At 36.2% G+C, this 72089-nt stretch overlaps 2 protein-coding genes and 1 non-coding gene across 4 annotated transcripts in view; 1 reads left to right on the top strand and 2 right to left on the bottom strand.

Moving 5' to 3' along the window:
• LOC110878227 overlaps positions 1-3246 on the bottom strand; it is a 5670-nt gene extending 2424 nt beyond the window's left edge. The window contains exons 1-2 of the transcript XR_004866990.1: positions 3078-3246; positions 2810-2897 (exon numbers count right to left, since the gene is read on the bottom strand). This is a non-coding gene — a transcript (uncharacterized LOC110878227). The remainder of the gene's footprint in view (positions 1-2809; positions 2898-3077) is intronic.
• A 1912-nt stretch (positions 3247-5158) lies between these two features.
• On the top strand, positions 5159-12216 carry LOC110878226 (endo-1,4-beta-xylanase 3). 2 transcript variants are annotated; one of them, XM_022126495.2, is made up of 9 exons: positions 5159-5337; positions 5409-5471; positions 5595-5678; positions 6530-6867; positions 7108-7249; positions 7671-8029; positions 8460-8637; positions 8723-9262; positions 10968-12216. In XM_022126495.2, the coding sequence occupies exons 1-9, from the start codon at positions 5272-5274 to the stop codon at positions 12081-12083; spliced, it is 2886 nt and encodes a 961-aa protein (XP_021982187.1). In that variant the 5' UTR covers positions 5159-5271; the 3' UTR covers positions 12084-12216. The 2 variants fall into 2 exon arrangements, with proteins under 2 accessions (XP_021982187.1, XP_021982188.1); XM_022126496.2 differs by having other exon boundaries at positions 5162-5337; positions 7677-8029.
• A 49181-nt stretch (positions 12217-61397) lies between these two features.
• On the bottom strand, positions 61398-65405 carry LOC110878225 (homeobox-leucine zipper protein HAT9). Its single transcript, XM_022126494.2, has 3 exons — positions 64798-65405; positions 64616-64695; positions 61398-61843 (listed from the first exon to the last, which is right to left on the bottom strand). Exons 1-3 carry the CDS (start codon positions 65230-65232, stop codon positions 61552-61554), a joined length of 807 nt encoding a protein of 268 aa, XP_021982186.1. The 5' UTR covers positions 65233-65405; the 3' UTR covers positions 61398-61551.
• Positions 65406-72089: the final 6684 nt, after the last annotated feature.

The following is a 72089-nucleotide window of genomic DNA, read 5'->3' as shown; positions in this document are numbered from 1 at the left end:
TTCTCATGGTACTTTCAACTTAAAGCACCAGCTACTACATTAGCTTTTACTGCATGATACTGGATATCACAATCATAATCACTAAGGATTTCCATCCATCGTTTTTGCCTCATGTTTAATTCTTTTTGCCCGAAAACATATCTTGAACTCTTATGATCGGTGAAGACAATAAACTTACTACCGTAGAGATAGTGTCTCCAAATCTTAAAGGCAAAAATTAACGCTCTTAACTCTAGATCATGGGTTGTATAATTCTCTTTATGCTTCTTAAGTTGTCTAGAGGCATAAGCAATTATCTTTTGACGTTGCATCAACACACATCCAAATCCTAATTTAGATGCATCACAATAGACTATAAAGTCTTCAGTTCCTTCTGGCAAAGCAAGTATTGGTGCGTTCGTTAGTCTTTGCTTCAAAACTTTTAATGCTTCCTCTTGTTTTAGTCCCCATTCAAACTTAACTGACTTGCAAGTTAGTTTGTTTAATGGAATAACTATTCTAGAGAAATCTTGAATAAAACGTCTATAATATCCTGCCAATCCAAAAAAACTTCTTACTTCTGTTGGTAATTCAGGGACTTTCCATTTGGTAATAGCTTCAATCTTTGTAGGATCTACATGAATTCCTTCATGATTAACTAAGTGTCCAAGAAATTGCACTTCTTCCAACCAGAATTTACATTTTGAGAATTTAGCATAAAACTTCTCTTTTCTCAACAATGTCAGACGTATGTATAAATGTTCCGCATGCTCTTCCTTACTTTTGGAGTAAATTAGTATATCATCTATAAAAACAATTATGAATTTATCCAGGTATGGTTTACATATCCTGTTCATCTTGTCCATAAATGCGGCTGGGGCATTGGTTAAACCAAATGGCATGACTGTAAATTCATAATAATTGTACCTTGTTCTGAAATCAGTTTTAGGAATGTCCTCTTCTTGTACTTTTAGCTGATGATATCCTGAGCGTAAGTCGATCTTAGAAAAGAATCGGGCTCCTTGAAATTGATCGAATAGATCATCGATTCTCGGTAGTGGGTACCGATTTTAATCGTAACCTTATTCAACTCTCTGTAATCAATGAACATACGCATCGATCCATCTTTCTTCTTGATAAATAACACCGGTGCTCCCCATGGCGATGAACTAAGTTGTATAAAACCTTTTTCCAATAATTCGTCTAACTGTTTCTTTAATTCCTGCATCTCCGTCGGTGCTAGACGACAGGGAGCTTTGGCAATCGGTGACGTTCCAGGTAACAAGTGGATTCTAAATTCAACCTCACGATCTGGCGGTAATCTAGGTAACTCCTCTGGAAAGACCTCTGAGAATTTAGATACTACGGGGATATCTTTAATTCTTTTCCTTTAGTTTTAATGATTATAAAAATCATATACATAATTTCTCCTTTTCTTGCGTAGCTTGCAGCTTTCATCACAGAGATGAATTTCGTTGACCTTGTCGGCTTGTCTCCCTTAATTGTGATCCTTTCGCCAGTTGGCTTACATACTTCTACAAACTTTTGATCATACAAAATTCGTCCATGATTGGCTACCAACCAATCCATTCCTAATACAATATCGCATCCGGCTAGATTCAGTGGTAAGAGGTTAGCAGTAAATTTATGACTTAAAATTTCTATCTTTCCTTCCCAAAGGATTTCGCTTATTTTGATAGAATTTCCATTTGCCGTCTCCACCAGACAGTCTTGGTGAAGTTTAGTTAGTGGTTGATTGAGAAGTTTGTAGAAAGAAGTATTTATAAAACTTTGGTTTGCATCAGAGTCAAATAATACTTTACCATAAACACCATTAACTAAAAACGTACCGGCAATCACATCAAGGATCATCTTAGCTTCTTCGGTTGTTAGTACGAATGCTCTGGCATTCTTCTTGGGTCATTCTATTGCCTTTGCTTTGTTGTTGGCTGCTGGAGGTAGTTTTCGACAGTTTTAGCGGATGTGACCTGCCTCTCCAAAGTTGTAGCATATTCTGGCATTAGCTTTCTTCTTACAGTCTTCTTCCTTATGTCCTGGTATCTTGTAGAAGTTGCAGGACACAACACACTTCCCTGAGTGCTTCTTTCTACAGAGTTTACAGAAAGATGAAGAAGATGAACCTGTTCCTTTCCAACGATAGGAATTACCATAACGTAGTTCCTGGGTAATCCTTTAGGCTAGATTCTTTTTCTTGTTTTCTTCTTGTGTACGTACCAATCCATCTGTTAGAGTTTTAGCCAGCTCCACTGCTTCTTTTATTGTTTGTGGCCTAGCTGCCTTGACTATATCTCTGATTTCACTAATTAATCCACAGATATAACGGAAGATTGATATTGGTTCTGGTGAAGCTAGTGTTGGTACTATCCTCGCATATTCCAAGAATATGGTAGTATATTCCCTGCAATTTACCCCAATCATTCTATGATTTAGGAATTTATTAGCAATTTGTTTCGTTTCATGAGGAGGACAGAACTTCCTTTCAACTATTTCCTTAAAGTTGTTTCATTCCATATTGTAAACCCTGTCACTTCCTCTAGATTGTAGAATGGTAATGGCTCCTTCGTTACCTGAGAACTTCCTTTCAACTATCTCCTTTGTTTTTCTACCATATTTTACAGTTTTTTTTGTTTATCTATATTTGGGTGGTTTCATTTTTGTTCAATTAAAGTCATATGGGCTTTGAATTTGATTTCATTTTTGTTTTGTTGGTTTGACCGTAAATTCAATTCCAATCTTTCCAGATTAACAATTTAACACTACACAATCTTAATTATCACAAAAATATATAAGTTGCAGGAAAAAAAAATACCTGACAAAGACGAGTTATAAGCTTGATATCTTCCAGAATCACATTTGTCAAAAACAAAGACTACATGTTTATCTAAATCTCTAGTTATCTGCCGATTACAAATAAATAGATAAGTTATCTAAATGAGCAATTGGCAAATACAGGAACTATTACAATTTTTAAAAACAAAAACTACTATGAATTTGTGATTGGCAACGATCAGACTCGTCAAAACTATAGATCAGAAAACTAAGTAGTGGTAATGAAAATGAAAAGAAAGATTACTTACAATTATTGTTGAAGCTTATTTTCCCCTCTTTCAATTTGAGACCTAATTTTTTATATGTTCCTGCCAATCCCCATTCGGCCATTCTCCGCCCTAACCTACGATGTATACGGCTGCAATTTGTCCTTTGAAGTTTGACCTTTCATAACCTATTCTCTCTATCTCCTTCTCATAGCAGATAAGGCCCATACCCATATAATATATAATTTTTTTAAATATGGAGGCTCTATAAATTTGATGGCCCAAGGCCCAAGCCTCAAAATACTTGGTCTTGGGCCGGCCCTGCGTAAGGCATATGCCTTGTGGTCCGTAACAGGACCTTAAGAAGCCAAAGTAATTTTCAATACCTTACGGACCGTAAGGCAAATGCCTTGCGGTCCGTAAGGGACCTTCAGAAGCCAAAATTTGGCATTTTGTCACAAATGACCTCTCCACTTCCAAGCTTCCACGTTTTTACATATTTGATCCCTCTCGTCCAACTTATCGGGAATATTTGAGAGTTGATTGGACACGTGTTACCATATTATTCGCCATGAATTTCCAAGGTGTTACATCCTCACTCCTTAAAAGAAATCTTATCCTTGAGATTTATTCAAATAGATAGGGGTACTTTTGTCTCATATTTGCTTCAACCTCCCCTGAATTTCTAAGGTGTTACAGCCCTACTCACATTTCACATGAACAACCAACACCTCTAAGCGCTGATGTACGTACCATCAATTTTATATATATAGGGAGCCGCTAGAATGAGAACCACCTCGATTTGTAAGAACCGCGAGAACTACACCCCACGGAGCGCCGTTCGCCATGATTTTTTTTTTACAAGTAGATGTGTGTATTATAAACACAGCCGTAAAAAATCATGGCGAACGGCGCTCCGTGGGGTGTAGTTTTTTACACCACAAGTTTGGTGAAAAAAAAAGAAAAAAGAAAAAAAATTAAAAAACACCAAACTTGTGGTGTAAAAAACTACACCTCACGGAGCGCCGTTCGCCATGATTTTTTACGGATGTGTTTATAATACACACATCTACTTGTAAAAAAAAATCATGGCGAACGGCGCTCCGTGGGGTGTAGTTCTCGCGGTTCTTACAACTCGGGGTGGTTCTCATTCTAGCAGCCCCCTATATATATATAATACAAATATATCCCCATTGATGAATACTTTCGAGACAATTTATGAAGGAAACACTACTATATCGTTCCTTTTTAGTTTCTGCACGATTTAAAGGTCAAGACAAAATAAAGTAGAAAATAATAAAAACCGGATGAAAAATATGAATTTTTCAAGAAGCACCCCTGTGCACAACAAAGACAACTATGCCTCTTGCCTCAACTCGCCTTTTGGAAGCAACATAATAAATTGGTGGGCAAGAAAGAAAAAACGGCTAGCACACCCGTGCATAGGCATGCACGATCGTGCCCCACAAAAGACAAACCAGACAAGACAAAAGTTAGAGACCAGAAGTACAACCGTTGCTGCCCCTTTAGGGGCAGCCTCACCATGCACGACTGTGCATGGTAAGGCACGCCCGTGCTAATCTATTCCTGGAAGATCTCGAAGCTTCCAACCGATTCAAGGACACACACCGGCCGGCCTACCTACCTAAGTGAGTTTTAGACGTGAAAGCGAAACTGGCTACGTTGCATTTACGTACCGTTTTTTTTCTTCATATTTCACGCGTCCCACAACATAATTTAACATGGTAAATTAAATATATGATCTTAGACACAGTCCTAGCAGCCTGCCAACATACGATTCACTGGAGCCGAAGAAATAAAGAAAACACACCAATAAACACCCCGAATCCCGTGCATCAGAACGCCATTGCTCACCTAATCTTTAATCTTTTCAATTGCAAATTGTAATAGTTTAACGTGTAAACCAAGTCTTGAATTTAATCAAAGTAAAGCAATCCAACAAAAAGTAAAAGAAAACCCCAAAAAAATCAAATCTTCTATTTCAATTCAAGCATACAATAAAGTTAGCTATGGTTCACCCTCATATCTCTAGCTGTAAGATAAAGGGAACCCATCAACAATTTTATTAAGTTTCATTTTTCAGTAATTATTGTTTCAAATTACTCATAAACCACGCTTTGTAACGAAATTAGGTTAATAGGGATTTTAAAAGTCTTTTCAGTTTGATTGGTTATTAAGATTTCAGTAACGTACACTGAAAAATCGTTGTGTATAAATGGCAAAACGATCAGCATGTTTGTTCACCATCCTTAGACGTCACAAGAATCCCAACAGATCAAAGGTAATAACTGTTTATCAGTTTTTGGTTCTGATTCGTACGTTGTTTGACTTTTGTTTGGTTTTGAACGAAAGAAACGTGAAGAAGTAATGGAGAACCCATCACTGATCAATGGAAGCGATTATTTTCACTTTCTGGTGTGTGTTTTACTTCTCTATATTTATTGCTTTTAAGCATTGTCTTTAGAATTAGAGGGTTTGTAATCATGGCTTTGGTTAATATAAATGGTTTGACGAATGTTTCTTTGTTTTAAACAAAAGAAACTGAAAGAAGATACGCAGAAGCCATCAATGGAGGTCCCAACCCCACCAATGATCCATGGCATCGACGGTTTTCAGTCTCAGGTTCGTGTTTTGTTTTAAGCATCGTTAAATGAAATATTAGAAGGCACAAAATCGTCTTGATTATGGTGGGAATCGAACGATTTTTGTTGGTCGGGGTAGGATATGGTTGGCTTAGTTTTTACATTCGAAACGGGTCATATTTACTACTATGTACTATTTACATTTCAATTAGCCTTTTTATTTATTTTAGCGGTGCGGTTTCATATAATTGAGTTATGTAACAAAGCAATACATTGAGGTAGTGTTTGGTATGCGGGAATAAGAGGCGTATATTCTCTATGTTGAATTTGAAATTTGGAATTTAAAGTTTGCATATTCTCATAGGGTAAGGATAGTGTAAAAAGGGTCTAAAGTGTGAGAAGTGTGAAAAGTGTATTATAACATTATATATAATACTATATAACACCATATAAATACCGTATAACAATATGTAACACCATATAATACCATATAACACTATGTAACACTATATAACATTGTATAACAAATATAACACTATACATCTATCATAGACATGCAATCAGACAACCTATAGTGTTATATTTGTTATATAATGATATATAGTGTTACATAGTGTTATATGGAATTATATGGTGTTACATATCGTTATGCGGTGTTTTATGGTGTTATATATTATTATATATAGTATTATAATACACTTCTCACACTTTTTTACAGAATCCTCTACCTATTCTCATAATCAATTAATAAAGATTTTCCATGTAACAAGGTTGACTTGAAAAGTCAAACTGTGTCATCTTATATGTATAAAAGGGTCCCACAAAATACGAATATTAAATGTTAAAAACAAGTCTTTACTTATGTTTTGGTATATGTTGCTTCCATCACAGAAACCAAATGACTTGAGTCGTGAAAAGAGTAACATCATAGAAAACCATAATTTCTCAAACGGTTTGGACTCGTGGCATGCAAACTGCTGTGATGCCTTTTTATCGGTCCAAGAAACAAGACCAAAATCATGCAAGCATCATGCTGTTGTTACAAACAGAAGCCAAAACTGGCAAGGCTTAGAACAAGACATCACTCACAAGATTTCCTCTGGTTCTACTTACACGGTTTGTGCTCGTGTTGGAGTTTCCGGGACCAAACTTCAAGGCAACGCTGAAGTCATTGCGACCCTCAAACGCGAATACCAACACTCGGGCACCAAATATTATAACATCGCAAGGTGTGTCATTTTTTATGTCCTTTTTGTTCTTTTTGATGCTTATTGGTTAGACGAGTTGGGGGACAGGTCTTCTAACACGCGAATGCCAACACTCGACCCCCCAAACTTTTCGCTTAGTAGTGGAGAGTATAATAGTTTTCGTATAGAATTTTTGGGTATACGTTTTTGACCCCCTGGTCGGAAATCTCAAGTTTCGCTACTGCATCTAACCAGGTCAAAACATACACCTTGTTGTTGCAGGACCACTGTTTCCAAGGGAAAATGGGAGAACTTAGAAGGTACATTCGTGTTGAGGGATAAGCCTGATCGTGTGGTGATTTACTTGGAAGGGCCAAATCCTGGAGTTAACATTCTCATCGAATCGGTTTTAGTCTTCACTCATGTAAGTCAACCAGAATCAAAACAATTTTTCATCATAATGTTTCAATGAGTATATTTGTGTTTTTAATTTGAAATCCCTCGGTAGAGTTGGCAATACCTCCTCATTTTCTTAAATAAAAAGGGGTCAATTAAGTTGTATTTTGCTATCTAAGGGTCAAATCCTGAAAACCAATATATATAATAACTTTAAAGATAATGTCAAGTCACATGTGTCACCCCCTAGATAGTGTGATTTATTCATTTAACAAATAATTATGAACTTTATGATGTTATTCAATACACTAAATATTTACACAAATAAATAACTTCAGTAGTATTGACCTTTAAAATCCCGTTTGATATCCTATCTGTCTATTTTGTCACCTTTTTTTTTCGAGTATTAACCTATGAGTTATTTCGATTTCATATTATTGTCATTCAAGTTACAGGATAAAATCTTACCATGTGTATATACTGCTGACGACAACATCATACTGAACCCTGATTTTGAGGATGGAGTTAACAACTGGTCCGGACGAGGGTGCAAGATTGCTGTACATGCCTCCATGGGAGATGGCAAAATCATTCCTAAATCCGGGAAGTTCTTCGCATCGACATCAGAACGTACCCAAAGTTGGAACGGGATTCAACAAGATATTAGCGGAAAACTTCAACGAAAACTTGTGTATGAAGTCACCGCATTCGTTAGAATCTTTGGCAACAATGTTACTAGCTCGACTGTTAGAGCCACATTGTGGGTTCAGACCCCTGATTCCCGTGAACATTACATCGGCATTGCTAAGTTAGTTTCTTTTCATAATCTCTATTAACTATTCATTGTTTAGGCTTTGTAGTTTAAAAATTTTATGGCTCAAATATAACAATAATAATAATAATAATAATAATAATAATAATAATAATAATAATAATAATATATTATTATTATTATTATTATTATATTGTTGTTGTTGTTTACGACTTTTACTTTGACCCAGTTGAGATAAAACATTACCCGAACTATTAGAACTTTTGGGTTGGTTCATAAAGCAAAGTTCGCAATAGCAAACGCCCTTTAGCGACACTTTTCCGACAAAACTGATTTTATTATCTAGGAAACTTTTTACCACAAACCAACAACATTTTTTCTACGCATTTGTAATTTCCTTCACATTACCTCCACCATATTTTCCAAAGCGTTTTCGACACTTATGCCTGTTTGTTTGGCACGGAAGCACGCAAGCAACGGATTCCGATTGGGTACAATTGCAAGGAAAGTTTCTTTTAAACGGGTTGCAGTCGAAGGTGGTGGTATATCTCGAAGGCCCGTCTCCAGGCACTGATATTCTTGTTGATGGCTTCATCGTTAAGCATGCCGAGAAAACACCTCCGTCACCACCTCCCGTCATTGAGGTTCTTAACTAAACTTAATTTAAATAAATATCCTCTTCACATTTTATTCCCGATTAATTCATTTGTTTTAATAATCTTAACGCAGAATCCGGATTATGGAGTTAACATCATCACGAATAGTAATCTTAGCGATGGAACAAACGGGTGGTTCCCACTCGGTAACTGTTCATTAAATGTGGTGACTGGTTCGCCTCATATACTCCCACCGGCTGCACGAGACACCCTGGGGCCACACGAGCCGTTAAGCGGTCGTTGTATACACACGACCAACCGGACCCAGACCTGGATGGGTCCGGCGCAGATGATCACGGACAAAGTGAAGCTATTTGTAACCTACCAAATATCAGCATGGGTTCGGCTTGGTCCTGGAGCCAGTGGTCCACAGAACATAAATGTGGCTCTTGGGGTTGACAGCCAGTGGGTGAATGGTGGTCAAGTGGAGATCAGTGATTCTAACCAGTGGCATGAAATTTGTGGGTCATTTAGAATTGAAAAGCAACCGGCGAAAGTGATGGTTTATATTCAAGGACCAGCGCCTGGAGTCAGTTTCAAGCTGGCTGGACTTCAGATCTTTGCTGTGGATCGTCAGGCCAGATTTAGGCACTTACGGCGACAAACCGATAAGGTAAAACTAAAAGTATAGTCTAAATATCTAACAAACGTTTACATCAAAAGTTCATAAATTTATTAAAAGAGTAAACTGCAAAAAATGGTTCATGAGGTTTGGTCACTTTTGCATAGTCCAAAATTCAAATCTTTAGAATATGGGTCCCTTTGGTTTCTAATTTATTGCCATTTTCATCCAAAAGCAAAATCTGGTTAGATTTTTCAGTTAACATCCAGCTTTTTTTTATCTTTTTCCTCTCCTTTAATGAAGGGCAAAATGGTCAGATTTTTTAATTTGTTATAATAAAACGTTAAAAGTTATTTTTGCTCTTCATTAAAAGGGAGGAAAAAGACAAAAAAAATTGAATATTAATCGAAAAATCTGACTAAATTTTGATTTTGGATGAAAATGCAATAAAATTGAAATCATATGGAACTAGATTCAAAAGGTTTAAGTTTTGAATTAAAGTGAAAAAAGTAAACAAAACTCAAACTATTTTGGCAGTTTACTCTTATTAAAATTTTCATCCACTCATTTTCTTTTAAAACGGAAAATCTCCATTTTAATAATTTGTTAAGGTTGAGCTTTTTTAAAATACACTTTGTGAATTTCTTAAAAAAATAGCTTGTAACCCATTTGAACAGCATGTTAATTAAAAAAACGTTAAAGTGAAAAGTTTCTATTGGTTATATCACTTTTACCCTTTTAGCTTAAAAAAAGAATTTTTTAACATCCGAGCCCCCAACGTATTCTTTTCTAACCCTTTTGGCCCCTAACACTAACCTCATCCATTAAATGTTATTTTTAACATCTGAGCCCCCAACGTTTTCTTTTTTAACCTTTTTGGCCCTAACACTAACCCCATGCATTAAATGTTAGGGGCCAAGAGGGTTAGAAAAAAAGACGTTAGGTGCAAAAAAGGTTAGAAAAAAAAGACGGGGGTTTAGATGTTAAAAAAAATATTGTTTGGGCTAGACGTTGGGGGTCAAACAGGTTTTACGAAACTTAATATAAAATTAACTGATATACAAGAAGTTTTTAAGATATAACTTTTTATTATTTGATGTATAAAATTAGATTTATTCAATTCGTACAATACACGAGGTTTTTTAAGGATATATATATTTTTTGTTATTTAGTACAGAAAATTACATTTGTTCAAACCGTGTAATACGCATATTTTTAAAGATGCATTTTTTTATTATTTGGTATATAAAATTATATTTATTCAACCTGTGTAATAAATGAGGTCTTTAAAGATGTATTATTCTTATTATTTGGTAAACAATATTATATTTATTCAACTCGCAGTACACGTGTTTTAAAGATATAATTTTTTTATTTGGTATATAAAATTACATTTATTCAACCCGTACAATGTTGTTCTTATAGATATAACTTTTTATTATTTAATATATAAAATTATATTTATTCAACCCGTGCAATAAAGAAGGTTTTTAAAGATATATAATGTTTTATTATTTAGTATATAAAATTTATTTATTCAACCCGTGTAATACACGGGGTTATAACCTAGTCTATTTATATTTAAAGCTAGAAAAATTGATAAAATAGTAATCATTATCACTAAAAAATGTTTACATGATCTGACTACATAGCATTCACTGTTGTGCTACTAAGCGAAGTCAACCAAAAAAAAAACCAAAAAGTCGCCAACCTTAACTTGCTTACATATGTTTTTTTTCCTTGGATTGTACTACAGATTCGTAAACAAGATGTAACCCTGAAATTTCCGACCCCGGACTCAAGCAGTATGTACCCAACGATGGTAATAGTGAAACAAATTCAAAACAGTTTCCCGATCGGAACATGCATAAGCCGAACAAACATTGATAACGAAGACTTCGTCGCTTTTTTCGTTAAAAATTTCAACTGGGCCGTGTTTGGAAACGAGCTCAAATGGTACTGGACCGAGTCGCAAAAAGGGAACTTGAACTACCAAGACGCCGATGATCTTTTAAAACTATGTGACGATAACAACATCTCGGCTCGAGGGCATTGTATCTTTTGGGATGTTGATAACACGGTTCAAGATTGGGTCAAGAACCTTAACAAAACCGACCTAGGCGCAGCCGTCCAGAACCGGTTGACTAGCTTACTTAACCGATACAAAGGTAAGTTCAAGCATTATGACGTGAACAATGAAATGCTTCACGGCTCCTTCTACCCAAGCCGGTTGGGCCAAGATATACGAGCCAACATGTTCAAAACCGCGAACCAGTTGGACCCATCAGCCACGTTGTTTGTGAATGATTACCATGTTGAAGACGGGTGTGACACGAGATCCACACCCGAGAAATACATATCACAGATTCTTGATTTGCAACAACAAGGTGCACCAGTTGGTGGGATTGGGATACAAGGGCATATCGATAGTCCGGTGGGTCCAGTCGTTTGTTCGGCTCTTGACAAACTAGGATGTCTCGGACTCCCTATCTGGTTCACCGAGCTTGATGTGTCATCTATAAACGAGTACATTCGAGCAGATGATTTGGAGGTTATGTTTCGTGAAGCTTTTGCTCATCCCGCGGTTGAAGGGATTATGATTTGGGGGTTTTGGGAGTTGTTTATGAGTCGCGAAAACTCACATTTGGTTGATGCTGAAAGTGAGATTAACGTAGCCGGGAATCGGCTTCTTGAGCTCAAAAAAGAATGGTTGTCACATAGTCATGGACATGTTGATGATAAGGGCGAATTTTGTTTTCGCGGGTTTCCTGGGACTTACGAGGTTATTGTCGTTACAGATGGCAAGAAAACGGTCAAGAAATTTGTGGTCGAGAAAGGTGATGTTCCGTTGGTGGTGCCCATAAATCCTTAAGCGATTCCATTGTTGTTTAAAAGAAGTGTTTTCGTTTTTCATTGTATGTGTTTGTGTAAGGTGGTGGCTGAATAAAGGAAATGAATTGGAATAGTAGTTACATTTATGTAACTGTTTGAAACAAATATTTTAATGAGTGTCTTATATTTTCTTGTATACTCATACAATGGATATATGCATATTTGCATTCTAAACAAAAACCCTATGTAGGTTGCATTTGGGTTAATTCAAGTCGGTGTAATCGGTAATCACGTTTCCAAATGGGCTGCTAAAATGAGTTTTTTTTTTTTTTTTTTATCTTTTTTATTTTGGGCTACTAGCTAACGGGTTGCTAATACTGGGAGTACTAAAATAAATACTATCTAACTAATGATTATGGGCGACTAATCAGACCGATCATTAAGTTTTTAAATCGGTATGAAGGTGTTTATTTTATCATTCAATAACATTTACATAATTTTAAAATTATATATTTAACCGATGATCAAGTGTTTATTTTATCAAAAAATCTTATATCATTTTTTGATAATATTTTTCAGTAATCATATATAATACATCAAAATTAGTCAGCCTAACGTTATCCAACCCATTGCGGCCTGTTATTAGTCAAACAAAGATGTCCCCCTAAAATAAAGTTACAAAATGACTGAACATTAACAAGCATAGAAAACAAAAAAGATTATTGCCAATTTTTACAAACACAAAAATCTCTTGGTCGTTCGATCACATTACGAAAATTTGATGGATAGTTTTGATCACACGCTTCAGTGTGTTCCATTTTCCACCATTATACTTGCACATTGCATATATATCAAATCTCTGGCCTCTTTTGAAACTTTCGGTTCCACGGGGAATTTAAAACACATCCTTCAAGTCATGATCTTGCAACATGTCATCCTTGGATAATAAAAAAAGAGATAACCAATAAGGATTTCATACATGATTACCCTAAGTAACCACCGGTTGCCTAAAGATCCAGGGCCATGCATTGACAGGCGAGATTCTTGTCGGTTCTCGAAGCTTCTACAATTTGTCTTTAGCTAAGAACGAACGTGCTAGGTGTGCACGACCGTGCCTCCGCATATCTTGGACTTTTGTTGACCATTCTTGGGTTGACTTGTTGACTTTGTGCTTCTTGGTGTTGTGCACGGCCGTACCCATAGCCGGTACAGCTGTGCCTATCTGGCGACTTGCTGATTTCTTTAGAATGTTGGATTTTTTCTGCATTTCTGCTTGTTTTTTCACTTCTTTCATCCCGAGAGCTTAGAAACCTGCATTTGTCAAGCAGAAACGATTTAGGCAACATTTGCAATTAAAAAGTCATAAAAGTACTTGAAATTATGAGGTAATTATGCACTAAAAATATGTATAATTGATGGCACATCATAACCCCACACTTAAACATTGCTTGTCCTCAAGCAATTAAGCAAGTAAGTTTTCGAAAAATAGTAGGTGATCCCGATGTCTTGGACATTGCCTACCTCCAATGAATTACAAATTACTAATACGTTTGAGGTAATGATAAATCATGGCATGCCTACTAAAATTGGTTATACTTAGTCTTACACACGTCACAATGTTCACTCAACCCTTGACTATGTTTGGGGGTGAGTTTTTATGGGTGTAACACTCAACTCAATCCGAATGCATGCATGAGTCAAATGTTTGTATGCAAATCATATCTACACCAATTACTTAGCAAATGTGCATGAATCAAGAGGGCTTATTTGGGTGATATGATAGAGTATATGGTGGTTAATGGATGGCGAGTGAGTGAGATATGATCAATACTTTTCATAGAACACTAGGTAATGATCCTTTTGAAGTGGTTGAAATAATGCTAGTGACTCTTTTAAGGTCAGATCGTCAAGACCATTTCAAAACTCATTTTGCCTAATTTCCTTCAATGGTAGATACTTCAACCATCCTCTCTGAACCGTTTTGCGAGTTTTGGCCTAATAGCATCCAATAAGACTAGCTTCGTACCTACTTCTTGTAAGAGTCGTTTCTTTTTGGTGACACCCTTTGGGGAATTATGACTTTAAACAAGATAGTGGTAGGTAGTGGAACAATTTTGCGACCGTGTGGTTTGTAGATAAGTTACGCCACAACCACTTGAAATTCCTGGAACGAACTTCACAAAGGTCAAGTAGTGAAGAAGGGGATCACCTCGGCAAGTCATAGTGGTCACATATGGTTTGCTAGAAGTGTGTCGATTCTCCCAAGTGAAGTGGTCCTTAGAGTGATATCCTTTATCCTGTGAATAAGCAAAAGTTTGTTTTATCACAAGTTGGCTATCACTTGTGCGAAGTAGTGGATGCGGTATTTGTTCTTTGAGCTCATCTATCGCGCATATGATGTGTTGATCCCGAAGTTTGGTTTTTCATATGATGATGCCTTTGATTTAGCAAGAACTTCATTCAGGTCAACCCATCCTTCCTTTTCCCCCATACATGATGCACCTACCAACTCATTCATGCCCTTAAGTTCTTCACACGAAATTTCAACCATATGCCCCTCTTGAATTTCATTTACCTTGAATGATGCTTGGTGACCTATAAAAACTACTTTATTAAGGTTGACTTGTTCTTCATACTGTTTTTGCTAGCTTTAGACAGGAGAGTCCGTTTGTCAAAAACATCTTTTGGTCTAATTATCATCTCCCCAAATTTGGAACCACCACTTGATTGGTGTTGGTTTCTTGAAACTTCTCATGATATTGTAGTTGAAATGGATCTATGTCTTTGAAATGGGAAGGCTCCTCCTTTGGCGTATACCATTCGATGATTTGAGCTTTAAGTATCATTCTTTCATCTTTACTCAGCCCGCTGTTTGGAGGGCGTTCACGGTCGTGCCTATCCTTGAGCACGGGCGTGCAAGGATGGTTGGCAGTTTCTTCTTCGGCCAAACAGACTTGTATTTCTTCCATTGGAGGGTCCATAATTTTTAAAGAATCATTGTGACAATGACTTGAGTAAAGCCTTATGAAATGGTTCTTTATTTCTTTTAGGAAACAAAGTGACTTGTTTGGACTCCACAGGTTGGTTTCTAGAGATGAATAAAGAGGTGGTGATTAAGGAGGTTGTTCTTCATTATGGGGCTCGACCTCATATATACTTTTTATTTCATCCAATTATTGTAATGAATTAGCCGGGCTCCAAAATCGGGTTTGGGAATGGAAGGTGGGCTAGGTGATGATGGTGGGTAACGGGTCGAGAATCGACTGTCTAGGGTGGGTGGTGGGTAAGAAAGTGGTTGAGGTAGAATATATGATGGTGAGTTTTCAATGTGGTGTATTTCATCATGAAGGTTGTGAGGAAAAAGTGAGGGTGTTGATAGTAATGGCTCAAGTGGCCCAATTAAGGGCAGAGAATAGAAATGTCTTCATTCTTCTTAGGCTTCCACACATAATAAGAACACTCATAAATGAGATATGGAACTCTAGAAAATTCACACCCTTCTTGTGCATAATAAGCATCAAGATCGAGAAACTTCATCTGTATATATTGTGGACTTTGTGAGTCCATATCTACAAACAAAACAAAAGAAAAGATAGAAACAAAAGATGAAAAAATAAACTTGTTAGTCGTCCAAAGTCTTTCTTAAAATAACCGTATCCCCAGAAATGACGCCAAAAACTTGATGTGCGTTTTTAGCGTGTCGGTCTGGTTCATTTAATAACTCTAAGCACGATTAGCCGATTAGGTGAGTTAATTTAATAACTTTTAAAACATGTTTATCTAGCTTTAAATTTATAAGAAATGATTATTACTTAGACTAAACACACATAATAGGCAAGTATATCTGTCATTTGTAGTAAAGTTTATGTAAGAACCAAGTATCGAACCCAAAGGATATGACATTTAATAGTTAACTTTAAAGTACCAATCAGTTTAATTAATTTTCTTTTGTTATTTTATATTATAACCAGAAGGTAAAAGAAAGTAATAGATGATTAGTAGAGAACATCAAGAGTACGAAGAGTGTTGCTTTGGATTTCTGAATCCACTTGGGATGAATTATAGTTACTTTATTCGCAAGAGGTAAGGTTAATTAACTCAAAGACTCGGCTCCTAGCAAAGTTTATCGACATATTTTTATTAGATTACAAGATGTGACTTTAAGGTTAAAATAGAATTAGAGCCAGTTAAAGATAATCCATTGCCTAATCTTAAAGAAAGGTTCTTTTTAAGGAACAATTCCCTAATCTTCGGTTTGTTACATCCAACCACTCTTCTTTCTTTTACATGGTTCCCTGGCTTGCAATCCTCTATTTAGCATACCTTTGTCTCACTTTGAAGGTAGCAAGGATATATCAAAGTGTTCCCCACGGGTGATAATGACACTTGTGGGTAAATACGATGATTGATCTTTATTAACCGAGTGGCGTTTTAATAATAAAATATATATAAAGACATATAGTATTTTAACATGGGCTCACCAACTCTTAGATCGCGCCAAGTCTAACATATAGACCATGTAAGACGAGTCATAGAACCAAGTTTTGGTTAATCATTGATGCCTAGCATGTAGACCATGTAGGCGAACAACGATATTCTTGATAAACGAGGGTCGATCACAAAATGTGTTTCCACAAATGGGTCAACCACTTCTCCAAGATCGGATTTCCCTTATTATTATATGGGTTGTTACATACCACAAGTGTACTAATAAGCTTCACCTCCTTTGGTTATCAAGAACTCCCACTTGATCAAGACCAAAACAATCACAAGCTCATTATGAAATAAGAAGGGTAGAAGGAATTATTAAAGACACAACACACCTCTTTACCAAATATTGAACATTTAATTCATACCAAGTTTCATCTTCAACCTAAGAAATATAAAGGGTTTAGCAAATAATAGGCACAACTTGTCCACAAACAATGATTACTGAGTGAATCACAATGGATCAAGTATGATAAGATCAAACAACTTGAAGAAGGGTTATTAATTAACTGTTCTCTCTCTCTCTCTCTCTCTCAAACTAATTTATTACCAGTAATTTTGTGGAGTGATCCCTAAACTCCAAGGGTTGAGTATGTAGGCATGGGAGCCCTCTTTGGAGTCAAGGATTTCTAAGAATATAGGGGAGAAAGGATGGTCTGAAATAGGGCACCCAAGGCCTCTATTTATTGTGAGATTTTGGCTTGGCGTCTAAGGAGTTCTAGAACCATCTTGTCCTTGGGGAGACAAAGCATGGTCCTCATGTGTACGACTGTCTACTTTTGTCTTTTACATTTTTGTCTCACATAAGAACCTTTATGAAGCTTTACTCTAGCGGTGGAATGGGTATGCCATGCCCAAATGATGCATGGTTGTGCTTAAATTCCATTGTTCTAAGATATCAGCAGATAGGCACGTGGGTGTACGGTCGTGCTGCACTGATGTCTAGCTTAATTTTGTTGGTTTTTGCGCTATACATGGGGGTGCACGACCGTGCCTGCCCCTTTTCCCACAACTTCTTGTTTCTTCCCGGTCCTTTCTGTTGCATTCCCAGCGAACCTTCACTATAGGAATGCGTGAGCTTCATAAATGTTCCAATTTCATAACTAACCAAGTCCCGGCACAGACCACAGACTCTTTGTGGTTCGACCCTTTGCTACCACTAACTATTAATTTGAGGTAAATTGGGATTATAAATAGTATATTTGACCGGGGCGTGACACTCCAATCAACAGCTAAGCTATTATCTCATAACGTACATTCTGACAAAACCATAAACATAGGTTAGAGAACCAGCCTAACCACATCCTCCTGTTTGAATATAGAAAATCCTTAGCCGCTTTCGAATCTAGGAAGACCAGAAGGACTTTCATCCCTCCAATGTAACTAACTGATGCACTTTTTAGTTCCGACGTCAAAATTATATCATTGATATTGTCCAGCCTCTCCTAATTCAAAACTTTACCGATTAATGAGGAGTTGCACCACCTTAATCTTGACTCAGGTTCATCGGATTAAGCTCGACCATAATAGCCTTTTTGATCTCATAGGAGGGACCCGGGACAGATTCCTTGAAAGATTTTTCAGCGTCTCGCAACCCCACAGTAGGTTGGCAACAAAAAATGTGGTGGCCTTAGAGCATTCACATCCATTCCGTCATTTTTTCACTCTAAATTACAATAAAAACACTACATATTCTCTCTTCTTTTCAATTAAATAATATTCTTTTATACCTTTACCATTACCTTTTCTCTCTGCTCCACTCACAACCACTTTCAAAATATATTAAAAAATTATAGGGAGTGAACAGTGTCCCCTCAAATATACAGATGAACAGTAATATTTTCTCTCTCCTTCACTCACAACCACTTTTTATACTATTTATATTATAAAAACTCCACTCACATATTTTAGTGGGTTGGATGTGAATGCTCTTAATGTTCCAGATCTCTTGTAACCGTTTTCCCGCCATTCCTTTTCATATGCTTGAGGATTCATGTTGCTTTTGGCCCTCTCCTCATTCCTTCGATGTCTTAGCCTGTCTAGCTCCTCTGGCAGTAACCGAGTTTGCCGGATGTCCGTTGGTTTTCTCCTCATCCTAGAGAGCTTAAACTATTATATGTTATAACTAGTTTAAGATCCCGCGAGTTTCGCGGGTGGCTTAACACAAACATATAATATCTACCGGCATTGAAGTCCATGTATGAACTATACCCGCTTGCAGGAACCCCCAATATTTCTGTTTCAATATTAGCAGCCTGATAAATTCATATATATCTAATTTGTGTTAATCAAATTATAGTTTTAAACCCGAAACTGTAAGTAGATTATTAAAGCACCAAATAAAACTTTAGAATGAAAAGGTAACATAAAGCATTGATAAAGCATTGATAAAGCATGTTGGAACTAAATCACAACATACCACTATATTTTGTGATTGAATATATGAAAACTCATGTTGTATCAACTGATACCCGATTCCAGGAACCCCCAATACTTACGTATCAATATTAGCAGCCTGATAAATACATATATGTATATCTAATTAGTGTCAATCAAATTATAGTTTTAAACCTAACATCATAATCAATATCATTCATTATCTCAAAAATAGCAGACGTTCCATATGTGATCTTGGTTTTATATAACAAAGGGTAATTCATATATTGCTACCCATTACGGCCACCCAGTTTTTTGTTCAACCCATAGTTATTAAAGGTGTTAGGCGCACCCAAGGCGCATAGGCCTCGCCTGGGGCCTAGGCGCAAGGCGCAAATAAAGCGTGGGCCTGAGAAAAAAAAGCGCACGACAAAAAAAAATTAAAATATTTTTGTATAATAGAAAATTAGTACTATTCTTCAAATAAAATAAACTAAAGCCATTATATAACATTTGGTATCGTCTATTTAGTACCAAAAGTTATAAAATGCTAGTTTATTAGTGTAGAAAAGTAGTTTCGTTAGATAAAAGTAGAAAAGTAGTTTCGTTAGATAAAAGTAGAAATCTAGCTGTAATCTTGCCGGAATTTAGAGAATTTGGCTGGAATCTGCGCATGAACCATCACATGGAGAATTAAAGCGCAATTGCCTCGACTTAAGGCGCAATTGGCTCGCCTCGCTAGGAAATTGGGCCTAGGCGCAAGAGGGGATGGCTTTTAACAACTATGGTTCAACCTTTTTCACATAAAAGCACCAAAAGGTAATTACTTAGACATATGTAAATTATCTAATGACTCAACTGATTAAATCGTGCGTATACTTTAATTTGATTCTCATGTGTCTTTCAACACGTGGGATTGCCACTAAAAGAGTAGCCATTGTCAAAACATGTCCAAATTTCAAAAATACAAACAAACATGTAGCATGTTTATTACTTAAATTTGTTTTTTATTATTCGATGGAATCTTGCTTTACGAAAACATTGGAAAATATGTTTTGGTCATTTATTTCTTTAAAACAATAAAAAAAGAGAAACCACATATATGTTGGTCAGTAATATATAAACATGTAGCATGCAATAACAAATGAATTACTTTCGTAAGTGGCTAAAAGGTAGCAGAGTCATACACCAAACAAAAGCGAAAAAAGGAAGAATACAATTGCTAACCAAAAGACACAGCCACCGCCCGCCCTATACACTGCCCAGATTTTCAAAATTACTCCATTTCTCCAATATAAGCCTAGTAATTTTGGCTCTTTTGACAGCCCACCAGTAGGATTCAGCCTTAATCTTCCATTACCGGCTGCACCGAATAAGCTTTACCGTTGAATATCCGCTCAATCCGACAGAGCCATATCCGACACATCGCCTTCATAAAGATCGCTTTTTATAACCTACTTTAATCTTTTCGACCCGTCAACCCCGCAAGCATGTTGCAACACGTTTTTTGCAGAATAAAAAGAGACAGGGGCTGGAACTTCTATCCAACTGCAAACTCGCCTCTAAACTTCCTTCGCAAATTCGCATTTAGCCAAAAGATGGTCTGAAGTCTCTTGCGTGTTTTCCCGTTCATTTGAAGTCGGAAACACTTAATGTATTGAAAATACATGAAATGCATATTATTGTAATACTTAGAATATAGCATTACTCCAAAACCTCTTACCAAGTATTGTGTCATCTTCATTCACTAAGCATGGTCCAATCTACCGTTAAAGATTAGGAAAAAGAACAAAACAATCTAACTGCAGAAACAACAGAGCACGTAGCCGACACCGATCCCTAAATCGCTGCTCAACGTTTCAATTCAAGACTCCAAAACTGCCATCGTTATCGGTTGCCACTCACCATCACCCAAACTCGTCTGGTTCAATTCCTCCGCTACCACTCACCGTCATCGTCACCAACCGACCACTCTACTACCACAACATTCTCTTCCTCTTCCTTATCTCGACTCTTGTTCCTCCCTTCTACATCTTCATCGAACTCTTCTTCTCTACATACTTTACTGCATATTCAACTAAAAGTCAAATTTTCTCATGCTAATAATCGCAATTGCTACTTCGAGGTAATGTACAAGTCACATATTAAAACACAATAGGTAGAACATGATTGCTGAACATAACATGTTGCGAGCAAACCTGATGAAAATAAGCTTGCTTTATTAATGCCATCCCAAAACATGACCTTTATCTCTCAAGGTTATTAAATAAAAAAGGATTTTTAACAACAAAAATTTTTTTATTGATTTTTTTACTGGGTGTATTAGAAAAATTGATTGACTGATGACCTATTGATCAAACTTTGTTTGCTTTGAAAATCCATGTCTTATAGATTTGAATGGCAAAAAAACTATAAAAAGAAATTTAGCACAAGAAAGTGGTTTTTGTTCTTGATGTTTCTATGATAAGTTTTAAAAGTGGTCATAAATAACTAAAATCAAATGTGAAAAAATTCATACCTGGCAGGAAATGACCACAGTTAAATGAATATGACCAACACGAAACTAACCAGCTTCAACACGTCGCTCCGGTTATCTCATCGCTGTTAGTTTTAAACATAAACATGTAAAGGGATCCAAAATACTTAAAGATATGTCTACTCATCATCTACCTTGAACAATAAACATGCAAAAATACTCACGATTGAATAATTCCATATGGCTTTTAATTTTGTTGATATTTTATAGGATTATTTTAACTTTTTTATTAGTCAATACTATAGTGTTAACAACGTTGTTCCTGCTAGATAAGCATAAGATGGAGTGATGGACTAATGTATAGTGTTGCAAGAATCAGGTTCATGTAGTTTTCTTCATTAGAATTGCTAACTGAAAAATAGAACAAATTTTATCACATGCTGTTAAACTAATAGCAAATATGAAAGGTTCAAAATTAAAATTACAAAAGCAAAAATAGTGGCAAGCTGACTTTCAGATTAGTAGAGTTTATAAAATTAAATTTCGTAAAACGGTCGGGACCGAGGTCGTAAGAGGCAACTTTTTAAGTGGATTACAGATTCAAAATGGACACTAATTTCAGTTAAAAATACGCAAAAGAATCAAACATACATGTATGAGAAGATTAGATAGGAGACGTTGATCAACTCCATTAATTGCGTAAATGAAAAAGATGCGACTTTAAATTTAAAAACTGCAAATTTCACCATACTAACCTCCGATATAAGTTGCGTAGGCACGACCATTGCAAATCGTTACCAATCACAACCCGATTCAAGCACCACAGCGCTATAAAAAAATACGGCAGCAATTGTCTTGTTTATCACTGCATCGTTGTTGTCGTTGTCTGTTGGTCGTCTCTTTATGACAAAGGCACATAAATCCGAAAATAATAAGACGGGTCTGCAAAATTTAACGGCTCCTTACACCATGGGATCCAGAGGCAATCGGTGATCTTGAATTTGTAATATGAGACTCAATTAATAGCAAAGTTCATACCAATACTTTCTAGTGGCTGCAAGGATTTTCATTAGGTGCCTTACTCCCTCTTCTTATTCAACAATGTAAGGATAGTTCCGGCAAAGACCTTCATAGGCTTCAAGATATGCATCATTGTCATGTTCGGATAATTATCAAAACAAAAAACCTGGATAAAAGCAAATATCATGAAATAACACGATTTTGTAATTAAAGTAGAAACTACATGTTATATATAAAAGTTATGGGTCAACCAAACCTGACCCGACCAGTTTTGACCCATTACCCAACTTTCCCCCAGCTCGCACACTTTGCACCCTATACCAAAACACAACATTCGCAAATGAAGTGTCATTGGTGATCATTGCGTTAATGCAGTACATATGGGCATAAATAAGTCAGTAAGTGCATCTTCTTTTAGATTGTGTACAATTTGTTACTTTCTTTTATACACTTCTTTATTGGAAAAGGTGAATCATAGTTGAGGCAAACTTAGTATTCTATATTTCTATTTAAGCCCATACAAACATTATATTCAAAGAACGTCTTTTAAGCAGTTAAAGATTGAATTAGCAGTAAAGGGTTTTCATACAAAAGCTCTCTATACCACCTTTATTTGTAGAATATATAATATTAAAAAGGTAATATTACTATATGTTAGGTTCAACACCCCATGTGACAGTGGGCTCAAAAACTATGATCAAACCTTGTTTGTACAAACAGTAGAAGTGGCTATTGTGCAGGTCTCGGTGTTTTTCTTTTTCGTGTTTTTCGATACCAATCGGTACCGAAAGTACCCAGTATGGTACTGGTATTTGAAGGTAAAACTGGTACCAAAAAAGCAAAATGTCGGTGCCAAATCGGTACCGAAAATCAAGTCGGTACCGGTTCCGAATAGGTATCCGATACCATTTGCTCATCCCTACATAACACAAAACTTGAGGCGTGTAAAGATATAGTCACTCCAAATTCACGAATATAGATTCAAAGATATAAGATAAATGACAGGATTCATGCATTGAACCGCTTTCATTCTAGCAACTATGATTGTGATTCGAGTTCTTTTTTTTACTAAAAAAGATAAGATAAAATTCATAATTATATGTATCAATTTGAAGGAACTCTTATAGCTTTTTTTTTATATATATTTTTTGGTTAAACTGATTCCCAAATATCACTTCTGAATGATGTGGAGTAAGAGTAATTATATTTAAGAATTAAGATTTTCATACAAAATGTAGGTCACATAATACACATCCAAACACCCTGCAACACTTTTGGAAATAACATAAAAAGAACCCCGAGGTTAACATAACAATCATAAAACAAAAACAAATTTAACATTGGCTTCACTCCTAAGTCCTAACACATTTACCATTTCATCAAAAACCTAGAAGACCTCACACAAAGTATATATATTTTTTAAACAAATAAACATCATATCAATTTTACATTTTGCTAGTTCTCAATCAAATATTGGAACAAACCGATTAAAAATTACCTGATAAAGTTGTTGACCCTTGATTCTCTAATTAATGTCAGCCTAAATCCTTCGATCGGCACAACGTGGGGCTTCAAAGTCGTTCTTCTCTCTGGTTACCTGATAGCGATATAAACAAATAAATATAAAAAATAGCTTAAATCCTCCAATCGGCACAATTTAATCTACTTCCATTAATCATAGTAACATTATAACCAGAAAGAATAAGAAAAATACTAAACACAGAGTAACAAAACAAACCACAAATCAAACAATTTTAAGGGTTTAATTGATAATGGTATATTGGTCAAACAAAGAAACTTAAATAACGTTGTCTTATTGGAATTCGATTGAATGAACATATACACACAAACATATAGCAATAAGGGTTTCTGATATTAAAAATAATCCTCAAAATTTATTAAAAGAACTAAAACCAGATCTGAATAGAAAGCGATTACCTAGATGAAGAAGAAGATGAATGTGGCAAACAAAAATCGACAAAGTGGAACGATCGCCTTACATTAGGGTTTGTGATAAGGAGATTATCGAAAAGAAAGATCTTCAAGAATATGGAAAGTCCTTTGTGATTAGCTATAGATTGGAGAGATGCAATGATGAATTTGAGAAAAAAAAGAGGGGAAACAGATGCGAAAGAGAATGGCGCTCAAAAGGATTGAGGGAGTGGTAATGGAGTGCCAGGTGGCAAAAATTGATTTAAGATTATGGCGAGTGGCATAAAATGTTTTGTTTTAATATAAAGTATAGATGAGTTAGATAAAGCTTATTTTACACGTGAAGGTACAACATTACTTACAATTGCAAGGTTGAAACTAATGAGTTAACCCTTAAACCTTATGTGGAGAAAGAAAATTTCCAGGCTTATCATCTCTGTGAACTACTTCCTGGACCAAAAAAATCAAAACAGTTATTTTCAAGTACATATAAAATACACATACCTGTTTTTTTCCAAAAACATACTAATCAATGATCCCTTTTTACAAAACTCCTACACATGTAAAGAGTATCATATGCTCCGAAAAAACAGTAGTCATAACACTTGAGCTGAAAAACATATATTTCTCTATTCAAACCTAAATTAAAACAAAAAATGAAGCGTATTAGTAACATAGTTCTCACTAAGTACTTGGTTTAGAAGTCTATTAAAAAAGTCCTAGAAAAAGTTTCAAGGAACTTTTCATGGGTATTTCTATTCTCCTTGTTCCTAAACTACCACTTTATATAGTTGGGGCCAAGAATGATATCTCTATACGGTCTATAAATAATAATGTTACACAAACAAAATGAGTGGAAGAAGCTGTTTGGAAACAAAATGTGTTGGAAGTTATAGTGTGAATGGAAAGTCACAAGTGGTAAAACCACTTTGTCCCACATCGGAGTGGGAACAAAAAGATAGGTTGTTTATAAGGTGAAACCTTTATGAAGCCTTTGAAGTCTTATGACATGTTTTACCACAAGTCCTACCCGTGCGCGCAGGGGGGGTGCAAAAAATGGAACCGGATTTAGTTGAACTCGTGTACGCCCGCACGTCCTGCGGACACGAATGCAGCTCCGAAAACCCGGGCTCGCGGGAGACGGTTTTTGCACTCGTGACTGACTAACTTTTAGTGAGTTTGAAACTGAAATGATTATTCAGTATCATGATGATCATTATTGTGTTAAATGGTTTTTATTATCAGTTTTAAAACTATACTAATGACCACTATCAGTTTAAAACGGTGCAATAATGTCCAGAATTCGGTTATGAGTTCTGTGACTATAAAACTAGACCAGACCAACACAGTTTGACACACACCGAAATACAATCTCTTCTCTCGATCTCTCTGCAGCATTCTCCGGTTTACTTTTCAGGCAAGTGTTCAAGTCTGGCAGCGCGCGGTGCTGTTTCGAACCGGCGTACCCTGGGAACAGACGACGAATCTGTTTAAGGGAATTGTATCAAACACAGGCCCGGTTCAATCGTTTACTATTTCTTCGGTTTTCTTATTTTCTGTCCAGATTATGTTCGGTTATTTTATACAGATTACTAACAAACTTAAACAGATTCTATTACTGATTTGTTCCGGCATTATGTTACTTTTCAGAATGGAATCCCAGCCGATGACTACTGCTGTTTCTGCTGTCATGACCAGTGCTGTTTCTGCGGTCATGACTTCCGCTGTTTCTGTCACTACCGGTCTGGTTGCACCACTGCCTAATGCAGTTTCGCATGCTGAAAAACCAGAGAAATTCAATGGTGTGAATTTCAAACAGTGGCAGCAAAAGATGTTCTTTTATCTGACCACGCTGAATCTGGCAAGGTTCTTGACTGAACCTAAACCCCATGTTGATGAAGGGGAAATGGATGCTCAAACTATGAGCGTGATGCATGCTTGGAATCATTCGGATTTCCTGTGCCACAACTTTATCTTGAATGGTTTGGTGGACACATTGTATAATGTGTATTGCAAAGCCAAGACTGCCAAAGAATTATGGGAGTCGTTGGATCGTAAATACAAAACAGAAGATGCGGGCACTAAGAAATTCGTGGTGGCTAAGTTCTTGGACTTTAAAATGATAGATGCTAAAACTGTCATGAGCCAAGTCCAAGAATTGCAAGTTATTCTTCATGATATTCATGCGGAAGGAATGGTCCTCAGCGAGACATTCCAAGTTGCGGCAATGATTGAAAAACTGCCACCAAGTTGGGTTGATTTCAAGAACTATCTCAAGCATAAGCGAAAGGAGATGACCATTGAAGATCTCGTTGTTCGTCTTCGTATTGAAGAAGATAACAAATTGGCTTTGAAACGGATTGATGGTCCTGAAACAGTGAAGGCCAATCTTGTTGGACATGGCCAATCTTCAAAGGGAAAAAACAGTGGAAAAGGTGGAAAGAAAGGTCATGGGAAACGCTCCAACCTTGGTCCTAAAGGAGGAGTTGGGAAAAAGAAGTTCCAAGGAACTTGTTATAATTGTCAAAAACAAGGCCACAAGGCTAGCGAATGCAAGCTTCCCAAGAAGAAGGAAGATGCTCAACAAGTGAACATGGTAGATGAAGTCGATAAGCTTGTTGCCATGGTCACGGACCTCTCGATTTTGGTCACGGAAGTGAATATAGTTGGGCAAAATAACAAGGATTGGTGGGTCGATACAGGGGCTACCCGACATGTGTGCTTTGACAAAAGCCTTTTCAACACCTTCAAGGAGGTGACTAATGGAGAAAAGGTTTTCATGGGAAATTCTACCACGGCAGAAATTAAAGGCGAGGGTAACGTGGTCTTGAAGATGACGTCTGGAAAAGAGCTCACATTGTCCAATGTGTTGTATGTTCCAGAAATTCGTAAGAACCTTGTTTCGGGGTGGCAATTGAACAAGTTTGGGTTCAAAATGGTGATTGAGTCGGATAAGGTCGTGTTGACCAAAAATGGTGTGTATGTTGGTAAGGGCTATGCCCTAAATGGAATGTTTAAACTCAATGTAATTGTCGTGAATGCAATGAAAGAAAACGCTACTAGTTCTACTTACTTGATTGAGTCTTCTAATCTTTGGCATGGTAGACTAGGTCACGTAAATTATAATTCCATTCGTCGTTTAATCAAACTTGATTGCATACCAACATTCGATATCGACTCGATTAATAAATGTGAAACTTGCGTAGAAGCAAAACAAACAAAATCGTCATTCAAAAAGGTTGAACGAATCACCGAACCCCTCGAGATGATCCACACTGATGTGTGTGATCTAAAAGCAATTCCTACTCGTGGTGGGAACAAGTACTTCATCACGTTTATTGATGATAGTACAAGGTTTTGCTATGTGTACTTACTAAAGAGTAAGGACGAGGCTGTTGACAAGTTTATCTTGTTCAGAGCCGAAGTTGAGAATCAACTAAATCGGAAAATCAAAATCGTAAGGAGCGATCGAGGAGGTGAATATGTTTCACCTTTTATTGACGTATGTGCAAAAAGTGGAATCATCCACGAACTCACGGCTCCTTACTCCCCTCAATCAAATGGCATAGCGGAACGGAAAAATCGTACCTTGAAAGAAATGATGAATGCCATGATGATAAGTTCTGGTGTAAACCAAAACACGTGGGGGGAAGCAATCTTATCGGCAAATTATGTGTTGAACATGATACCCAATAAGAAAAAGAATGTAACGCCTTACGAATTATGGACGGGAAAGAAAGCACCATATAAATCCTTGAAAGTGTGGGGGTGTCTAGCTAAGGTGGTGGTCACACCACCTAAGCGCCTACTAATAGGTCCCAAAACGGTGGACTGTGTACTTATAGGATACACCCGTCCTTATGGTCCTTATCGTTTTATTGTGCATGATTCCAAGAACCCTGGAATATGCAAAGGCACCATAATCGAATCTAAGGATGTAACATGGTTTGAACATGTGTTCCCATACTTAGATAGAAGTGAACCGAGTTCTTCTAGACCGGTTGAGGAAATTGTTCCCGAGGGTGAAGTTGAAAACGATGAACCTCGAGAACAATCTAAGAAAGAGGAAGTTGAAGTCAGGAAAAGTAAACGACAAAGGACTGAAAAATCCTTTGGTCCTGAGTTTCTTACCTATATGGTAGAAGATGAACCTCAAACGTACCAACAAGCGGTGCATTCCTCAGAAGGACCTCAATGGAGGGAGGCAATCAAAAGTGAGATAGACTCTATCTTACAGAATCATACTTGGGAACTAGTGGATCTTCCCCAAGGATGTAAACCACTAGGATATTGATGGATCTTCAAGAAGAAGATGAAACCAGATGGAACCATCGATAAGTACAAAGCAAGGTTGGTGATCAAAGGATATAAACAACGAGAAGGTTTAGATTATTTTGATACATATTCACCAGTTACGCGAATAACATCCATCAGGTTGGTGCTTGCCATTGCCGCCATTAGAAATTTGGAAGTTCACCAAATGGATGTGAAAACAGCTTTCTTGAATGGAATTCTAGAGGAAGAAATCTACATGGAGCAACCCGAAGGCTTCACAGCTATTGGGCAAGAAAAGAAAGTGTGTAAACTTGTGAAATCCTTGTATGGATTGAAACAAGCTCCAAAACAATGGCATCAAAAGTTTGATCATGTCATGCTTGATGCTGGGTTCAAAATCAATGAATGTGACAAGTGTGTGTATGTGAAGAACACATCTGATGGATATGTCATTTTGTGTCTATATGTAGATGATATGCTCATTGCTGGAAGCGATGACAAAATCATAAAATCTACAAAGAACATGCTAAAAGCAAGATTTGACATGAAAGACATGGGTCTAGCGGATGTGATTTTGGGGGTCAAAATCACGCGAACCCAAAATGGACTCGTTTTAACTCAATCCCACTATGTGGACAAAATTCTTGAGAAGTTCAATGCAAATGACTCTAATGAAGCTAGAACTCCACTTGACACAAGTCAACATCTAGCCAAGAATAGAGGTGAACCCGTAAACCAGTTGGAATACTCAAGAATTATTGGTAGCTTGATGTATCTTATGAGTTGTACTTGACCAGACATAGCATTTGCTGTGAGCAAGCTAAGTAGATACACAAGCAACCCAAGTTCAATGCATTGGAACTGTATCTCTCGATTGCTTCGTTACTTAAGATACACTCGAGAATACGGGTTGCATTATAACAGATATCCAGCAGTTATAGAAGGACACTGTGATGCAAATTGGATATCTGACACGAATGATTCCAGAGCAACAAGTGGGTATGTATTCACACTTGGAGGTGCAGCGATATCGTGGAAATCATCAAAACAAACGGTTATTGCTAGATCCACGATGGAATCTGAGTTCATCGCTTTAGATAAAGCAGGTGAAGAGGCAGAATGGCTACGTCAATTTGTTGAGGATATACCAAGATGGCCTAAGCCGGCAACGGCCATTTGTATACATTGTGATAGCCAATCGGCACTTGGCAGAGCTCGTAGCACAATGTATAATGGTAGGAACAGACATATCAGACGTAAACATAATACGATACGACAACTAATCTCTACAGGAATTATCACTGTTGACTACGTGAGGTCAAAGGATAATATTGCGGATCCGCTAACAAAAGGCCTAAGTAGAGAGTTAGTACAGAAGTCGTCCATGGGAATGGGACTGAAGCCCTTGAAAATATAAGTTCATATGATAGAAACCTGACTCAGTAGACTGGAGATCCCAAGAGCTGAGTTCGATAGGAAAACCTAATTGTATGAATTAGTAAGGTCACTGTGGGGGGATAACCCTACGTATATATATAAGGGAGTTTATTGCAAAACTTAGTAAACTTCCTAGTCCATTCCTAAAAGTGACAAGTGTGAGGCTAAGCCTATGGCTTTTAATGATTCGACTAAAATAGTGAATCACCTATGTGAGAGAGAAGTGGGGTCGCTTCGAAGGGTATTGTTGGGGCACAATACCTAATGGCTCTCGCAGAACCAGGCATCATGTTCATGACCATAACGAACATAACTATGAGGACTTGACTTTGTCAGGGAGAGTCTTGTGTGAAGTGCATTGTCGTCTACACAAACGGCAGACGAGTTCAAAGACATCGAGTTCTACTTAGAGCTAGTGGGCTAAGTGCATTTCATGAGCGAAGGTTCAAAGGGTAACACCTACCTATCGTATGCAAAACTCAACTGCTGAAATGTAATAAGGAATTATGTTGTTTCTGAGATCGACCTCCATTCATGTGGGGGATTGTTGGAAGTTATAGTGTGAATGGAAAGTCACAAGTGGTAAAACCACTTTGTCCCACATCGGAGTGGGAACAAAAAAATAGGTTGTTTATAAGGTGAAACCTTTATGAAGCCTTTGAAGTCTTATGACATGTTTTACCACAAGTCCTACCCGCGCGCGCGCAGGGGGGTGCAAAAAATGGAACCGTATTTAGTTGAACTCGTGTACGCCCGCACGTCCTGCGGACACGAATGCAGCTCCGAAAACCCGGGCTCGCGGGAGACGGTTTTTGCACTCGTGACTGACTAACTTTTTTTTTAGTCTTCAAAAACTGTAACAGTTGGGCTAGTTAATGAGTTTTAAACTGAAATGATTATTCAGTATCATGATGATCATTATTGTGTTAAATGGTTTTTATTATCAGTTTTAAAACTATACTAATGACCATTATCAGTTTAAAACGGTGCAATAATGTCCAGAATTCGCTTATGAGTTCTGTGACTATAAAACTAGACCAGACCAACACAGTATGACACACACCGAAATACAATCTCTTCTCTCGATCTCTCTGCAGCATTCTCCGGTTTACTTTTCAGGCAAGTGTTCAAGTCCGGCAGCGCGCGGTGCTGTTTCGAACCGGCGTACCCTGGGAACAGACGATGAATCTGTTTAAGGGAATTGTGTCAAACACAGGCCCGGTTCAATCGTTTACTATTTCTTCGGTTTTCTTATTTTCTGTCCAGATTATGTTCGGTTATTTTATACAGATTACTAACAAAATGTTGGTGAATCACCCATGAAAATGTTACATAAGCAGTTTTCCTTTGCTTCAATAACAATCAGTTGTTCATGAAAAATATTAGAGTAGAGACCGCAAATCATAAAGAAACACACCTTATTCATATAAATAGTTTAACCTTGACTTGTACATTGGCAACAATAAGCAACATAAACCTAATAAGAACAAATATAAACACACCAGTAAACATAGATGAAAAAAAACCCGAATAATCAGATTAAAAACAAAACAACAACAATCTCATCAAAAACGAAAATATCTAAATCGAATTACAACACCAGTAATCTAAAATTGCGGTGGAAACATGAGAATATGGAATTTCAATCGAAATAAGAAAACGTATTCATTTAACTGAAACCCTATATTTAACTGAAACCCTATATCTGAAAGGATATTAAAATTGAAATAAAAAAAACCACAGTCAATACAAATCGTACCTATGATCTGAAAAACGAATAACGAACATGAAAAATTCTGAGCGTACCTTTTTCTTGAATGATAAGAAGAGTCTGCGGTGGAATTGAAACCGACAAAAGGAAAGAAGTAGATGAAGAGATTGCTGATTGTCATCAAAGATAGATCTCTAAATCGTCGATTTGAATATTGCAGAGGAAAACGGCTTAACCATTTAGGGTTTGAAGAGAGAAATTGGAAACTAATTTGTCGCCATCATCCTCATCACATTGCCATCCTCAAATCAGATGAGCACGTGATTTACTATCCTTTGTTGAAAAGTATTCATCATCGATATGAGATGAATCGCTGATGTCCATATGGCTGAGATTTAGGGTTTTGTGTGAGATTGATTGAGAGAAAATATGGAAAGCTTAAAGATTAGAAGAAAAAAATACCTTTTGCTTGTTGCTTTAGACTGAGCTCTAGGTTGTGATGGAAGAGATAGATACAGCGATGGATGTAGAAGATGATGGGCATAGGAAAGATGAAACTGAATTAGGGTTTAGAGGCTTTTGTTTTAGCGCCTAAACACAAAACGCGTGGATTAAGAGGAATACACGTGGCAATGAGTGGTTTAAGTGAATGCCATGTGGCCTAAGATTATTTTGCTTTATTAAAAGTAGTAGATGTTCTTTTTATTAAATTGTTTAATTAACACTTATATTTAATATTATGTAAATAATCATGTAGCTATTTAGCACATGACCTGTTATACACATAACCCAAATTTGCTACAGAATCATTAAACAAGTGCTAGTTTTTTTTTTTTTTTTTTACTTTTTTAGGTTCAAGGCAAATTGGTCGCTAATTTTTCAATCAATGGTCACAAACTTCTATTGTTAATACCCGAAGTCGCTAACTTTTCAAACTTTTAATGCTAGAGAAAGTTTTTACAATTACATCTAAATATGTTGACATTCTCTGACTTTTTTGCTTGTGTTAATAAATAATATTGAAACAATGTCACAAAACATAAGCCAACGTATGGACACTAATCCCTCTTGTGATTATTGTGGTTTGACACTTTCTTGAATATTTTACTTTTACATATTTTATGGCATGATGAGCTAAGCATTAGTTTGTTGGTGGGGTGATGTTTTGAAATTTGAGTACCAAAAGCATATCTTAATCTCCTTTACTTTGCCGACCAAATATTATTATAATCATAGTTTAATGTGTGTTGTAAGAGAAAGAGGAACCCCGGCCCCGATGATGATCTTTACTTTGCATCAATCATAATGCCCATTATTATTGTTGTTTAGTTATCTAATCATCATGCAAAACCAATCATTCCCAATCAATCGCTTCCCATTTTGTCTTTTCTTTTATTCATTAGGGTGTCCGGTGTGGGTGCGGCAAAGGCGGTTACCGCGCGGCAAACACCGCTACGGACCATTTGCCGATGCGGTTTCGTTGATCAGTCGGTGAGGGCTTGCCGTGCGGTGAAGGGAGGGTATGAGAGAGAGAGAGGGTAGTGTGGGGTGGGATTCATTCTAATCTCAATCAATCACACATTTTTCCTTTTTTTAAAGTTTACCACTTCAACAAGTGTCTAAACCATTGCCAACACTTTTCAACAAAGTTTAAACACTTTTCACTGATTAACGTGGCGCACTCTGATTGGTTGATTTTTAAATTTGTCACTCTCAAGTGTTTAACCACTCCTTAGACTCTTAGGTGTAATTAATTGTTGAAAGATGTAAAAATCTAGTTTTTGAGGATTTATTTTCCTCATAATCTAGTAAAATAAGATAAATTAGTTTGTAAGAAATCTAAACATTCCCAACAGAAAAAAAAAACATATTAAGTTTAAATTCAATACGTTTTAATTATATATATACAATAAAAATCAAATACAAATGAATCTAACATGAGAAGTGAATAAAGATTTTAATTTTTTGTTCCATCTACTTAAGAATGATATTTAGTTATAGAATATAAAAAAAATTGTATATTTACTCTACTATGGTAATTATGTGTAATTTCTCTTGTGTGATTATAATTGCTCTAGATTGACTATAATTACACTAAAGTGATTACATAATTAGTTTACATACACGAATTAAGTCTCTCATTTACTTCTCATGCTAAACGACATTTATATGTTAAGACTCACATGAAATGCAAACTTACTCGATATATATTTACACAAACTAATATAGAGAGAAAATGATATACGCTTTTATATATATATATCTTAGACCGCCCGTAGTGGGGCATGTTTTTTAAAAAATTTTCAAAAAAAAAAAAACGCCCTATAACGCCCCATAAGCCACTACACCCGCCGTTATAGGGCGTTATTTTCGAAAAAAAATTGGTTCGGCGTTTTAATTAAAACGCTTAAAATGAGGGGGGCCACCTTTTTTACCGTTGACAAACGGTCATATTATTTAATTTTTTTTGTTTTTTTAATTTAAATTATTACCCCCACTATATATATATCACCCCACATTCTCACATTTTTTATAAAAAAACCCACTTTATCTCCTACTTTCTCTCCCACTTTTCTTCTATTTTTTATAAAAAAAAAAAAACACTCACTTTCTCCTACATTTTTATACAATCATGCATCCATTTCGACCCCCTTTTGGTGTCCCCGCAAGACCCACGAACCCGAACACAACTCAATCGCAAAACCCGTATAACCTTCAAGACATGGACCCGAGCTATTTAACGTACGCGGCTTACTTGAGTGGCGCCACTCCGTTTGTGCCTCCCACTTTCGGCTATGGTCAAGCCGGCGAGTCTCAACCGTCACAACCCGAATCCGAACCCGATGTCGAAGTCGTGCCGGAGACGCAACCCGAACCGGTGCAAGAAACATCGAAACGCGGCAAAAGGTCGCATAAGAAGAAGGAAAAAGACGCACCACGGCGTACAAAAAATATCATTAAATGGACGAAGGAAGAGGAATTCACGTTGACTCGGGCGTGGCTCGACATTTCGGAGGACGAAGATACCGGTAAAAAAATTAGAGAAAAATATGGACTCTAGATCATGTTATTTTTTTTAACTTTATTTTAATTTTTTCGGTTTTTTTTTTTTCTGTTTTTTTTTCTGTTTTTTTTTCAAGTAATGTAATTTTTTTTTAAATTAATGAAGTTTTTTATGTTTTAAATTAAAATAAATAATTGTGAAATGATTGTGAAATGATTGAATGGGCATTATTGGCATAATGTCCCACTACGCCACTTTTGCTATAATGCCCCATCGCTGACTAGGACGCCACGTGTCGGATAATGCCCTATGGTGGGGGCATTATAACACATTACCACTACACATGGTCTTCTTATTATTATTATTATTATTATTTTTGAACAACTATCTTATATTATTTATTATTTATTTAGTTATATATAAAAATTAAAATAAGGCAACAACTATTTAAAAAAGAGGAGTTTTTCCCAAATAGATGTGGTAGGGAAAAATATTTACTAAAATAGGTCTTTTACAAAAAATATTTACCAAAATGAATGTTTTGATTAACTAGTATTAAGCACCTTTCTGTTGTGGTAGGGACGTAAAATCGTGCGTTATAGCATCAATGTCACACCCCCGCGAGCAACCACAAACAATGAATTTGCGTTGTGTTAATGTGAAGAAAATTAGACCGAAACGTAAAACATAAAAAATAATGACTAAGTCGATCGAGGACTCACACGTTATGATAAACCTGTAAAACGGGAAAAAAATAGAAGACGTAAAAACGTTGAACCGCACACGCAAATTACATCACGTTAACTCACATAACTTAGAACAAAACATAAAACGAAACGTAAAAACGTTGTACCACACAGAATAAAAACCTTGCTAACTATAAAAATAAAAGACTTAGTTTCTTAAAACTTGAATTCTAGGGCCAACGATGGAGGGATCGAAAACTTGTATCTTACGGATTGAACTCAAAAAATTTGTTGTGTTTTTTTTTATTTCGAATGACATCGTATATTTATTAGTAATGATTATATATTTTTTGTTATATGTTCCTCGCTCTGAATCGAACCAAATGACGATCGAACCGAAAATTTTAACGTTGGGTTGTAAAAAAATTGAACACCGAAAATACTAAACCCCATTGAAAAAATTCGTATGTCCACCTCTGGATAGAAACATGGTAGAACAATAAAGTTTTTGGGAGTTTTCTGGTGAAGAGGATGACAAGTTTAATGAAAAAAGAAGATGAAAACGAGTGGATTTGTGTCAAATGAGTGTTAGTGATGCAGTTTTAAATTTGGTTTAGTTTGTGTTTGTTAAAAACTAGGTTATCGAATACTCATGTGTTTAGATATTTAAATTTTATTAAACGTAAATATATATATACATATAAGGTTAGGATGGTGTGAGAAATACTAGGCTAATTGAGAAACTTGAGAAACATTCTGAACCACACATTTTCCTTAAGCTTTTCGTAATATACACATATGTATAGTTTAAAATTTACTATATACATATATGTATATTGTCAAATCTTGAATTATACACATATATATAGTCAATTTTAAACTATACATATGTGTATATTACGAAAAGATTAGTGAAAATGTGTGGTCCAAAATTTTTCTCAATTAGGGTGGACTTCTCTTAGGATACCTACCTTATCCCTATATAGGGGACCGCTAGAATGAGAACCACCCCGAGTTGTAAGAACCACGAGAACCGCGACCCGCGGGTGGCCGTTGACCACGAAATTTTTTTTACACCTAGATCCGTATATTTTAAGACCGGGTGTAAATTTTGGGTTCAAACGGCGCACCCGAGGGGGTAGTTTTTTACGCCCAAAGTTTGGTTAAAAAAAAAGAAAAATTTAAAAAATTTAAAAAACCCAAACTTTGGGCGTAAAAAACTACCCCCTCGGGCGCGCCGTTTGAACCCAAAATTTACACCCGGTCTTAAAATATACGGATCTAGGTGTAAAAAAAATTTCGTGGTCAACGGCCACCCGCGGGTCGCGGTTCTCGTGGTTCTTACAACTCGTGGTGGTTCTCATTCTAGCGGTCCCCTATATATATATATATATATATATATATATATATATATATATATATATATATATATATATATAGGGCTAGGTAGAAAACCCTAAAAATTTGAGAAAACCCTAGAAAACCCAACCTCCCGACTTTTTTTTTTATTTTTTTGAAAAAATAACACATGTAATATACATGTTTTTAAGAGTTTTGAGCCAAAAAAATCAAAAAAGCGCCGAGTGGTTTTTTTTAAAAAAAATAAACAAGTTTTAGCACTTTTTTGTCTAACACATGTTAGTGATGAAAGTTGCTGAAACTTGTTTATTTTTTTTAAAAACATCCACTCGGCACTTTTTTGATTTTTTTGGCTCAAAACTCTTAAAAACATGTATATTACATGTGTTATTTTTTTTCAAAAAAAAAAGGTCGGGAGGTTGGGTTTTCTAGGGTTTTCTCAAATTTTTAGGGTTTTCTATCTAGCATTGTCCTATATATATATATATATATATATATATATATATATATATATATATATATATATATATATATATATATATATATATATAGTGTGAGGTTCATTGGGGAACACTAAAAAAGTGGGGAACAGTGGGGAACCGACTCAAACGAACTCCAATTGGACTCATTCCAGCGGTGTTGGAACCGGCTCGTCGAACCCTAACTAGGATCTCTTAACCCTAAACCCTAAATCATAGCCCCTAAACCCTAAATATATTAGAGTTTGGCTTTTAGGGTTTAGCTTTAGGATTTAGCTTTAGGGTTTAGTTTTAGGGTTTAGTTTTAGGGTTTAGGGTTTAGCTTTAGGGTTTAGCGTTTAGATTTAGGGTTTAGCGTTTAGGGTTTAACTTTAGGTTTAGCCTTTAGGGTTTAGCTTTTAGGGTTTATAGTTTAAATTTTACGGTTTAGCTTAGGTTTTAGCCTTATTTTTTAGCTTTAGGGTTTAGAGTTTAAGAGTTAGGTTTTAGGGTTTAGGAGAGATCTTAGTTAGGATTCGATGAGTCGGTTCCAACGCCGCTGGAATGAGTCGAATCGGAGTTCGTTTGAGTCGGTTCCCCACTTTTTTAGTTTTCCCCATAAACCTTTCCCTATATATATGTATATATATTAAAAAAGTGTACAAATGTTCAAATTTTATTAAACATAATTGTATATATATTTAAAAAAATGAATAATGTATTAATGCTTGACGAATAAGGTAAATAAATTTAAGGTTATCACTCGTGAATTTCATGGGTCAGACCATTTAAATGATGTGAACAACAAATGTAAAAATTTATTTAAAATGTACGATGTGCGGGAAAATAAGTATATTTATAGATTAAGGAAGTCGTCTAAATTGTTCCCTTATATATTTAATGTTTTATAGATAATTAATATATAATGTTAAAATCAAACATCTTGAAATTGTTGTATAAGGTATTGAAATAATTTTTTTTTATTTGAGACATTCAATTGAAAACTTTTTATATTTCATAAGAGTCATAACAATGATGTTATACACAATTTACATCATAGTTTATTGTTTTTTCAAAACATTTCTTTACGATTGTGTAATCACAAAATTTCAGTCATTAGTCAAGCTCATTCGATGGTCATATGTAATGACTTGAAGTACAAAGCAATAAGACGATTTGAGATGTTTCGCAACCAAATGTGTGGATAAAACAAGAATTTACATATCATTTCCCACATGTCTAGACAACAACATTAGAAAAAATATAAATAACTAAACACAAATCAAATGCATCAATTAAACAATTTTTTGAGAAAAATATAAATAACAAAACCCAAATCAAGTGCATCAATTAAACAATATTTTGTGAAGGATGATATTTGTTCGTGATGATAAAACAATATTATTATTGTAATATTCTAAATCTAGAAGTAGAAAACGATTTAAGTGCATTATAAATCCTATGGACGACTTTCCATCCGCTTGACTGACTATCCTTTGTGTGAGAACTATTTTTTAGCTTGACCCATTTGACCTATTTGAGATAAAACACAACCCAAAACGGCCCAATAAAAAGTAAAGATGTCAGAAATAAAGCTCATACACATATGATGTAGCACTTCATAAGCCTTGTTTTTTCCTAAATACCAAAACAGTGTGCACTCTAATATAGAGCTTTGACTTTGTGACACCACTATGCCAATCAAAATTAAGTACCTTGATGTATTGATGAATTTATTCTCTGAATATTGTTGAGATGTTACAAACAGTGGACATTTTGTTGCAAAATACATTCATGTTTTACTTGTTATTGCAAATAGAAAAAGAAAAATTATTGGTATAAATAAGAGAAGTTATGAAGCAAAATAATGATGTATAATTAAAAAAATATTACTAATAATGCAGTTTAAGTAAATTCTCATCTTGAGCATGATAAGATTAGCATAACATAATCAATATCAATTATGTTTTACATAGAGCTAATCCCTTAAGATCGAGCAATTATGTTTTACACCGACAATCCGAAATAGGTAAAAAATCAATTCTTATTATTAATTGTTGTATATCTCACTTGTCAAAGTGGAATATGATCACATTATCTATAGTTCTACTAAGTATCCGGTCCACAATTTCCCCATTTAATTTATAATTACATAAATATTTGGTGAAATCTGTAATAAACAGTTAGCTGATTATATATTGTTGAGTCAAATGCTTAAATTATGCACAAGAAGAGCAAAGTTGGAACGTATACCCTTCCATGAAAAGCATCAGTTGATCCAAATGATCAAAGCAGTTTAGAGTAGCCCATAATATATTTTTAATGCAATCACTTCCTAAATTGATTTATTCAAAGATTTTGAATATCAGTGTATGATTAAGTAAAAAAATTGTGTAATACTTATAAAAAACAAATAAATCATTGTGGGTAAACCTATTTCAGGCATAAGCCATAATATGTTGGAAAGATGGTGTTTCATTGGAGACCTTGTTCAATTTAAGTATGAGAATGACTTAGATTCGCACCAACCAATGAATTTAAAAAAAAAACATAAAGATTGTATGTTAATATCTTGTAAGGAAATATTGTAAGAAACTTGTCCCTGTTGATTGTTTTATCAAATTGGGGTCCAATGCAAGTCTATCTACAAGTAGTCAATGACATGGCATTTATTTTCATGGAAAAAGTAATCCAACTTATTAATTAAAGTAATAAAAATCATAAAAATAATGATGTGGCAACTAAGTAGTTTTGTTATGGTCATCAACCTCCACATCCACATCCAACATTCCGAAAAGGTTTAGCATAAACTCAAAGTAATAAACTAAGCTACAAAGTGAAACAAATACATCATACATGTAAACAACAACCTTAGCTACATGCTACATGTTAATAAAACTAAATACACACAAAAGATATTGAAACTTACAGTAGACAACAACGATCTAACACCATAATCTTCTTCAAAAACCAAGTTAATCCTCCTGAAAACAATGGCTTAGCTACATTAAACATGCAACTTTAGTTAATAAATCATATTTTTTATTAAAAACATTTCCCCCTTTTACCTATAAATATCACCATCATACACCTGGAACATTAATTACTTTACAAGTAGAAAATAAATATATATCTATTTCATGAATCAAAATAATATCCTCATAACTAATGAAGAAACCCTTGATCTCTTTGTCATTTTTCAAGTCCATTACCTTATATCTCAATAGATGTGTCAACCAAATTGTCGATTGACTAAATCATAATTTTGAAAGTTGATGCAAAAATCATTTAAATGGACATGGATTATAACTTTTTTTTCGTCATTCACTCTCCTACTGAACTGTAAAATTATCATCTCATCACACATATTATAGGTCAATAAACATCAATGTATCAAAACAGACTGACCAATTTATGCTCTATATCAATTTATGCACCATATCATATCAGTTTCTTTAATCAATGATAGATATACGATTGATGCTAAAAGATATCAAATTAGATTGGGTTGAATAAGACAGGGTTAATTATTAGTCTAGGTCAAAATGGGTCGATTTTGTATTAGGGTGACTCATAAATACTTTTCTATGGGTATTAGTACCTTTATATGATTGAAGGTATTTTTTATTACCATGTGCATAGAGCCGACGAAACCTCCTTAAAATTAAAGCCATATACCATCCAAATGTTTTTTTATACGTGTGAGCTTCAATGACCACCACATACCTGATACATAAATTTATTTTTAGGCCAAATTTTAAAAAAGTAAAAAAACAAAAACCATTGTGGAATGTTTATGGCAAAAACCTATTTGAGAAACACAAATATGACACGCATTAAAGTGAATAATAAAACAAAATCCAAAAAACCTATTGAAATCGACTGCACACAAAGGGCTGATCTTCAATCTTCAACAAGAACAATCAATTTTAGGGTTTAAAGAAAAGAAGAAAATTAAAGTTAGGCTAACATTGAATTGCAAATGATAGATGAGACATACCTAACCTCACCTCACCTTACCTCTGAACACATAGAGAAGAAGATCAGAGAGTATCGATGTTTAAGGAATGGTTGTGAATGAAAAAGTAGGGTTTGCACTCTTGAAACATTAGAAGTACAAAGAGAAACGTCTAAAGAAAAATAAATTAGGGTTGTCAATTCATGAGAAAGAGATAGAAAATTAATACATAAATATTTTACAAAAATAAAATTTCCAAAAATAACCTTCTAGAGAGTTGCTGATATGCATTCCCTCATAAATCACCTTGAGGTTCCACCACAACATGCCAAGTGTCCCAAATTCATCTCATTTATTACATTATATAGAAAAAAAGAATAATTATAATTTAATCAAAAAACCCATTTTGTTACATATTTTATAAAACACCCGTTTTGGTAAATATTTTTCTCCACTACACATGTTTGGGAATAACTCTAAAAAAAGAGCTTATAATGGTACCAAGATACGTGTCTAAGAGTTTAATAAAGAAAAACAAGCGATCTTTGAACTGCCGAACTCTAGTTGGAGTTTGATGAATGATTGGAATCTTAGGCTTTGTTAGCCTATATCATGTTAAGTTGCCTACATTATTCATAAATGGAATGCTATGTTTAAATATCTTTGAAATTTTAAGAGAGAAGATACCAATATAGACAAGCTACCACGTGTAGGAGAGCAATACCTTCCAGCCAAGAGAAAGACGAGCAGAGATACACACTTGAGAAATAGATGTGGAGGAGCGTCCATATGATTTAATATATGTTATTTTGCAATAAATGAAATTGGGGAAAAGTTATCAATTGCATTCAACTCATTTGTTTATATACAATATAATTAGAATAACGGACATCTAACTATATAATGGAAAACGTTTAATAGCCAACCTAAATACTTAATGGCCTAACGATAACTAATAGAACAAAATTAATTTAAATAACCAATGCCCTCCCTCAAGTTGGAGGGTAAGAAATCCCTAACTTGGACATCAAAAGATTATGTTTTGAACTTGAAAGACTCTTTGTGAACAAATCCGCTGGTTGATCATGAGTTGCAATATGTGATAAATGAATAAGGCCCTTTTGAAGTTTTTCCAGAACAAAATGATAGTCCAACTCAATGTGCTTGGCACGTTCATGATACATAGGATTCTTTGCAATACGAATGGCAGTCTGGCTGTCACATTTTAAAGGAATATGGAGAATTGAAGGAACTGAAAATTCATGAAGTAATCTAGTAAGCCATGTGAGTTCAGCGGTGACTAGTCTCATCGATCTACACTCGGCTTCTTCTAAACTTAGAGAAACAGTGGCTTGTTTCTTAGATTTCCATGAAATAGGACTTCCTCCAGACAAAATGAAATATTTAGTTACTGATTTTATATGCAGCCAATCCGAATCACAAAAAGCCTCTAGCTTAAAGTATGGTGAATCATTAAAAAATAATCCTTGAGTAGAAATGACTATAACACAATGCAAAGTATGTAAAGAAGCCTCCCAGTGATGTATATGTGGATCCTTCGTCAACTAACTCAAGAACTGTACAACAAACGCCAGATCTGGTCGTGTATGTGTAAGATAGTTTAGTTTACCAACCAAAAGTCAATACTGGAGAGGATCATGAAATAAAGGACCAGTGTCCTATAAAAGCTGTAAATTGGGAGGTAAAGGACAAAGAGTTGCTGAACAATCAAAAGCTTTAAACTCTTCAAAAAGATCTTATGCAAATTTTCGTTGGGTCATAATGATGCCATTGGAAACCTTTAAAATGTCAATGTCCCAAGAAATAATTAAGAGATCCGAGAACTTTGATTTGAAAAGTAGAATGAAGAATGCCATCAACATAGACAACAACATGAACAATGGAATCTCCCATTTGTTTAGAAAACAAAGAATGGTCATTAAAAGATCGAATATATCCTTTGGATTTTAAAACATCAGATAATTTTTCATACCATTTCCTAGATGCTTGCTTAAGACCATACAAGGATTTCTGAAGTTTACGGACTTTAGAAGGATCAGCAAGAATCATTCTAGATGGTGGTTGCATATAAATTTCTTCATCAAGATCTCCATGTAAAAATGCATTGTTTACATCTAACTGATGTAAAGACCAATGCATCTTAATAATAGTAGCAATCAGGCTTCGTATAGTTTTCATTTTAACTACCGGTGAGAAATTTTCAGTATAATCAATCCCACCTGCTGGGTGTCTCCTCTCACCACAAGTCTAGTTTTGCAACGTTCCACCGTGCCATCTGCCTTATACTTTACCTTATAAACCCATTTTCTTTTGATAACCTTTTTACCAATAGGAAGAGAAGTAATTGTCCAAGTATGATTAGCTCACAATGCATCAAATTTTTCTTCATAGCAATTTTCCATTCAGGACAAAGTGCAACCTCTTTGTAACAAGTAGGCTCCTTTATTTGAGTAAGATTTTGGAAAACAGTCTGATGGGAAGGGGGTATATTAGAAAATTTAAATGGTTGTATGCAGAAAAAGCTGTAGTGATAGTATGCGGATAAACAGATGAAGAAGATTCACTCATAGCTGTGTTACAATTAGCAAGATATGAAGTGGATTTCGTTGTCGATTAGATCTTCTTAAAGTTTTGGGTAGAAGAGTAGAAGAAGAAGATGTGGAGGTAAATGAGAAATAGAATGCAAAGAAGAAGGAAAAGGAAAAGAAATATGAGGAGAAGAGGAAGATGAAGGTGATATTTGTGAAGAAGAAGTAAAAGTACATTAATGGTGGGAAAAAAATTGAGAGACTTATCTATAGGAAGTGATGGAAAAAGATGTTCAAAAAATACATCTCTAGAAATAAATGGTTGATGGGAAATGAGATTAAAGAGTTTATAACCCTTTTCACCCATGGGATATTCAATGAATAAACATGGGAGTGCACGTGGTTGAAATTTATCTCTGAAATTTGTCTCTACCTTGTTTAAGTGTAGAAGCATTACATAAGCACCAAAAAAACTTTTAATTGGTCATAAGAAATAGGTTTCTTAAACAAATTTTCATAAGGGCACTTATTTTGAAACAATGTGGTGGGGAACAAATTGATTAAATGAGTAGCACTTAAGACACAATCTCCCCATAACTTTAGTGACAACTTAGACTGAAACAAAAGTGCCCTAGCAGTTTCTAAAAGATGTGTGTGCTTCCTTTCCACCACTCCATTCTGATGTGGTGTAGCAACACAAGAGGTTTGATGCAAAATCCCTTTACTAAGGAGATATTGAGCATGATGATTTGTTGTTCATAGTTCAAATGCATTGTCTGATTTATACATTTGATCTTGGTTAAGAATTGAGTCTCAACCATTTGAATATAATTTTGAAAAATAGGAAAAACATTGCTTTTTGTAGACAAGAGATGTTTTCATGTGGCTCTACTGAAGTCAGCTACTATTGTCAAGAAATACTTGTAACCATTATAAGTAGATGTGTTATTAGGTCCCCACACATCCACATGAATTGGATCAAAGATCTTTTGTGTTTCTCTAATGTTATGAGGAAATGGCAACCTATGTTGTCTAGCTTGAGGAAAAATATCACAACATTCTATTTAACTAATATGATCATGTGTAAAAATAGATAATTGTTTCAACATATACAAAGGAAAATGCCAAGTCTATTATGCCAAATGTTTCTAGTAACAACAACATTACAATTGGAAAAGCTTATTCTTGAAACAGGAGAGACATTATTGTAAACTATTTGATTTGTCTTAAGATTGTAGAGTCCATCTAACAGACTACTAAGAATTAGTGGCCTCTTCAGAGAAGGGCCCTGTAGGAAACAAGCTTTATTAGAAAAATAAACTAGCTGATTTGTATTATTGCAAAGTCTTGGCACAAATAAAAGATTATGTTTGAATTATGGAACAAACAAAACATAGTGCAAGACTAAATATGGTAACAAATGAATTGTACCGATTTTGGTTGTTGTGATAATACATTCATTTGGAAGTAAAATAAGGATTGGTTTAGTGAGAATTTCTATGCATGTGAATAAGTTTTCATCAAAACACGTATGATCATTTACACCCGTATCTTCTATTCATTTAGAATGAAAATTGGACAAAGAAGAACATTCCATTATACTAGCAAGGTTGGTAGATCTAATTGTGGTAATATCAGGAGGTGCTTGAGAAGAAGTTCCAGAACTTGTATTAGTAAGATGATTATTCTGTAAGAACTTAATTAATTGTTGACATTGATCAACTGTCAAACTTGTCCCGACACTCATGGCATGAACACCATAATCGTTTACTTGCTCAGCCATAGCACTTCCAGCAAAACGTTTATATTTTGTAAACTTAAAATCCTTTGGAAAACCCAGGGCCGGCTTTGGGCCCGGCAAACCCGTGCCGACGCCCGAGGCCCAAAATTTTCAAAGGGCCCAAAAAGTCTTTATAAGCTTTTATATATTTATGATATTATATATTTATTATATTTATCCGTTTATTATGCATAAAAGTATTGGTGGTGTAGTGGCAAAAACCATCTCAAAATGATGTAAAGGTCTCAAGTTCGAGTCTTTGTTCCATCACTAAGTTTTTATTTTTGTAATTCATTTACTTTTAACCATAATTTTGGGCCCAATACTTTTCGTCGCCCGAGGCCAAATTTTTTTCAAGAGTTTTCGGAGACGGCTCTGGGAAAACCTATCAATGTTTAACATTTGTTTACTGCATGACAAGGTTTCTTACAATGCTTACATATAAGCTTCTTTGAATCTCCTTATTTCTAATTAAAATTGGCTTGAAATTGAGTTTGAACATGCATTGCTGCAGTTTCTGAAAAAAGATTGAGTAGTATGATGGAATTCCTTTTGTTTCTCTTCTTGAATTAGTAAAGCATTTGCTTGATTAATTGAAGGTAAAGGCTGCATCATTAATATGTTTCCTCTAATTGTGTCATAAACAGGATTCAGTCCCATAAGGAACTGAATTAGCCTTTATTCTTCCTCTCTTTTGAACATTTCTTGATAAGTTCCACAATAACAAGGAGAAATAGTGTATAAAGAACTAATTTAATCCCAAACACACTTAATGTGTGTAAACAAAAACCCAACATTCCTGGGACTTTTGTGCGGTCATATAATTCCAAAACAGTTTCCATCACACACACCAAGTGGGCCCAAACGAAACCCTAGCTGCCAATAAAAAATTTTGCCGACATCTATCTTGTACAACCGCCAACTTCCTTAAACTTCACTCTTTCTCTCTCTACAATAACAAGAGCAACTCTTCCTTAGGCCCCCAATTAAACTTGCTATTCTTGCGAGTGAGAAGAGTCAGGGGTGCTGCAATTCTTGAGAAGTTTTCAATAAAGCGTCTGTAGTATCCTGCCAGTCCTAGGAAACTACGAATCTCCGTAGGCGTCTTCGGCTCTTACCAGCTCATGATGGCTTCAATCTTAGCGGGATCTACTTGGATACCACGCTTACTAACAACATGTCCAAGGAACTAGACTTCACGAAGCCAGAACTCGCACTTAGAAAATTTGGCATAGAGCTTTTCTTGATGAAGTAGTTTCAGAATGCAACGGAGATGCTTCTCGTGGTCAGCTTGGTTCTTCGAGTAGATGAGAATGTCGTCGATAAAGACGATGATAAATTTATCCAGATAAGACTTGCAGACGCAATTCATGAGATCCATGAATGCGACAGGTGCATTAGTGAGCCCAAAAGGCATCACTAGGAACTCGTAATGACCATAGCGAGTTCTGAATGCAGTCTTGTCAACATCTTCGTCTTTGCCCTTCAACTGATGATAGCCTGACCTCAGATCAATCTTGAAAAAGTAGCTTGCTCCTTGAAGCTGATCAAATAGATCGTCGATCCTGGGAAAAGGATACCTATTCTTGATAGTAACCTTATTAAGCTCACGGTAATCGATGCACAAACGCATCGACCCATCTTTCTTCTTGACAAACAAGATTGGTGCTCCCCATGGAGACGAGCTAGGTCTAATGAAACCTTTGGCTAGCAAATCATCTAACTGCGTCCTCAATTCCTTCACCTCTGTTGGTGCCAACCTATAAGGTGCTCTAGCAACAGGCGCTGCTCCTGGAATTATGTCGATTCTTAACTCTACTTGTCTATCTGGTGGCAAACCAGGTAGTTCTTCCGGGAAAACTTCGGGGTATTCAGAAATGACTGGAATATCTTCAATCTTGGGTTTCTGCTCATCGACAGTCTCCTTGAATGGTAAGCGACTCACCAGACGAAGTCTTGATCACCACTTGCTTCTTATTGCAAACTATCTGGGCTTGGTTATGCGATAACCAATCCATGCCTATTACTATATCGAAACCAGCTAACTTAAATGGAAGGAGGGACAAGGGAAAAGAGTGGTTCCTAATGGATATGACATATCCATCTAATACAGTTGAAGCGGTTTCTATGGTTCCATCAGCTAATTCCACTTCATACTTCACACTTAAGGTCTTAACAGGCATTTTCAACAATTCACAAAACTTATCATCTACAAACGATTTATCTGCTCCTGAATCAAATAATACTCTTACGTAGACATCATTAATAAGAAAAGTACCTGTTATGACATTGTCGTCCTGAACAGCTTCCTTCGCATCCATGCGGAAGACCCTTGCATTGGTCTTCTTTCCTTCTTCAGCTTTCTTCGCAGCTTTTGGGCAAATTGTCTTGATATGCCCTTTTTCGTTGCAACTGTAGCAAGTTGCATCTTTGAGTTTCTTGCATTCTAGGGTCTTATGCTCAGTTGATTTGCAAATCCCACATGGCCTAGGCTGAGACTGGGATTTTGAGTCGTATCTGCACTTCCCAAAGTGGTACTTCTTACAGACCTTACACTTGGGCTTATCTCCAGACTGATGCCCATCCTTTTTAGATTCAGACCCCTTCCTGTGGTCATGGTTTCCCTTGTGCTTTTTTCCTGAGCGTCGTGAGTTGTCATCATCGCGCTTCCTCTTCTCAGCATCCATGTTCCTCAGTGATCTTTGCCGGACCGCGTCCAATGTGAGGGACAGGGATATATCAGCTACATACCTGAATGTAGTTGGCCGAGAGGCCTTCACACTTGCCTTTATCTCTGGGGCTAAACCCCCAATGAATCGAGCTATTCTTTTAGGCTCCGGTGTCACAAGGTAAGGAACCAACCTTGACATCGTATTAAAACTCATGAGGTAAGCTTGGCAATCTAGGTTCTTTATAACCAACGATAGAAAATCAAACTCGATCTTTTCCACCTCATGCTGAGGGCAGTAGTTTTCCTTGATTAGCGATACAAACTGCTCCCAAGACATATTGTATAGTGGGATTTTCCCTGTAGCTTGGATCAAGGACCTCCACCAAGCTAATGCCTCGCCCTTGAACGACTAAGATACGAACTTCACGATATCCCTTTCAGCACACCCACTAATATCTACCACCGTGTCCATCTCATCCAACCAAGTCATGCAATCCACAGCCCCTTTCTCCCCAGTAAAATCTCGGGGTTTACGTGAAACAAAGTACTTGTATGTGCAACCTTTGGCACGAGGCTTATCATCAAATACAATCCTTTTGGATGGAATGCTGTTTTCGTTTGAGGAATGTCGGTCATCATCTTTCTTTGGTTCCTTTTTCTTAGGCTTAAGTTGGACAGAGGGTGGCTTGCTATGAGCTTCAGAATGTGTCTTAGGCTTGGAATGCGGTGTAGATAGGGTCCTACTTCGAGTCCTAGAAGACTCACTGTTTTGGCGATCCAACGCCCTTGTAACAGCATTATCGACTAGTGCTTGCAGCTCCGCACTAGTTAGCTGTATTCTAGCATTATTGTGGTTTTCCACCGGATGACTATTCGCTTCATCCGACCCAGCCATGTAGCTTCGATTGCTACATATAGAAGATAATGGGTAAGGTTTTATTTAGAGGTTTTACAATATTTTACGATTTATTAACCATGGTTTTAATAGCCACTTTTGGTTAATTTGTTAATTAATTATATGTTCAGGACTTTTATCAATCCTATATTTTAATTTAATAATAGCACAAAAGCTCAGTCATAAAGACAAATTTAATATATAAACCAAGACTTCTACGGAGTCTAGGTATTAAGGCTTTAATCAAAGTTTATTGCCTTATTCTAGACAGGGAGATACAAGCTACTACTGTCTTAGTCCCAAGGACATTATTCTTTAGCCCGTAGGCACTTCATCCTTAAGGGATGGTTATATAATTAAGGGAATTTAAACAACCCAATTAAAAGATGACCTATGTGATTTTATCGCCTCACAGTTTGTCATGAATGTTAACATTCTTTCAGATGTTAACAGGAATTGGAATCTTTTGCATAGGTTCTACCATCTTGGCCATGTCTGCAATGACACATAGGGTAGGTTTTACCTTTAAGATTCTTTTAATAATTAACGCATAACAGTCCTAAGTTGAGATGTTAATGTGGATCTGAATCTAATTATGGAACTACCATCTTGGCCCTGTTTTATGATGACATATGGCTAGGTCTTGTCCTTTTTTAGATTTTGCCATTTTAATATAATGGTAGATCTTTTAGTTATAAAATTATTTTCATTTATTCTATGTTTTATGCACATAATTAATAGCAAGTAAAATGAAAATTTAAATCTAACATCTCATTAATAAATTTAACAAGTACAACTTTTGCCCTAAACGGGACTTCTACAAAAATAACATGCCCACGCAGGGGCGAAACAAACAACAAACCCACGCAGGGGTTAACAAAAGACATGCCCACACAGGGGCAGACTACAAAAAGACAAGCCCACGCAGGGGCTGAATACTGAAGCAAAAGTCCACGCAGGGACTTGATTACAACTAAATAAAATAATAACAAAAGGTCTTTAATGACCCCTTCTCTTGGACTTCCCTTTGATCAGGTCTGACAACCCCTTGAAGAAGCCTCGAGTGTTACTGTGCTCCGTTTGAATTTCCTGTTCAAATCGGTCTAATCTTTCAAGGACCTCTTGTTGGCGCTCCGACGGGATCAGTTGCGACTGCGGCGGTTGATACAGAGGTTGAGGAGGTGGCGGACGCTGGTACCCATAAGTTGGGTAACCAGTGGTCCAAAGACCACCATAGGGTCCCTCTGGGTGACGAGCATTGTAGTCCCATGCCTCCTGGTATGGGTCCACATTGGCATAGTCGTAATAGGTATGAGCCGGCTGCTCAAAAGGGTTATACGCCGCTGAACCGGCGTAGGCAGGGATTGGGTTATCAAAACCCAATGGTGGCGCCATAGGCACAGAGTTGATCTCTGGGATGGGGTTTGATGGACCCCCCATCTGCGGGTCTTCTTCTTCTTGGAGTGGCGGATAATGACTGCCACTCGAGGGCTGAGGAGTGCTGATGCGGACTCCTCCTCGCACGGACATCCGCGCGTTTGACCTTCTCCACCTCGGTGGCTCCGGAGGCGGTTGCTGTTCCACTGGTGGTGGTGGTGGCGGAGTGACTGCCACAAATCGAGAATCCTCGGAAGGATCCTGCTGCTGTTGCTGCTGCTGCTTCTGGTAAGGAGACGAGTGGTGAGAGGGAGTGAAATACCAGTCAATCTGCCTGAACCTCGCCTCGTAGCTGTCTGGACCGCGGTAAGGCGATCCGTGAAATGAGGACCTATCCGAGATCTCGATGGGATGGTTCGGGGTCCCGGTTGCACGCTCCACGGGATCCGTGTCCTCATCCATGTCATTTTCACCCGAGAAGTGATCCTCGGGTCCTAGTGGGTTAAAACCCACGGGTTCTTGAATAAAATTAGCCGGGTTGAACCGGCTCTGGAAGGCAGGGGTAGGGTCACCAAAAGAATGGTGCGAGTTTGACCGCTGCAACGGTATGAAGGAAGGCGGAGGGTTGTCGGGCTCGTTTTCGGATTGCGGCCCGAAAGAATGCAAGTAGGACGGTGAGGAACTTAAGGAGACTGATCACCTCCCGGGTTCAACGTAAACCCTCCACGGCTCCTGAGGGCTAGTGCTCAATGTGATAGATGGGGTACGCCGGTGAGAAGGCCCGGCTTCATGGTCATTGCCCGTAACTGGGCCCTTGCCTCTTCATCTCCAAAACCTTGGCGGCATTCTTACCTGCAAACATGATTAAGATAACAACCAAAATATATAAAATAAAAGATAAAATAAAACAAAAACAGAATTTGTCCTATGTTCTTTGTCTAGACTAAGAACTTGAGGAATGTGCAATTTGTGCACTAAGATTAAACACAAAAGGCTAGTGTTTAATTCACTCAGTGTTGGCTCTAATACCAACCTGTCACACCCCTATTTTCCACGTGTCACCGATGGGCCCGGTGGGGAGTATCGTGACGTAGTTGATGACATCATAGTCAAACAACACAAATTTAAAATGCACAGCGAAGTAAAAGAGAGATTTATTTCAACCAAATAAAATTGTAATATTTAAGTATCACAATTTGTTGAAACAGATCCACAGGCGGATCAAAATAAAGAGGAAATATGGTTAAACAGATTTTGACATCTAAGCTTGCGAGACTTCTAGTTGATGCTAGGAGAGACCAGCCTATTACGCGTAGTACCTGCACTTAATCTTTTGGGAAAATACGTCAGTTTGCACTGGTAAATACAATTTAACTGACTCATTTTGAAAAGGTTTGAAAATTGATTTGAATGCACATGGTACAAAAGGTTTTTATAACTTGGGATAATTATTTGAATATAAACTTGTAAAAGATTTACATGTTTCTTATGCGTCCAGTAGGGGTGTGCGTGGGTCGGTTTGGGTCGGTTTTGACCAAAAACCATAACCATAACCGCGATGTCGGTTATTGAATAATCATAACCATAACCGATCGGTTATGGTGGTTATGGTTATTCGGTTTTGATGGTTATAGCGGGTCGGTTATGGGTGGTTAACCGTGTATTTAGCCTAGCTAAAATTAGCTTATTTTTTTAACATGGAATAAATTGTTATTGCATATTTATATATATATTAGTATATTACATAGTATTAAAAAATACATATAATCTATAATATTAATAGCAATTATTATCGAATATTCAAATAAAGTTATATGATACATTCTATTAATTCAAATACTAATTCAACCAAAACCACAAAATGATATGAAAAACTAATAAGTACTATAAAACTTCAATTAAAAACATCAAATAGTAAAATATGGTGAAAAGTCCTAAATCCTACAAAGATTTATTACATGTCGGTTCGGTTCGGTTATGGTGGGCATGGAAAAAATGATAACCATAACCGACCCGCTACATTCGGTTTTCAAAAAAACATTAACCGACCCACCGGTTTTTTATTTGGTTCGGTTTTTTCGGTTCGGTTTTGTCGGTTAATTCGGTTATGGTTCGGTTAATTCGGTTTTTTGCACACCCCTAGCGTCCAGTAGCCCGGGTCTACACCGGGTTAAAGGTCAATAGACACACCACATGATATAATCCCGCAACGGTTTATCCCAAAACCGGTGGTTATACCTTAATAATTAATTATGCACAACGGGTGTACGCCTACACCCGTATGCTTAGGTCGTGGCCATTTCGTAAAATGATGCCAAGGATATCCAGGACATGGTCATTAACCCCCCAAAGGCTTTAAGCAAACAAAACAATTTAAACAGGACATTTCAATGATTTAACCTCTATTGGATCAAAGATTCAATGCCCGACCAAGCGGTATTTTTATATACCGTACCCCAAGCCCGTATAGGGAAAATAAGTTAAAGTATTTACCTGAGTAAGTAAAATCACAGAAGCAAGTGCAAATATCTTTCACTGGATCTCCTATTCTGGAACGAAGGTTTATAATAACCTATTAGAATCCTAACGGGTCTTTAATTTAGCCTAAGCTTAGACCGGTTAGTTTTAAAGAAAGAATACGGTTCAATCGCATGGAAGGCGAAGACCTGTTTTGAATGTGGTTTTGACGCGACAATCTTTCATGCTTGTTTAATATGGGTAACATAATCACATTCTGGATTTTGAGACAAAAAGGATATGGTTTGACCCGTTTCGGCTAAAATGTGTAAACTAGTTACATTAGCCGATCTGAACGCGCAAGTTCATAACGAGTAATCATATGAATCATATGCAAGTTCCCTGAGTTAATATGCACTAAACATGTTGTGATATCAGTAAGATATCTCATATTATGCCCGAAATGATTTTAAACACAAACTATGCCTCAAAAGGGCATTTTGGTCATTTTAAAGGGTATAAAAGAGTTTAATTTGTAATCTGAGTTACAGGTCTAATTTATTTAATAAATATACTTAATTTAATAAGTTATAACAGTAGGGTATCATATATATGTGAAATTTATCAATTAAAACCCTATTATGCACCGAAGGGGCATTTTGGTAATTTCACATAAGCCTAAAAGGTTAAAACTGGAAATCTGAGTTTAAAACTTTTGATTACTGTTATAATACAAAAATTTGCTGAATATATCAGTAGGTATCCAACTTTATATATATAAACTAGTTTTGATACATACTATGTCGTAAAAATGCTTAAAAAGGCGATTTGGAGCCATTTCCGGGTTTTGTATAGAAAGCTGATATTTTTAAAATTCCAGAAGACTCAAAATAATTTATTTATCATAACAAATCAGTAGAAAAAGGCTTGGGGTCAAAAGGATTTATAAAACTCATTTTATAGCCCATAAGGGCAAAACCGGCAATAACCGAAATAAGCCTAAAACTCTAAGCTATGCTCAGCCTAAAAATAAATAAAAATCTCCAAACATCTCAAAATATTATTTTATATCAGTAGGTAATAAGTTTTGTATAAAAATTTGGGTTTAGATAGGCTATATGCTAATTACGTCAATTAATTACTAAGAATGCTTCTAATTACGCTAATGAGCATAACTCTTAATCTAGACCTCAAACTGATGTCAAATTTTAGGTACAAGTTTATAAATCAGTAACTAAGGTGTCTATCCTTTTACATTTTCAAAAATCATAATTTAAGGTCATTTGGGCATAATGGTCAACATATAAGCGATTAACGGAAACATGCATAAGAATTAGATGTCTAATGAACCAAGTTGTATAATCACAGAGGGTTATACTAACATGAAAATAGGTCCAAAAGAAGCTCTAAGGCAATCCTAGACTTGGCTTAAATGGGTCAGAACTGAAAGTCAAAGCATAAGTCAAACTATGCGACTTTCGGCTCTAAACCGAGCCTAAACTGAAAATTCTCGGGGTGTAGATGTTTAGACATGTTCTTACATTACTTACCAAGTTATATTAATGATAAAACAGGTTTCATGGATCCTACATTGCTAATTATGCATTAATTTGAAAATAAGTATTCTGTTGACTTTTTAAAGTAAGCTTTGACCCGACAATTGACATAGTTAGAGTGGGAATTTGAGAATACCCTTTTAAGGGTTTATTACCCACATAATTACCCACTTATAGGTATTTTTAATTCGAGATTTGACTGAGTGATTTATGAGTAATCTCGAAGTCAAATCTTAATTATAACGGTTTGACTTTTAGCTAATTAACTAAGCTAAACTGAATTAGGAAGGGTTAAGGACACTTACAAGAGTCCTAATTACGACTAGAGATCACTAGGAAGCTTGAGGATGATCAGAGGAGCTCCAGAAGTGCACTTGTGAATGTTTGCAAATTAATGAACAAACTTGTCACAACCTCAAGTCCCTTATATATTGAATTTGATCCCTTAAGATCATGCCAAAGAGGTCTACCAATGTTTCCAGAACAAGACAAGTGCCCCTATTGCATGAAAAACCATTGGAGAGGGCTGTGGTATAAGAAAACAACCATCTTAAGTCGGTTAACAGACCTGTACTGGCAGCTGCAGGTGAATTCTGTCGCTGGGGTACTCTAGCGGCCCGCGTAAGGTTACCCTGATACCTTACGCGCCCCGCGTGGGGGTCCAGAAAAGGTTAAACAAGTTTTAAACTTTGCATTTTTGGACCCTGGTCCTTTGTAACGTGGTTTTAAGTGCCAATTTTGCAATTTCAGCCCTCTAACTTGATTTCTAAGGACTTTAACACTTATACAAACTTTTTCAAGTCCTTGACTAACTTTGAGATCACCCATAAGGTCTTAGAATTCAATGTTGACGCTTTTAACCCCTCGTATACGAATTTCATCATAACTTTCTCATACGTTAACGAAACTTTATGAAATTTTTATCACACAATCTAGTGAGCATAATTTATCGTTACAAAGCTTCGGGTTTGCCAAAAGGTCACTAAGAGGTATATTTTAAACATGTTGACACATTTAGCCCCTGTAATTTGTAATCTCTCACTTTCTTTCATATTTAGCTCCGTAGGATCCATGATTTATTCGTTTAGAGGTATAAACATCTTGTAGGGCTATTTAAAAATATATTTATCCATTGTTGACACTTTGGACCCTTATATTCACATAGTTTCCTTGTTTGTCAACTTTAGTCCCTCTAAAGTATTCTTTCATAGTTTCAAAGCTTACGACACGTGTCAATATATTATTGGACATGAGTTTTCGAGGTGTTACACCAGCAGATCACGAACAACATTCTGGCCTGAACCACTGCCCACAAAAAACCCAGATCCATGAAGAACTAGAGGTTCTTCGTGAAGGAGTTCTTTACTAGAGGGTTCTTCGCCAGTGGGTAGTTCTTCGGCTGATGCATGTTCTTCATCTCCTGTTCTTTGTGAACATGGGTTCTTTAGTAGAAAGAGGTTCTTTGGCAAGGGAGTTCTTCGCAGGGGGGGGTTTCGGCGAAGGATTTTTCTTGAGCAGGAGGTTCTTCGGTGGTCCAGATCTAAAGAAACCCTAGAGTTTCTTCAACAGCCGCCACCCCTTGAAGAACACAGCGAAGAACAACATCTGCAGATCTACAGATTTGACGAAAAGTGCCTCAAAGTGATGATGAAAACTTGATAATTTTGGTGTGCAACATAAAACCCAACCCTTGTGTATGGTCTGTTTCATCTAGATCCATACTTTTCGGGTCCAGATCTGAATTTTTCTTGTTTACGCCACATTTACATTTTGAACAAAAACACCACAAAAATCACTAGTCAAGAGCACATGTGACTTAGCAAATGGTTAGATTTACTAAGTCGAGTACCATGGCTCTGATACCAATTGTAGGATCGTGATTCGGGACCGAAACCCATGATTATGTTCAAAGAGGGAAGATTAGAGACGGATAAAACAACTTTCTTGTATAAATCCGGTAGCATAACGTTACAAACCGGCCCGATTACAAGCTAGCCGAAGCATACCAAAGGAGCATACATCCGGGGAGAGACCAAGTGGTGATCTCTCCCCCAAGTCTAAAACCTTCAAGTGTTGCAAATGACCAAGGGTTGGTATTTATAGCCACACCCCCTTCACTTGCAAACACACACGGTCAAATGAATAATCCTTCCGTTTGACCACTTCAAACGAGCGGGTCTATACACGTTCGTTTGACCGTTTCACTAACTATTACATAATCAGCATAAAAATAATCTAATATATTCGAACAACATCGGACACAAAAACAGCACCAACAAGTATGTTATTACTACAAATTTCTTATTTTTTTTAAAATCATTACGTGATTACACATTCAATATGATTTGTAATAATTGATATAATTATAGTTATGGTTATTACGTTATTACACATTCAATAATGAGAACTTAATTGTTTATGCTTTATTGCATGATTAAATTTGTAATATATGACATTACGTAATAGGTTGATTGGTTAATATTTTATATTACATTTATACTTAATACATGGGTAGACTTGAAACATTAGGCATTTTGTGAAATATTATGTAATATATATTTGTTTTTTATTAAAGATATGGTTAGTACGTAATTACGTAATCAATTAGTGGGTTTTCACACAAATAGTATAATGAAATTTTGTAATAAGATAATAGGTATTCAAAATCACGTAATAATACATAGCCACCTATTGTTATGTAATGATACATTATCATGTAACGTTACTCTTGTTTCAAGAAAAAAATTCAGATTACGTACTAGAACATAATCACGTAACATTACAAAATCACATAACGTTATAACTTGTAAAGTAAAAAAAAATTAAAAATCAAGAAAGCTATGACAATAACCTACTCCAAATTAAAGAGAACGAAATACTCGATAATACGTAGAAATTAAAAAAATATATATATTATCATATGAAAAAGTTATAGTCATTTGAAAATTGTAAGGAGAGTGGGTTTATAAGTCACCAATATTAGATTTTGCTACTTTGTCATTTCCTTACTTGTTTCCCTTATTTTGTGTCATGTGAATTCTTAATTTTGGGCCACTTAATCGTAACTATAGTATTGTTTGATTAAATATCAAAATCTTCTCTTACACTCCTAGGAATTGAAATATTATGTATAATATATATTTTGTTTTTTATTAAAGATATGGTTAGTACATAATTATCTAATCAGCTAGTGTGTTTTCACACGGTAAAGAAATCCTGTAATTACATAATGGGTATTCAACATCACGTGATTACGTAACGTTAGTAATAACGTACTGATACATAATTACGTAACGTTACATTTGATTCAAGAATAAAATTCATATTACGTACTGGAACATAGTCACATAACGTTACAAAATCGCATAACGTTATAGCCTGTAAAATTAAAAAAAAAAAGTAAAAATTAAGAAAACTATGACAATAGCCCGCCCACTCCAAATTAAAGAGAATGAAATAGTTGTTAATACAGAAAATCTTTTTAAAAAAATATTATTATATAAAAAGTTATAATCGTTTGAAAATGGTATAGCAAGTGGTTTTATAAATCACAAATATTAGATCTTGCTATTTTGTCATTTCCACACTTGTTTCCGTTGTATTGTGTCATGTGAATTCTATTTTAGGGATTAGTTAGGGGGTGTTTGGCCTAGTTTTTTTTTTTTTTTTTTTTTTTTTTTTTTTTTTTTGCTTATACTTATATTTTAAAGTAGCTTATGCTTATTTACTTTCATTTGATAAGCTATTTTTAAGTGTTTGGATTAACTTATATTCTAGAAGTTGATAATTAATAATTAATCTTTAGTTGTTTGTTAAGTTATTTTGTATTATGGGAAGGGGTATAATATAATTGTGTGTAATGAGTAAAAAACCATCTTCTTCAAATAAGCTTTTTCAAATAAGCTAAAAAACCATGTTCCCATAAGCTTCTTGGAATTAGGTTATATAAGCTAATAAGCATAAGCTTAAAAATCTAAACCAAACACCCATTAGTGCTTATTTTGTAAAAATAAGCTAAAAAAGCTATAAGCTTAGATAAAAAAGCTAGGCCACACACCCCTCTTAATCTCAGCTATTGTATTGTTTGATCAAATGTAAAAATCTTCTCCTACACTCGTACAAATTGATCCTATTAGACCACCCGTAGTGGGGCGGTATTTTTTAAAAAAAAATTGAAAAAAAAACGCCCCAAAACACCCCCCCCCCACTACAGCCGGCGTTATACGGCGTTATTTGGACGTTGGGCCAGGAGATGACCGTTGACAACGGTCAAATGTGTTTGTTTTATTTTTTTTTAATTCAAAAATTTACCCACTATATATATATCAAGCCACTTTCTCCTATTCTTTATGAAAAAACTCTCACTTTCTCTCCTACTTCTTTTATATTTTATACAATTATACATCCATTCCGACCCCCTTTTGGTGTCCCCGCAAGACCCATGAACCCGAACACATCTCCTATTTTTTATAAAAAAAACTCTCACTTTCTCTCCTACTTCTTTTATATTTTATACATGATCATTTGCTTAATTATATATGCCCAATTTTCTAATTACTATGATATAAATGCTTACAACCACTATTTCTTTATACAAATATAAGATAGATTGATTATACTTTAAGGGAGCCGCTAAAATAGGAACCACCCCCAGTTGTAAGAACCACGAGAACCATTCTCAATCAATTAGATTCAGCCACACATAAGGGTAGTTTGGTCATTTACTACCAAATGTCATTTCCATATATCTCTCTTCATTTATTATGTCTGACACTCTCTCTCTCCCAACTTTTTCAACATTCTCTCTCTTTAAAGTCTTTATAACAGACTTTTTAATTCATCTCTCCCCCAAAATTTGAAATCATTCTCTCTCTCCCAAAGATCCGTTCACCACCATCCTCCGCCCCTGTACCCGTTCCTTCTCCGGCCACAACTCCGGCGGAGCTAACAACAACTACGGCCAAAACACCGGCGGAGCTAACAAGATCTGAACGGGGTGTGGCAGTGGTGTACGGTAGGGTGTGGCGGCAAGGTTTAGGGCAAGAGAAAGAAAATGGGGGGGGGGGGGTTGTAGTGGTGGTCGTTTGTGCGACTTGGGGTTTCAGTGGTGGAGAAATGGGTTTTGCCATGTCTTCCGATCTCCGACGCCTCCACCGCCACCGCCTCCACCACTGATACATCGTCAGAAGTTAAAGGTATGGTGTCGGCGGTCGGAGTCGCAGTCCGACGTGTTCTCTGTCCGGTTAGCATATCTCTACTCGTCTCCATTCCAGATCTGTTAGTGGATCTGATAGTTTTTCTTTAAATCTTCCTTTTCTTTTGTTTTTCCGATGATTAATGGGGTCGAAGACGATGATGTTAATGAAGATGGCAACCGGCGCCGGAGTTACCAGCGGCGGCGGTGACTGTGGTGGTGCGTGGTTTGAGTTTGAGCAGTGACAGCCGTGGTGCTTGTCTTGTTCACGGCGGCGGTAACAGGCAGTGGAAAGCTTCAGTTTGGTACATGTTCACGCTCGGATTAAGTTTGGCTCAACCGGATCAAGTTCTGTCGACTATGTGGGTTTGATGGTTTGATTTTTTGGTTGAGTTTCTTTGATTTTTTGCCTGTGTTCTTGTTTTTCTGGAGATTTTGATCACTGGACTTTTGTGGGTTTGATATGTTGGATGTGGGCGGCGATGATGAAAAAAAAACACCGATTTTGATGACGATGGCGCGGCAAGGACGGCGGAGGGTAGGTTTTTTAAACCTGCAACCCCTCTTTTGCAGCCTTTTTGATTATCCGTTAATCTGAGCCAAACCCCGTTTTTTTTCGAGATAGACTTTTGTTTTGATGTAGTTGGTTTTTAATTTCCCCCCCCCCCTAGTCGATGATGATAATGATATATCTGAGACATCTCCCTAGTTTGCGATTTCTGGGTGCGTTCGTTTTTGCGTAAAAATTTTTTTGTAAAAAAAAATTAAAGCGTAAACTTTTTAGCGTAAACCGTAACTTTTTTTTTAACCTAAAACGTAAAAACGTGAAGCGTAAAACATAAAAAGTTTTACGTAAAATGTAAAACGTAAAAAGTTTAACGTAAACTTTTAAACGTAAAATGTAAACTTTTTAACGTAAAACGTAAAAACGTTAAACGTAAAATGTAAAAAGTTTTACGTAAAACGTTAAAAGGTTTACGCAACACGTAAAAAGTTTTTTGGCGGTCGTAAAACGTAAAAAAGTTTTACGTAAAACGTAAAAAGTTTTACCTAAAACGTAAAAACGCAAAAAGTTTACATAAAACGTAAAAACTGTTACGTAAAAAAAGGAGTAAAAAACGGCGTTAAAAACGTAAATTACGTTAACGTAAAAACGGCGCGTTGAAAAAACGGCGTTAATAAACGGCGCGTAAAAAACGGCGTTAAAAAATTGGCGCGTAAAAATCGGCGTTAAAAAACGGCGCATAAAAAACGGTGTTAAAAAATTGGCGCGTAAAAAACGGCGTTAAAAAATTGGCGCGTAAAAAACGCGTTAAAAAGTTGGCGCGTAAAAACGGGGCGTTGAAAAAACGGCGTTAAAAAACGGCGCGTAAAACAACGGCGTTAAAAAATTGGCGCGTAAAAAATAACGACGCTTGAAAAAACCCGGCGTAAAAACGGCGCGTCAAAAAAACGTAAAACTTAAAAAGTTTAACGTAAAACTTGAATTGTAAAAAGTATAAAAAAACCTTTAAAAAAATCTGAATTTTAAAATGTTTTTAATAAAAAAGTTATGTTTAAAAAATAAAAAGTAATATAATAATACAAAAAAACAAATAAAAAACAATAAAGACAAAAAGACAAAATAGAGTTATTTTACCAAATTACCCTTTTGGATTATAATATTAAAGACATAATAAGACAAAAACCATTTAATATTAATTTTTGTTACTTTTAATCTCATCCATCAATCTTGTTGATCTAAAGGCTAGAAAGTGGTTCCCATGATTCTTACAACTAGAGGTGGTTTTCATTTTAGCGATCTCCTATACTTTAATTTATACAATTATCTATATAATAGCTAACAAGGTTAACTAATCTGATGTGAGTGTGACTTTGGTGCACGGGCGTACGGAGTTTTTGATGACTTTGTCGTATCGACGCCACTATCTCCGAAGCCGGAGTTGTTTCTCTCACAAGAAGGGCACATGATGCGGTTACCGGCTGCCGGAAATTGCATGTAAAGATGAGCCGGGAGGCCGCTGGATTTTATATCTTTGAGTTGTTGAATTTCCCTTTTTAGCCTTAAGTTATCACTTGTTAGTGCCTCACAGCACTTCTTCAGTAATGCACTTTCTACTTCATTTTGCTTCAGCTTTGTCCTACGAAATTAAAGATACCAATAAATAATGGTTACACATAAAAGAAAATAGTATGTGTTAATCGTTTACGTAGCCTATGGCTTTATACCCCAGTGACATTTTGAGGTGGGATAAGATTTTAAGACCAATAGGTTCTAGGTTCGTTTCTCACAAGGGGGTTTTTCTCATATTTATTGGTTTTTCTCCTGAATTATTGTATGGACATTATGCATAGTGCAGATGGATGTGATCAGGTGCTTCCCTGATGACACGATGATACTACAGTGATCCAAATTTGACGTTAAAAAAAATCATGTACGTACTATATTATGATATATACTAGTATTAGTAGAAAACCTAATTTATATAATTTTAAAGGTTTAATAATTATAACTTCTAAAACATGATATATAATCTTTTAATATGTATTGTTAACTTTTTTAAAACCTACTAACTGTTATAAGTTTTTTTTCATATGATAATAATATTTAGAAAAAAAAAATTCATCATGAAAACGATTTTTTAATTTAAATATAGTATTGTTTTAATGGGTGGAGATACAATAGGAAGTTTATTTGGCTAGGAAGGATAGGAAGTGATCTTGACCATCCATTAAGTTAATCAAGGGCTAAGATTAAATCAGGGAAATTGAAAAGAAGAAAAGAGGCGCGTGAGTTTGTTCAAGGGCATTCTAGTCAATCCAAGCCAATAGTTTCTCTCTCCTCCAATTCCCCCCCATTTTTTAAACGTTAATAACTCTTTCATACGACATTATTTTTTTTATAAAAATTGCACCAAAAAAACGAGCGTTTTTTTTATCTTTAAAACGAGTATACTATTGCTATATTTAAAAAAAAATTAAAACCCAGTTGCGTAAAACGCAATAGAAAAACCACAGTTACGTAAAACGCAATGAAAAAAAAACCTAAAAAATGACATTTTTCTAAAACGCAATACACCAAAAACACAAAGAAATGACTTATTTGTAAAACGCAATGGCCAGAAAACACACAAAAATGTCTTATTTGTAAAACGCAATGGCTAGAAAACACATAAAAATGTGTTCTACCTAAAACGCAATACACAAAAAACACAAAGAAATGACTTATTTGTAAAACGCAATGGCCAGAATACACTTAAAATGTCTTATTTGTAAAACGCAATGGACTGAAAACACATAAAAAAGTGTTTTACCTAAAACGCAATGCACCAAAAACACTAAGAAATGTCTTATATGTAAAACGCAATGGCCAGAAAACACTTAAAAATGACTCATTCTAAAACGCAATGGACTGAAAACACCTAAAAAATGTGTTTTACCTAAATGAGCCAATTTATGGAAAATTACTTTTTCTGATGCGTTTTTAGTACAGCAATTTAATCGAAAAAAAATTTTCCGAGCTGAACCCCAGCCAGGGGCTGGCGCCCCTGGGACCCCGCTACCGGGGGCTGCTGCCCCCGGACCCCCGCAAAGATCGTAAAACGCAATGACTAAATCAAAACCCAGATCATGAAAATGAAATTAAAGAATTTCTTACATGGATCGAAGCCGATTTCTTCATCAATTGACAAAATTTGAATGATAGAAACACTTATCAACGCTCGAATCGAACGAATCGAGTGATTATCTCCAAAATCACCGAAAAAAACGAGATTTTTTTATGAAATTAAACTGGGTTTTCTTCAAAAAAAAAAAGCTTAAGAACACGTTGATTGGGTTTTGAATCATTGATTGGTGATGAAAATCGCACTATAATGTAGTGATTATTGAGATAGAAAGTGAAGAAATAGTTGAAGATGGTGGGTTTTGAAAATGGTGGGTTTTTGAATTTACTGGGTTTTGAAAAAGGAAGAAGGAGTTGGATTGACTAAAATATCCTTTCTCTTTATTTTAAAATTTGCCACATGTCATAATCCTATGAATTCCTATCTTTTCTAGCGAAAATTAACTTCCTATTTGATCTTTTCCCTTGTTTTAATTAAAAAAATAACATGTTTTGATTAAAAGTATCTGTGTTCATTGTCGAATTGTGCGGACACCCCTCTACTTATAAACATTATATATTTATACTATTTTTCTTGAGTAAATGTCACTTAATAGAAGTTTAATATATTATAGTCTTTAAACATGTTTAATATAGATATATGTAAATTATACATAATACTGTTTTCTAACATGTTAAAGTAATAGGGATAAATGTTTGAACGCGACTTATATTTTTGCCCGTATACGGAAAAGATATCTAAACTGTGAATTTGTTACCAAAAATAAGACAAAATTCGATAAAATTACCTGAAAGTTTTTTGCCAAATGAAATATATATGCCATCTTATTTTGACAAAATAATTGACATAGTTGTTTGTTTACCTCTTAATGGAGCTCTTAATGGTTTAGACATCTTACTGCTTCAGCACTTAATGGTTCAGACTGTTTGTTTTGCGAGCAAATGTCTGAATGGTTCAGAGATTTATTTGCTTCTCAATGGTTAAGAATTATACAGAGTCTGAATGGTTAAGACTTCTAATCTGAATTGGTCAGACATTTGCCTCTGAACGGTTAGGCATTATACTGACTCTTGATGGTTCAGACCTCTTACTCGTTTATCACTTAACCATTCAGAAGTTGCCAAAAAGCCCCATAGTGAATTTGACAAAACAATTGACATATGTTTAGTGAATTTAGTATCGCAAAATAGGTTTAAAAGATTTTAAAGAAACAAAATATGTTGGCAAATATTATTGACCCAAGTAATATTTGTTTAAAAACGAGGATATCGAGATTTGATTCTTTACCTAGCTCGTCTATTCTGAAACCATACTTCAACTTGTCGTGGCCGTAAATTAAGACTTTTTGCCAGGATTAGCTTCTCCTTCTAAATAAATGAACGTAACATTAGCTACACAAAAACACAACAAATATGGTCGCTAAAAAATATTTCGTCACTAAAAACGATCGGTAGGTATTGATTACTTACGGGGTTAAGGGTAGTATGTTGTTTGAAGCTTTCTTCCAACACAAAAGACTGTTCTTTTGTAAGTCTAAGTTTCTTCCGCGCACCACCATCGAATTCATCGCGGTCCATATCCACTTCTTTGCTGCTATCGTCTATCTGTCTCTTTGCACTCGTCGAGTTTGAGTATGAAGAAACCACGCTACCAATCGAAGGTAAAGGTTGTTGAATCAACTTGGCTAGATCTTGATCTCTACCGAACCCTAATATTAAAGAAGGAAGAGGCTGATCCAGTTTGATCACCGACCTCTTTTCGGGCTGTTGTCTACTCTTATCTTGATTGCGCTCCCAATCGCGATCTCGGTCATGGTCTTGAGGATCTAAACGATGTTTTATTGGAATATCATAACAACCTAAGCTTAGATTTAAGCTTGTGATACAAGAAATCTCATGAACCATGCTAAGAAACCCTACTGAAAATGGATTTTGGTTATGCCAGGAAAGGTGTTTTTGTGTGTGTTTTTGGTGAATTGAATAGAATAATTATATACGTGAAATAACATTAGAGTAGGATGGGGTAGGGGGCCAAAGGTCATGGTTGATTGGCGAAATAGGAAAGAATTATTCCAACCTTTTACCCTTCATTGTTTGCAAGTGCGGTACTTCTTTTCTCTGATTTTATAATGATTTTCTGCAAGTAATATAGTATAATATAAAAAATCAACTGTTCATTAATGAGTTGCCGTTACTTTTGTGTACATATAAACATCACTGGATTTGTAATCATTTTATTTGTTATGTTACTGTATATTAGAATTTTTTTAAAAGGTAACGAATTTATATAAGGGTGTAAGAAGTGGTTAAACACTTGAGAGTGACAAACTAAAAAATCAACCAATGAAAGTGTGTCATGTCAAAGTGGTAAACTATGCTAAAAGTGTTGGCAATGGTTTAGACACTTGATGAAGTGGTAAACTATTTTTTTTTTAAAAAGGAAAAAAGTGTGATTGGTTGAGATTGGAATATACCCCACCCCACAGACCCCCTCTCTCTCTCCTATCCTCCCTCCCCGCATCGTCATACCATCCCCGATCCACACAAGTCACCGCGTCGGCAAAGGGTTGACGACTGTGTTTGCCTCGCGACAACACCCTTTACCGACTCCACTCCGAACACCCTAAATAAATACCAGCAAAAGTTGAAGAAAAACATACAAAATCTGGATTACAACATTGAAACAATATCAAAGTCTAACCAATCACCCCCGCTAATGATCTTAATCTCACTCCTATTTGTAAGCCACAAGAAAACATCTTCCTTTATTAAGTCAACCAACTTAGTAACTGGTATCGCGTTGCCATTAAATTCTTTATCGTTGCGAGCAAGCCGTAGTTTCCAGAAGGTAATTACACACTATCCACCATGGTTGGGATTCTAACCCACCTGAACACGTGCCACCACACAACCCTAGTAAGAAGACACAAGACAAAAATGTGGTCACTGACACCTCCTGCACGTCGCATCTGCAGGAAAGAATGCTCGAGACTTGCACACCTCTTTCTTATAATGCAGTCTTAGCCGTTACTCTACGCATCTTAGCTCGCCACACCAAATAGTTCACCTTTAACGGTGCGCAAGTGTTCCATTTGAATGGTCCAACCTGTATCACTATGAACTGAATCCCCTGATACTTAGCTCTAGACGGAAAAGTTTTGTATAAAAATTTACCCCTGCTTTATTATTCCAGACCCACTCATCCTTGTGTTGATGGAGCTTTATTTGTTGAAAAAACCCATAAGATTACCCAGTTGAGCCCACTCCCCTACCGAAGCCAGATTCCACACCCAATCCCATTTCCACAGAGTCGCATTACCCACAATCTCCACACATTCAGAAACATTTGCCATCTTATCTGGAGCCGACCAAAATAATAGAGGGAACTCTTTGCTTATCGCCCCTGACGCTACCCTTTCATCAGGCAAGAAACGAGTGGTATTGCCATTGCCGATTACAACTTTTAGCCTGTCTTTCACATGCAAACCCACCTTAATGAGATACCCTTCCATTGACCTAATATCTTTCCAATAACCCGATACGTTCTTGTCTAAGGGAATTAAAGATTCACCCCGATGTGTCCCATGAATAGCGGATATGAATTTGGTCCAAAATTGGTTCGAGTTTTTTCTAAGTCTCCACCACCATATAGTGATAATGGCGACATTAAGTTCCCCCAACCATCCCAAACTGAGACCTCCCATGCTTTTCGGCTTAGTCACCTTCTCCCACCTTTCCCATTTAATCTTACTCCTTAGCCACGTTTTATCCCAAATGAATGACCGCATAAGTCCCTCAAGAGTGTTTAAAACTTATTTCCGAGCTTTAAACACACAAAGGTAGTAAGAAGGAAGACTCCCTAAGATAGCTTTTGCTACAGTCACCCTTCCGACAAAGAAAAGGGTCTTCGCCTTCCACACAAATAGTTTTTTTTTCTGAAATCTTTAATAAACGGCTCTCAAAATTTTACTCTTTTTAAATTTACACCAATGGAAAGGCCAAGATAAGTAAATTAAAATTCCCCCACACAACAGTTAAGAACCTTTGCGAGCCGAACAATTTCCACATCATCAACCCCAACACCATAGAAGTGACTCTTGTGGAGATTAATTTTCGACCTGGTTCGCAAGTGAAAACATCTAAAAGGACGAAATAAACTTACCGCATTTTGGTCAGGCCATTCGTCTAGAAAGATGACATCACCTGCGTAGAAAAGGTGGGTCAAGATAGGGCCATCATTTGGAAGATTCACTCCTCTAGATAACCCTTTCTTCAACACTCTTTTCATAAACAACACCATAACCTCCATGGGGAGAATGAATAAGAAGGCGACAACGGATCCCCTTACCTCAACCCCCTTTTGAACCAATTCCCTTATACGCTTATTAATGAGAACCGAGCCCTTCGCAGATTCGTGGCACCCCGACATCCACTTCCGCCAACGATCATTAAAACCCATGTACTCCAAAACCCGCAACAAGAAATTCCAATTAAGAGTGTCATAAGCTTTCTCGAAATCTACTTTAAAAAGCATCACCTTTTTTGCAATATTTAGCCCACGAGACAACTTCACTCACTAGCTTCCATCCAAGATGTTCCTTCCTCCTACAAATGCCTATTGGGTCGAGGAAATAAGACAATGAATCATTGGATTCAACTAATTGCGAACACTTTTGCAATAATCTTGTACAAAGACTCGATAAGGAGATAGGTCTAGAGCCTAATGTTGTTTGCAGGTTGGCAACGTTAATATTATAAAGAAACTCTGTTAGTTCGGTTAGATTTATATATACAAGGGAAGCATTAACCAAGTTGAATTTGTTAAGTATAAAAAGCTATAAGTTAAGGGGTTGTTTTTGTAATTAGCAGAAACAATATAATAAAGTAAATCAATTAACTAGGTTAGTAAACCTAGTCAACTCGGTTAGCGATTCCTTTAAGAAGTTAATTAACAAGGTTATTTTGTTAGTTAGCTTTATAAGACAAACACGCTAACTGAATTAGTGTAATAAGCTAATCAGGTTAACTATGTTAATGAAACTAGAGGGGCTTATTTATCAAATACTAAAGTTGTTCGAAAGCTGTTAAGTGGAGTTAGAAAAAAAACGTATATATATGTGTGGGAGTCATGTATACTCACGGTTTTGCTAGCTTTCCGATTTAATTCGTGAGTTTGACGAGTGTTGAGAGTTGGAACACTGATGTTACCCTGCGATGGGAAAACGAAGGTGTGTGAGTATATGGATTTTAGTGGGGAGTTTGGATTTGGATTTAAGTATCATAAAGCATATGTACATGAAAATATATCCTGTCTATATACTCGTTTGGACACTAAGATTTTACGTGTTTTCATGGGTCCTAACTTGCGCATTCACAAATGAAAAATAAAGAACAAAGATAATATAGCCTAAGTTCACGACATCTAACCATAATCCGGTTAGCTAAAGATATATATTTGATATTATATAGTATAAGTCCATCAAAAAATATCATAGAATTCATGTAAGTCAAGCATGTAGGTATGAAATACCTCATTCTATGATTCATCAAAGCACAAAAGTTCATCAACATGGCTGATAAACCCGGTTGGTCATGAATAATAATAACATAAACTAACTATTTTGCCAAGTAGCCAAGTAAGATCAACCCCGGTGTTCCATACCTATCATGGTAAATGTTGGAGGTGCGGTGGGGTTGTGTTACTTTGATTCTTGGAAGCTACTTGGATGAACATAAACAAAGTAACAAGTGAGGTAGTGGAACTAGTTTGGAAAGCCAAGACTCCCACGGTTCACACTTCTACCAAAACACAAGTTCATCCATATTGAAGATGGTGAATCTTGGATGGTTTCAACACTTAGAACATGTATAAGCATAATTTAAAAGAGTTTTTGAACTTGTTTCTTGGTGGAAATCAACCACAACTATGAACTTAGTTGGGAGCTTGGTGGGTGCAAGATTCAACCATGTTTTGATCAAGAAATGCAAGATACAAAAGTATAAAAGAAAACAGAATTTTAACTCTACTTTGGACCTCAAATGTGGTGAGGTTTCACCTTAGTTTGCCATGGTAAACTTGTGAAAACCTTCCTGGAGGCTGTCCAAGTAGAATGGTAGAAAAAAAACATGAAGAAATAAGAAGAGAAGTGAGCTAAAACTCACTTAGAAGGCTTGCAACTTTCTGCCAAGTCTTATAAATTAGAGAGAAAAATATGAAGATTTGAGAGTCATTTAAGTGTTTGGAAAGTGTTTAGGAGTGTATGGAGGCTCCTATTTATAAGATAGGATTAAGGTTTAAGTTATTAATGAAGTAGGAAGTGATTGGGTGTTGTAAAAAGGTGAAAAGGTAGGTAAAATGCGGTTGTTTGCGTTTTCAGCTCGTAACCCGTTGCCAGCTCTGTTACATGCGGATGAGAGGTTCGTGCGGATGAAGGTCGTTCATGTAAAGGAGACAGCTCCGTGCGAAGGAGTGTTGGTTCACACGAAGGAGGCTGGTTCGTGGGAAGGTAGGCTGGTTCGTGCGAAGGTAGGCTGGTTCGTGCGAAAGAAGCAGGTTCGCACGAGAGAGGCTTGGTCCGCAGAGGGGGTCTTTGATGCGTGTCGGTGTGTATATAATTTTGATGTATATTTAAGCCCTTTTTACACTTTTAGCCAAGTTTTAAATTTATAAAACACGATATTTACTAACACTAAACACACATATGGGCAAGTGCACCCATCGTGGGCGTAGTATAGTGTTGGTAAGATACCGAGGTCGTCCAAGGACACAAGAGCTTTTAATACCGGTTTATCCTCAACGTCTAATCAAATCAAAAAGGTTAGAAAAATGTTTTAAACTAAGAAAAATAAAAACTAACTAAATGCTGAAAATAAAAATAAAATAAAAACAGATAGACAAGATGAATCACTTGGATCCGACACGTGTATTAGTATAACCTTTGATTATTTTCGCACTTTTGCACTTGTTTAAGAGATTATCTTAGTTATTGTAGTAGGCCCCTCTTTTGAAGGCGACGTTACCCTCAACCCAGTAGTTTGAGTCAGCAAGGATACAATCCTAAAGGGTCGGATTATTGAAAGATAATGAATTAAGTTATTAATGCAAATTGTGGTAGGCCCCGCTTCTGGCGGTGACGTTACCCTCGGCTAAGTAGTCTGAGTCAGCAGGGATACAGTCCTAAATAGCCGGGTTATAGTATTAATAGTAGTTAACTTATGAGGGGGTCAAAGAGTTTGGATCCCCGCCATCCAATACCTATGGGCATTGAAGGAGATCCTACTAAATTTGACCCAGGTCCCAAGCAGGACCTCTAAACGCTGAACAAGGGCAAGACCCTTACCAAACCGTTCCCTTAACCCCCGACCAGGTAGCCAACATACCTCCATATAGACCGTGGAGATATGAATGGTGAAAATCTTTTATTTTATATAGACAGTAAAATAACGCCAAGACACCACGGACAAACGATAAGGAAAGATCACCTTCAACATAAGTAACTAGTTATTAAAGTCATTAATACAAAACCAAATAAAAAGTGCAAAAGATTAAAAATAAAAAGTATTATACTAAACACTTGTCTTCACCAAGTGATGTAAGAGACTTAGGCAAACATGGCCTTGATTGTCAAGAACTCTTACGATCAATCTTGGATCCCGAGACGACTCACACACTCTACGATGGACAATGGATGATGGTGGTGGATGATGGTGTTATGGTGGTGGTGGGTGGTGGATGAAGTGTGAGAGAGGTGGTGTGCCAAGGGATGAGAGAGAATGAAGCCAAGCTCCTCTATTTATAGGCTGAACAGAAGGCTGGACACGGCCCCGTGCCCGCCTGACACTCTCTCTCTTCATTAATTGTAATTGCGAATTACAATTAATGCGCCTGCTGTACTTTCACCACGCCCCCGTGCTCGCTGGACACGGCCCCGTGGTGGGCAATGGAAGCTTCTACTGGTTTGTCTTTTCTGCTGCTTCCTGGGCACGCCCCCGTGTTCGCTGGACACGGGGCGTGTTCAGACTCTGTTTCCTTCTTTTTGCCTTGGGAGGTGCCGTTGAGGGTCCGGGCAGTCCACTTTTGTTCCTTTTCTTGTATTTATGGTAGAATTAGTGGTCTTTTTGCTTCTTTTGTGATTTTGAGCTCATTTCATCCTGAAAATACAAAAGGAAGACAAAAACACTCTTTTTCCAACATTAGTACTTAAAAAGGGTTAGTTTTATGCCTTAATTGATGTGTTTTATATGTTGCATTTTACACACATCAAATACCCCCACACTTGAACTTTTGCTTGTCCTCAAGCAAAACTCTTTAAATGTGGCTTACACTCCCAAATGGAATAGGTAGAAGAGAAGTTTTTTAGCTTGTCCTAGAGTGTCGGGAATCCAAGGTTTTTATAGGTTTTATTTTTAGTTATTTACAATCCTATTCGTTATGATTTATTTTGAACTTTTCACAAGATAAATTACTTATTCGGGCATAACATGTTTTATTAAAATTCCATTTATATACAAGTTCACATACCTCACGGGAGATCACTCAACACTCGGCCGAAGGTGTATATTTTAGTGAATCACTCGAGAGCGGCACGGAACTTACGTCTTTCCATAGGCTTGCCAAGCAATCAATCCTCCTCCTTTTTAACTTTTTACCTTTGTAAATATCAAGAGGACTTTTTGGGTGAAGGCTTGGGTTTGAAGGTGGGTGGTTGGTTAGTGGTTAGTAAAAAGGCGAAAATCGTAGCAAGCGTCGGTTTTCGTAAAAT

The sequence above is a fragment of the Helianthus annuus genome, chromosome 9 (assembly GCF_002127325.2).
Source record: "Helianthus annuus cultivar XRQ/B chromosome 9, HanXRQr2.0-SUNRISE, whole genome shotgun sequence".
In the NCBI taxonomy this organism is placed as follows: domain Eukaryota; kingdom Viridiplantae; phylum Streptophyta; class Magnoliopsida; order Asterales; family Asteraceae; genus Helianthus; species Helianthus annuus.
Note: the sequence above shows the minus strand (reverse complement) of the source record. Positions and strands in the feature narration are given on the sequence as shown.

Bases quoted from the DNA above. Each gene is read 5' to 3' on its own strand.
- LOC110878226 (XM_022126495.2), top strand. From the start codon at position 5,272: ATGGCAAAACGATCAGCATGTTTGTTCACCATCCTTAGACGTCACAAG. The intron at 5,679-6,529 runs GTTCGTGTTTTG...CTTCCATCACAG, and splicing joins TCGACGGTTTTCAGTCTCAG to AAACCAAATGACTTGAGTCG. The intron at 6,868-7,107 runs GTGTGTCATTTT...TTGTTGTTGCAG, and splicing joins AAATATTATAACATCGCAAG to GACCACTGTTTCCAAGGGAA.
- LOC110878225 (XM_022126494.2), bottom strand. From the start codon at position 65,232: ATGGTTCATGAGATTTCTTGTATCACAAGCTTAAATCTAAGCTTAGGT. The intron at 64,696-64,797 runs GTAAGTAATCAA...TCATTTATTTAG, and splicing joins AACATACTACCCTTAACCCC to AAGGAGAAGCTAATCCTGGC. The intron at 61,844-64,615 runs GTAAAGAATCAA...TTAATTTCGTAG, and splicing joins TTTCAGAATAGACGAGCTAG to GACAAAGCTGAAGCAAAATG.